Source organism: Lycium barbarum, chromosome 2 (genome assembly GCF_019175385.1).
Source record: "Lycium barbarum isolate Lr01 chromosome 2, ASM1917538v2, whole genome shotgun sequence".
NCBI lineage: Eukaryota > Viridiplantae > Streptophyta > Magnoliopsida > Solanales > Solanaceae > Lycium > Lycium barbarum.
This window is the reverse complement of record NC_083338.1, coordinates 22503910-22575998: the sequence shown is the minus strand read 5'-3', so window position 1 is coordinate 22575998 and position 72089 is coordinate 22503910. Positions and strand designations below refer to the sequence as shown.

At 38.9% G+C, this 72089-nt stretch overlaps 2 protein-coding genes, 1 long non-coding RNA gene and 1 pseudogene across 3 annotated transcripts; all 4 read left to right on the top strand.

The window, feature by feature from the left end:
- Positions 1-336: 336 nt before the first annotated feature.
- Positions 337-4040, top strand: LOC132626351 (uncharacterized). The gene is made up of 2 exons (XM_060341187.1): positions 337-509; positions 1393-4040. Exon 2 carries the CDS (start codon positions 1481-1483, stop codon positions 3707-3709), a length of 2229 nt encoding a protein of 742 aa, XP_060197170.1. The 5' UTR covers positions 337-509; positions 1393-1480; the 3' UTR covers positions 3710-4040.
- A 12562-nt stretch (positions 4041-16602) lies between these two features.
- On the top strand, positions 16603-22658 carry LOC132628456 (protein TIC 214-like; annotated as a pseudogene).
- Positions 22659-40760: 18102 nt separating this feature from the next.
- LOC132628455 (uncharacterized) lies at positions 40761-43389 on the top strand. The gene is made up of 4 exons (XM_060344237.1): positions 40761-41276; positions 42414-42436; positions 42897-43242; positions 43345-43389. Exons 1-4 carry the CDS (start codon positions 40761-40763, stop codon positions 43387-43389), a joined length of 930 nt encoding a protein of 309 aa, XP_060200220.1.
- Positions 43390-44960: 1571 nt separating this feature from the next.
- On the top strand, positions 44961-51025 carry LOC132626348 (uncharacterized). The gene is made up of 3 exons (XR_009577245.1): positions 44961-45360; positions 45734-45807; positions 49642-51025. It is a non-coding gene; the product is annotated as an uncharacterized LOC132626348 (long non-coding RNA).
- The last annotated feature ends 21064 nt before the right edge of the window (positions 51026-72089 follow it).

Genomic DNA, 72089 nt, shown 5'->3' with positions numbered 1-72089 from the left:
GCATAAATTCTTTAAGGGCTTCAGCATAACTTGTGGATATTATGATGCGTAACTTATGTCCCTCTAGGCATAAGTTGGATTTAAAGGACAAAAATTAAAGACCAGCCCATTTAAAGGTTAAAAATTGAAGACCAGCACAAATTAGGGACTAAAGTGCAAACAACCTCATTTCTTTTGCTGGTAGCCACACCATATCCAGGCCCGAGACTAATAGTAGCCACACTATGTCCAGGCCCGAGCCCAATAGTCTAAACACAGCTCAGGCCCAAGCCCAGGACCAAGCCCAAGCCCAAGCCCAAGCCCAATATTTGAGATATATATCCTATAAGCACACAAAACATTATGTGGCATATGAAAACATTCTCTCTCCAATAAGAAGCCTCACCCGTCATTCCCGGAGTAAAGTAGAAGAGTCCTCGACGGTCGCCGGAAGAGAAATTCACGCCAAAAATTCTTTCCCTTTTTGCCCTCTAAACAATCGGCTCTCATCAGATCTCCTTTCAACCATGGTATAAAGAAAAAAACAATAAAACAATTTTAAAAAATCGTTGATTAATTTTTGTTTCGCTTTTCTTTAATTGGATTAACTGTTTTTCAATGATACTTCTGTGATATAATTAATTTGATTAGCTGCATTAAAGACTAGATGATTGATTTCATTTCCTTGTCTACCGAAAAATCAATTTTTATTTTTTCCCTTGAATTTACTTTTTTTTTAAAATAAAATAAAATTGTGTCTTCTGTGTAATTTATGGTATATAGTTCACTAAAAGGAATTGTATTTAAACAATGGGGCTTTATTTTTTTATTTGATTAGCTGTTTTTCAATGTGTTACTTCTATATTCTGTGATATAATTATTTTGACTAGCCACATTTGAGACTAGATGATTGATTTTCTTTATTTACCAAAGTATCAATTTTTAATTTTTTTCTTTAATTTACTTTTTTCATTAATTAGGTCTTTTTGTGTATTTATGGGGTATAAAGTCCCCACTAAGGAACTGTATTTTCAAACAATGGGGGTTTCTTGTTCTTCATTTCTGTTACTGTCTGTTGTTTCTTGTACTTCGATAATCGTATTATTTTGTTGTAGTTATTGTTCCTTTTTCAGAATGATTTGTCGGGATTTTTGTAGTTGGTTGCCGTGATTTCTTAACTTCCGTTATTTCTTTTTCCGAACGGCTTTCTTTTACTTGCCTTGTGCCGAGGGTCTATCGAAAACAACCTCTCTACCTCCCAAGATAGGGTTTAGGTTGCGTTCACCCTCCCCTCCCCAAAATCCACTTGTGGGATTACATTGGGCGCGTTGTTGTTGTATTTATTGAATTGATGATTCGAAAAATATTCTTATGTTTTTCTAAGTAATTTGGGGCATGTTTATTGTGGAACAGGTTGGTTGAATGGATGATGGTTGCTTCTGTTTTTTTATGGTGAAATGGTACATGAGAAGAAGGGGGTAAAAAAGAGGGCTTATGGTAAATGGAGTGCAACAAAGATGATGCTTTGAGGGCTAAAGAAATTGCAGAGAGGAAATTCTTGGCTAAGGACTTTTCGGGGGCGAAAAAGTTTGCTTTAAAGTCCCAGAATCTGAATCCTGGACTTGAAGGCATTAGTCAAATGTTGGCAACACTCGAAGTGCATATTGCTGCTGAGAGCAAAATTAATGGTGAAGGAAATTTTTACGGAATCCTTGGTGTTAGTCCGAAAGCTGATGATGAAGCTATAAGGAAACAGTATAGGAAACTGGCCCTCATGCTTCATCCTGATAAGAACAAGTCCATAGGAGCCGATGCTGCGTTTAAGCATGTTTCAGAAGCGTGGAGCTGCTTGTCGGATAAGAACAGCAAAACAGCGTATGACAGAAGAAATGTGAGTGCATTGCTGCAGAGAGTCCAGGCTGAAAATGTAGATTCTTCTCAACAGAATGGTTTTCACAAATTTGCAAAGAATGCTGCTGCTTCACGAGTGAGGCCTCCAAAGAGTACTAGCAATAAAAAGAGCTGTTCATCTGGAGCGAAGGAGCGTAACACCTTTTGGACTGTTTGCTTTGGGTGCAAGATGCAGTATGAGTATATGCGGATGTACCTCAACCAGAATCTTCTGTGTCCCAATTGTAATGAAGCCTTCTTAGCTGTCGAAACACCAGCACCATCCAATGGCTCAAAGAAGTCAACTCAACAGCAAGAAAACACCTACCACCGGGGGATGAAAACGGATGCACCAACTACAGGAAGAAACAGTTCAAGCGCTCCAAAGTCAGCTGATCGCAATGACTTCCAGTGGAGCCCATTTTCTAAAACTGCTGGCCATGCATCTGCCGTACACGCAGCTAATATGGTACAACAAGCGTATCAGAAAGTAAAACGAGAGCGTCAAGAAGCACAGACGGCGACGAAAAGAGAGGAGGCGTTAAAAAGGAAAAATCATTCGTCCAAACGACCAAGGGAAGCTTTATCAGCTGCACAGTTTAATGCTTCCAAGAGGAAAAAAGGCATCAATGACCCCAGTACAAGTAGTCTCAGTCCAGCTGAAGTTGAACGGGATAATAGTGAAAGGGTTAAGCTGAATGTCGCTAACAAGTTGAGTAATGGAAAGGGGGTATCCTACAATGATGTCAGACATTTACTGATGGAGAAGGCCAAGAAGGAAATATTGAAAAAGCTAAGTGAACGGGGCTCAACTATATTTATGTCTTCGAGGGAGGTTTTAAGCGAGGAATATAAGGAGAAAAAAAATGAAGAAAATCATGGCTCTGAATTTGATGTCAGAGAAGACCATGATGCAGCTCTTGAACAGGCTACAACTGAAACCGAAGTCTTTGCACATAGGTCTAGTTCTGAAACTTTTGACAACTATTTAGATAATGAACCTGCTGGGTGTATGTCGATAGATGTCCCGGATTCAGATTTACACAATTTTGATAGTGATCGAATAGAAAGTTGTTTTGAACCTAACCAGGTCTGGGCTGCATATGATGACAGTGATGGGATGCCTCGACATTATGCTGTGATTCTCAAGGTAGTTTCTTTAAATCCTTTCAAGGCCAGAATTAGTTGGTTAAATTCAGACAACAGTGAAACAGGTTCACTAAAATGCGTTAATTCCGGTGCTCCAAGAACATGGGGATATTTCAGAAGAGGCAGGCACGAAATTAGAACCTCCGTTAACTGCTTCTCACACAAGGTCAGATGGACAAAAGGTCCTGGTGATACAATTCAAATATTTCCTAGAAAGGGGGAAGTTTGGGCTTTATATAGAAACTGGTCTGCAGAATGGAATGAGTTTACGGAGGATGATATGATACACAAATATGATTTGATTGAAGTACTTGAAGATTTTAATGAGGAATGTGTGGTAGTTACTCCTCTCGTCAAAGTTGCTGGCTTCAAGTCGGTGTTCCACAAGCACTTGAACCCCAGGGAAATTAAAAAAATTCCTACGGGAGAAATGTTTCGATTTTCCCATGAGATTTCGTCGTACTTGCTTACAGGAAAAGAAGGCCCAAATGCTCCCAAGGGTTTTCGAGAGTTGGATCCAGCAGCTATGCCTGGAGAATTTCTTGAAGTAATACAAGACGTAGAAGAAATTGAATGCATGGATCCCGAGGAAGACAATACAATTGGTGGTACAGGAGCAAGTTTTAACAATTTGATGGAAGAAACTTACAGCTCAATGGAAGATACGGAAGTTATAATATTAGATTCCTGATATACTAGGATGTTGTTATATAGCCATTCATCAACTTCTTTAAGCAAATGGTTGATGAGAGACGTCTCAATGTAGCTTCCATGAGTTCATTCCCTGTTTAGATTTGACTTTTGCTTGAAGTATCTGCAAAGCACCTATAATTTAAAGTAGCAACTTGTCTACTATTCAAAGGTAGACATAGGATTCTTGATATTTCAAGCTATAAGGGGAAAAAGATTAGGATGTAACTAATATGTGTTAGGATCTTCTTATTTCATGTATAAATGAGATGAGGTTTTTGTATGCTCACATGAGAAGCTGATTTATGGTACTTTTCAAAAGCTTATCTTCAGAGCTCTGGTGCTCATCATTGCTTCATCGTAGATTTGATATTAGTGGTTTTCCTTTCTTCTGTTGTTCCTCTAGTCTGTTGACATTCCTCGGGAATTTTCAGTGGTTGGTTCATTCTTATCACCCTAGGTTTGATGTTAGGGGTTCGCCTTTTGTTTTCTGTTCTTCATTTAGTCTGTCGACATCTCTCTGGTGTTTACACTCTGGTTGCTTTAATTGCATTGTTGCTGTCCTGGGTTTCGGGCATTGTTATGGTGTTTGCAATTCTCCTTCAATTTTTTCCTGGCAGGGGTTGCAGTTGTTTTGCTTTTAATTGCATGGTGTTGGAATTTAAAAGATATTGCAATGGTATTCTCTGTTTGGCATCTATTGAACTTCCCTTTACCTCAAGCAGATGCAAATGAGATCTTACATGCTAACCTACTTTCATGGCATGGTTGGAGCCTGTTCCACCTGCTGTAGGGTAAGGAGTTCTGAAATATGAACTCCCTCTTTCGTACTGTTGAACCAATAAATATATCCAGGTCCGTGCTTATTGAGCAAAGATGGACAAGCTTTTTTTTTAAAAAAAAAAAAAAAAAAAGAGAGAGAGATCTGCAAATGAGAGTTCATTCTTGTATTTACTAGTGTAGTTATACTGATTCATGGCAGCTAATATATATTTCTTATCATTTTATTAAAGCTTATATTTTTCTTTTGACGAGGTAAGAGAATTTTTTCATTTATAGCACCCAGGGAATGCAGAAATTACATTTTTATTAATGTCTAATTCTTGTTTGCCCTTTGTAACTTGGAAGGTGCGAATGCACGTGTTAGATGAGACTGTCAGTTGCATTGTTGATATTGGATGGATGATGAATTAAGTTTTCTAGACAATTTCTGCTGATTCATCATCATATCAAGGCGATATAGGCAATTCCTATAAGCTGGGATTAAGTGTTAATCATGTTATTATGTCTACAAAGGTAATATGTTTTCTAGGTGTCTTTAATCATCTTAGAGATTTATTTACTAGTACAAAATAAAGAGGATCTCTAATATTTTTTATTTTTATTTATATTTTGTGTAGTATTGGATTGAGACGAGATTAAGCTTAAATAGAGGAATATGTTTATGAGGATGAGGATTTATATATCCGACCTGAATTTGAATATAATTGATGTATAGTAATTTATTGTTTGTTGTAGAAATTTATTTGTAATTAGTTCATGTTTTAATCGTAGAAATCAAGTAACTAGTAGTCAAGTCTCTCCTACTTCATATCTGGCAAAATGCTACGATCAAGCAGTTGCCCAAAGTCCACAAACGAAACCTTTAATAGTCCCAAGCTTGATAGTGTTGAAATCGCCAAAGTACTACGATAAAAAAATGACCAAAAGTCGATCACGAAGATCTCAAAGCGCTCCACACTATCCAAAATATGAAAAAACACGTAAAATTAGACTAGAATACACATTTTCATAAATTTTAGGACATCTCGGGACTAAGTCAACCGTTAGCCAACTCAAACCCGCCCTTTGTTTCAATGGTCCGAAATCCAAGATTGATTGCACAGATGCATTACCCATAAGCCGTAGAAATGCAAATCAATAATCAAGTTTCAATCTTGATGTCAATTAATGGGTAAGTTCTCAATTTTTTCTATTTCAAGCTTAGGGTTAAATCTCAACATTCCTCAAATATCATGTTCTTAAAGGTGAAAACATATCCCTGATATTACCATCCAAACTCAATTTGCGAGTATCATATCTAATCATTAATAATCATATCTCCCATCATCACCTAATCATTGGTTCATGAATAAACTTCTCATCTCCACATGGCTAATAATCAATAAAGAATTTAAGCCAAAACATTACCTGAAGCACAAATCGATCCATCAACGCAACATCTGTGCAAAAGAACATCAGCTTACAAGATCCAGAGCTGAGAAAGAGACCAAGAACGCCGGAAAAGCTGAAGAAATCAACAAGTTTTCCCTGATTCAAGCATCAAAGTAGAAATCGCCATGGATAGATCTGAAATCTAGAGGGTTCGAGAATTTAGGGCAAATGAGATCTACTTCCCTTTTCCGCTTTACTTATTTTTTATTGCTTTTTATTTCATTGTAAAGACCATCGTTGTTTGCAATTTATAAAATGACCCCTTCGGGGTCTTAATTGAAAAAAAAAATATGCCGGCTTCACTGCTTTTTATTTTCATCTCTCTTCCAATCTAATACTATTCACACAATAGGTTTAGTAATTACAACTCCTAATGGGCTTTTGCAATGAGATTCACAAGTAAAAGTTGGGCTTGGCCCCTTGATTTCCTATTAAACAATATAACAAGCTCACATAATTACCCGCTTCGATTCGAAACAAGTTAAAATTAGTAAACTACAAATACGGAAGTAATTCTAAACTCTTGAAAACAAAAATCAGGTCATTACATTCTCCCCCATCTAAAAACTTGTTAGTCATCGAATGAAGTTAGGAGTACGATCAAGAAGCAAACACTGACATCAACAAGTTCTAGCACCGCATTCGAGTCTTCACCACATACAAACTCAACAGACATTAGGTAAACCTTAAAATGGCCTCAAAATTCCACTAAGTCCTAAGTTTTTCAAAAATTTTATGCATAGTTTCCTTTGTAAATTGGATTATCGCCAAATATCAAAGAACAAAACAACAACCACAGAAATGGATACCCAGCCAAGATAGAATCTGTTACACCCCGTACTTTTATACGTTAAGCGTCTTCGTTAGTTGGTGGTTATAGATTTGGAGAGAGAAATTATCATCGAGGTTTTATAAGGTTAGACGTCTTCATATTGAGTATACGAATGTTTAAGTTCATTGGCATATGTTGGAAGGATGAGGGGATAAACAAATCAAAGAGAATACTTTTCGTTGAAGTTTTGTTTTGGGAAGTGGAAATGTGTTGGAATACGGTCCGTACTTCATTAGACAGGGGTGATTTTTGGTTGGAAATATACGGCCTAAAAATACTGGCTGTATATATATATATATATATATATATTTCGTATACTCCTCATTTTATCTCATTTTATTCATTCCCCTGACCTATAACCTTCTAGAAAACCCTCTCCAGCATATCTAATCAATTCCTAAGTGAAATTAAGGATCAAAAGAGAAGATCAAGTGCCTAAAGTTTTCAAAGTGTTGAATCTTGTTTCTCCTTCTTGTAGAAGCTCTAGAGGATACTTCAAGGTGAAGTAATCTTAGAATTGAAGTGTTCTTGAGTCCTTTAGGTAATATTCCATCTTAATTCCATGATTATGAGTTTATGTGATGGTTATACTGGCTTTGGAGGGAAAGAAGTTGGAGGGAAGGTTCAAATATGAACTTGAGTTTATGTTGAGTTGTAATCTAACTTGAGCCATGTTGTTAATGTATTTTTAAGCTAAAATCTTGTTGTGTGGATAGTAGTTGATGTTGAGATTGTATTGAGGATGTTATACTTGGTAAATTTGGAAGACGAAAAGGTATAGGTGTCGTATACAAAGCGTATATTGGGTTGTTTTGATGAGGGTGAGTAGTGATGTGAAATTAAAGAGACTTATATGAGGTTGTTTTTATGTTGTTGGCTATCAGGTGTGCTGTAGTGACTAAGGAGATTGGAGCACTAGTCCGATAGATTCGTTGTGGGGTTATGTTGACGATTTGAGGTATGTTAAAGCTAACTTTCTTTCTTTTATATATATATATATATATATATATATATATATATATATATATATATATATATATATATATGTATGTATGTATGTATGTATGAGCAGGTGTTATATACGCACATATACAATACTTATGCATATCCTTGGCCTTCAGATGCAATTCTGATAAACGGGTTGCATTCCTTTTATCCGATGTACTTTCATATCTTCTTATGTTACTTTCATGCCTTACATACTCAGTACTTTGTTCGTACTGACACCCCTTTTTCCTGGGGGATGCTGCGTTTCAGGCCCGCAGGTTCAGGTAGACAGGTTGATGATCTGCCTTAGTAGGTTGCCATCCAGCTGATATTGGAGCACTCCACTTGTCTCAGAATTGCTGTCGTGTTTTGGTACGTCATATACTTCTGTTGCACATACGAGTACGGCGAGGCTCTGTCCCGACCTTGTTATGTCATGTACTTTATTAGAAACTTGTAGACAGTTGTGGTACATTTAGACGTTGTATGGCCCTCTCAGCCTATAGTTTGTTGTAGTGGTGTCCATGATGGCCTTGTCGTCCCGTACTGTTTTGTCCAGCATGGTTATGTACATATATCCTTTTGGGCTCGATCCTTTTCAGTGTATTTCTCTTATGATCTAGTAGGTTGTCATCTGACGACCCTAGTGGTCTACTCTTGTTTATGCTTATGATATGAAAGCATGATTAGCGGTGATCGGCAGGTAGGCTTGGGTGCCTGTCATGGCCCCGCGGTTTGGGTCGTGAGTCTTGTTTATGGGTGTGTCATGCACCACACTTATAAACAGGAGGCTACAAGGCATTTTGAAAGTTTGTCTTTCTTTCTCATCTTAGATCATGTGTTAGAGTCGTATTATCAGGATTTGTTTTCTAATAACATGTTCTTATTATAGCAATGCTTGTGACGAGGAGAGCTGCAGCTAGCCAGAGAGGCAAGGCTGTGACAGATGAGGGTGCCGGTAGGGTGCCACCGGTAGATATGGACCAGGGTGAGTCCCAAAGTGAGGCCCCATCTTGATCTTCTCCAAACTTTTTCATTCCAGAGAGGGTGCAGCTACAGCACCCCCAGTTTCTCCACATGATACACCCGGCCAGGAGATGCGGGATGCTATGCGGTTATTAACTCAGTTAGTGGCTGCTCAGGACTAGCTTTAGGGCATAGGTACCGGTTATGCTGATAGGGATATTAATGCCAGGGTTCGAGACTTCATCAATTTGGACCCTCCAGTATTTATAGGATTAAAATCGGATGAGGACCCGCAGAATTTTATTGATCGGATGCAGAGGACATTGAGGGTAATACATGCTTCTAACACTGAGTCTGTAGAGTTGGATTCCTACTGTTTATGGGATGTTGCTGTTCAGTGGTATGAGACTTGGGAGTTGTCTAGGGGGGGACTAATGCTCCTCCTGAAGTATGGCAGGAGTTCATAGAAGCTTTCATTCGACACTATTTGCCAGCGGAGACCCGACGGGCTGGAGTTGATAAATTTTTGAATCTACGCTTGGAGAATATGAGTGTTCGGGAGTATAGTCTTCGCTTTAAATCATTATCTAGGTATGCTCTGACGATTATAGCTGAGATGGAGGACCAGTTCACAGGTTTCTGATTGGACTTGGGGCGTATTTGATTAATGATTCCATGATGGTCTCACTTCAGGAGGGTATGGATATTTCTCGTATTCAGGCATGTGCTCAGGGCTCAGAGGAGCAAAAGCACCAGCAATGAGTTGATCGAGAGCGTGATAAGGACCATAGTAAGAGGGCTATATCTTTTGGGGCGATATATCTTCTGGTTCCTTTGGCGAGTATGGGCGTGGTCACAGAAAACAGTTTCCTTGGCGTCCGGCCTATTCAGTGGCTAGTGCGCCTTCACACTTTCTATGATCGAGATTTAATAGACCCACTCATTCTGGATCAGGATTGAGTTCCAGTGCTTTCGGTTCCCAGTTTAAGGGTGATTCCGATCAAACGAGGCCATTTTTACAATGATGCGCTCAGTGTGGTAAGTTGCACGACGAACAGTTCCGTTTGGGTTCAAATGTGTGTTATTCTTGCGGTCATCCAGGCCACATTATGCAAGATTGTCCATCGATAGGTGGTGGAGGTATAGTTTAGCCAATAGGATTTGTAGCGGGTTCTTTATCATCGGGATTCCCTTTTGGGTAGGGTTCTCAGACATCAGTCGGCCGTGTTAGAGGAAAAGGTGGAGCGTCTAGCTCAAGCGGTCCTCAGAACCGCATCTATGCATTAGCGGGTCTACAGGATGTAGAGTTGTCACCTGATACTGTTACAAGTATATTTTCAGTCTCCTCCCATGACGTGTATGCATTGATAGATCTGTACTCTACTTTATCATACGTCGCTCCTTTTATTGCTAGTAAGTTTGGGATAGAACCTGAGAATATCAGGCGTTTTGAGCTGTCTACACATGTTGGAGACCCGATCATAGTTAGACGAGTATACAAGAATTATGTAGTTATAGTCTGTAATGGTCATACTATAGCAGATTTGATTGAATTGGATATGGTAGACTTTGATGTTATTATGGGTATGGACTGATTGGCTTCTTGTTATGCCATCATTAATTGCGGAACAAAGATGGTTCGATTTAAGTTCCCAGGAGAGTCAGTTCTGGAATAGAAAGGTAATACAGCTTCGCCAAAAAATAGGTTTATTTCCTATCTCAAGGAAAGGAAGATGATTGCAAAGGGATGTATTTATCATATTGTTCGAGTCCAGGATACAGAAGCAAAACCACCGACCCTTGAGTCTATTCCAATGGCTAATAAATTCCAAAATATATTCCCAGACGAACTTCCAGGCATTCCGCCAGAGTGGGAGATTGATTTTGCTATCGATGTGCTACCAGATACTCAGCCTATATCTATTCCTCCTTATAGGATGGTCCTAGTTGAGTTGAAGGAAATGAAAGAGCAGTTGAAATTTTTTCTCGAGAAGGGTTTTATTAGGACTAATACGTCGCCGTGGAGAGCACCAGTGTTATTTGTAAGAAAGAAAGATGACTCGTTGCGGATGTGTATAGATTACAGACAACTGAATAAGGTGACGATAAAGAACAAGTATCCGCTCCCAAGGAGTGATGACTTATTTGATCAGTTGCAGGGTGCCAAATGCTTTTCAAAGAGAGACTTGAGGTCATGTTATTATCAGGTCAGGGTCAGAGAGAAAGATATTCTGAAGACAGCATTCAGGACAAGATATGGTCACTTCGAGTTCCTCGTGATGTCTTTTGGGTTGACTAATGCGCCAGCAGTATTCATGGATTTGATGAACAACATATTTAGACCCTTCTTAGATCTATTCGTGATTGTGTTTATCGATAATATTTTAGTCTACTTTCGATCAGAGGCTGAGCGTGCGGATCATTTGCATGTTGTGCTCAAGGTTTTTCAGGATCAGAAGCTATATACGAAGTTATCCAAATGTGAGTTCTGATTAAACTTTGTGGCTTTCCTTGGACATATTTTATCAGGTGAAGGCATCAGGGTTGACACCCAGATGATAGAGGTTATGAAGACTTATCTTAGACACACGACACCGACAAAGGTTCGTAGTTTTCTGGAGTTAGCAGGATATTACAGGAGATTTGTACAGAGCTTCTCCTCTCTTTCAACACCATTGACGAAGCTAAGTTCTAGTGGAAAGATGCTTGTTTGCGGAGTTTTCAGGAGTTAAAGAATAGACTGACTTCAGCACCAGTTCTGATACTTCTAGAGCGATCAGAGGGTGACACCTCGGGCGTCAGATTGGGTTGTGTGTTGATGCAGCATGGTAAGGTTATTGCGTATGCTTCAATGTAGTAGTGGAAGCATGAGAAGAACTATCGGACCCATGACTTGGAGTTAGCTGCAGTGATTCATGCACTTAAGATTAGAGACATTATTTATATGGTGTTCACGTTGATGTTTACACAGATCATAAAAGCCTTTAGTATATCTTTAAGCAAAAAGAGTTGAATTTATATCAGAGGCAATGGTTGGAACTGTTGAAGGATTACGATGTTGATATTCTATACTATCCAGGGAAGACAAATGTAGTAGCCGATATCCTTAGCCACAAATCTATGGGTAGTTTTCCTTACTTGTGAGCAGAGAAGAGGGAGTTAGCTTAGGAGCTTTATTAGTTAGCCAGCTTAGGAATTCGATTATTGGACTCAGACGATGCAGGAATCACAGTTTAGGATACAATGACATCATCCTTAGTAGCTGATATTAAGGAACACCAGTATGCGAATCCTTCTTTGATTCTGTATAGAGAGACAACCCCCTAGAAAAAGAAGTCACCCTTTGAGATTTTGGAAGATGGAGTTCTGAGCTATTAAGGCAGATTGTGTGTTCCGAATGTTGCACGGTTACGTCAGCAGATTATGACAGAAGCTCATTATTCCCACTACTCTATTCATCCAGGGTCGATGAAGATGTACCATGATATTAGAGAGATATACTAGTGGAATGGTATGAAGAAGGATATAGCAGAGTTCGTGGCTTAATGTCGTTATTGTCAATAGGTAAAGTTTGAGCATCAGAAGCCTGGTGGATTATTGCAGAACATAGAGATTCCAACATGGAAATAGGAGGCGATCAATAAGGATCTCATTACATGCTTACCTCGTATCCAGTGCAGATTTGATTCGATATGGATGATAGTTGATATACTTACAAAGTCAACACATCTTCTACCTGTCTTATTCGACCGAGGATTACACGAAGTTGTATATTAAGGAGATAGTGTGACTTCATGGTGTTCTAGTAACTATTATTTCAGATAGAGGTGCATAGTTTACAGCTAACTCCTGGAGATCCTTCCAGAAGGGATTGGGGACACAGGTGATCCTTATTACAACATTCCATCCCCAAACATATGGGTAGGCTAAGCGTACTACTCAAACGTTCGAGGATATTCTACGAGCATGTGTGATAGATTTCGAAGGTAACTGGAATGATCATTTGCTACTTATTGAGTTTGCATATAATAATAACTACCATTGCAGTATCTAGATGGCCCCTTATGAGGCCCTAGATAGGCGGAAGTGCAGATCTCCTATCAACCTTGATTCTCCAACCTCGGACGGATGTTAAACCTTTTCCACCACCTATTGGTTTAACATTCGAGGACGGATGTTTCTAAGGGGGAAAGGATGTTACACTCCGTACTTTTGTACGTTAAGTATCTTCGTGAGATGGTGGTTATAGATTTGGAGAGTGGAATTATCCACGAGGTTTTATAAGGTTAGACGTGTTCATCTTGAGTATACGAAGGTTTAAGTTCATGTTTTGCATGTGTTAGATCGAATCAAAGAGAAGAGAATATGTTTCATCAAACTTTTATTTTGGGAAATGGAAATACGGACCATACATTGGAATATGGACCGTACTTTATATATATATATATTTTGGCTGTATATTATGTTGGTGAAAATCTTTCTTTTTATATATATTTCGTAGACATCTCATTTTATCTTATTTTCTTCATTCCCCTCCAACATATCTAATTAATTCCTAAGTGAAATCAAGGATCAAAAGATAACATCAAGTAATTGAAGTGTTCTTGAGTTCTTGAGGTACGATTCCATCTTAATTCCATGATTATGAGTTTATGTGATGGTTATACTAGGTTTGGAGGGAAGGTTCAAATATGAACTTGAGTTTATGTTGAGTTGTAATCTAACTTGAGTCATGAATGTGTTTTTAAGCTAAAATCTTGTTGTGTGGATAGTAGTTGATGTTAAGATTGTATTGAGGATGTCACACTAGTAAATTTGGAAGAATAAGGGGTATAAGTGTCGTATACAAAGCGTATATTGGGCTTTTTTGATGAGAATCTTAGGGTGAGTAGTGATGTGAAATTAAAGAGACTTATATGAGGTTGTTGTTATATTGTTGGATATCAGGTGTGCGGTAGTGACCAAAGAGATTGGAGTACTGGTCTGACCGATTCATTGTGGGGTTATGTTGATGACTTGAGGTATGTTAAGGCTAACTTCCTTCTTTTGGAATGATCATTATGAACGAAAAGTAAAGGTAACGCTTCTGTATAATGATTCTATTCTTAGCAGTTAGGGATGTTCTATGTTGATTCATGTTCCTGTCACGACCCAATTTCACTAAGTCGTACGGGTACCTACCTTTCCCACCTCGGTAGGCGAACCCTTAACTCAACATTCACAAATAATAGAAAATAGCGGGAGAAATAAAATAGCGAAATATCACATTTATAATATAAATAAGAAAATGCGGAAGTAAATGAAATCCGCCCCAGTATCTGGTCTGGTCATATAAGAGCATCTAACTAAAATCTACAAGTCTGGAATATCAGTAATACATCAAGTCCGAATATGTCTCGGAATAGGAAATAAGACATAAATAAGAAGAATCTTCAAGGCGGTGGGCATCTCGTGCTCAGTAGACTCTAAGCAATTCTCGGGGCGACTATTAGCCACGAGAAATAGAAGTAGATCCAACTTGGAATTCTGCATTCATAAAAAAATGCAACAAGTGCAGGTCAGTACAAAATCATAGTACTGGTAGGTATCATCGGCTGACTAAGTTTAGCTAACATAACCAGACAAGTCAGAACCAAGTACATGTCATCACCTAGGTTGAAGCATCTAAACCCAAGTGTGCCAAGTCTCAATATCCAATCCGAATCCAACAACACAAGTAAATCACCAGATCATCACAATATAAGCCATAATGTAATGCAATGCAATAACGTATGAATGCAAATGCAATGCAATGTTGTGTACACATGTAGCACAACCCATACGGGACCTGCGAAGTCTTTGTACTCACTCAATCCACGATTTCGGGAAAACCGTCGGACATCGGACTCTCACATCACTCCACGATTCCGGGACAACCATCAGAGACTACCTGGTTCTGGTGTTGAACATAAAGGACTAAACAGAGCATATTCTGGGAGTTACCCTATTGGAAGGATAATCTTCCACGGCATAATCTTGATGTGATGCATATTGAAAAAAATTACTTTGATAATTTGTTCAACACTGTTATGGATGTTATAGGCAAGAAAATAGATAACCCAAAAGTTAGATTGGACCTAAAGGAATATTGTAGGCACCCTGAATTGAACTTGCAAGAGTTAGCGAATAATAAAGTGTTCAAGTCCAAGGCTAGTTTTTCATTCACTTTGGAGAAGAAATGAGAGATTTGTCAGTTGGTTAAGAATTTACGGATGCCAGAGGGGTATGCATCCAATTTTGACATGTGTGCTGATATGAATGAAGGAAAATTGATTGGTATGAAAAGTCGTGATTGTCATGTTTTCATGGAAACTTTGATTCCTATTGCGTTTAGCTGCCTACCGGAAAGAATATTGAAACCAATCACAGAGTTAAGTTTGTTCTTCAAGGATTTATGTTCTAACACTTTGACGATAGAAAACCTTCAAAGAATGGAACAATATATTCCAGTCATTACAACTAAGCTCGAGAAGATCTTTCCATGTGGGTTTTTTTGATGTGATGGAATATCTTCTCATTCATCTCTTACAAGAGGCACGCCTTGGAGGCCCGGTTCAAACTAGGTGGATGTATCCTTTCGAGTGGTAAGGAACGCAAACTTACTACCTCTCTCTTTAATATATTTTCTTAACTAATTACTGTATAACATGATATTAAACATGTGCAGGACCATTGGCAAATGTAAAAAATTGGCTAAGCAGAGATCTAAGATTGAAGGATCTATTTGCGAAGCGTATCTTGCAAAGGAAATAGCGCATTTCTGCTTATATTATTTTGGAGAGAAAGTGTCGTGTATGAGAAATAGGCCCAATCGTAATGACGAGGGTGGGGTTTATCCTAACTACCCACCAATGTCCATCTTTAATCAACCAGGACGAGGTTCTAAAAAGCCTCCAAAATGAACCATGAGTAGTATGGTGAGGCAATCAGCTGTGACAAATGTTTTGCTCAATTGCCCTGAATTTCAAGTATATATTCGGTGAGTGTTGAATTATGTTACTGAATTACATGGGTAACTGATAACGGTGAAACTAATGAAAGTTTTGCATATGTCAAACAGTTACTTCGTATAACTTGAGGGCGATGAAGCCATATATTCGAAGTTTTCCCGTTGGCTGTGCGATTTTGTAAGTGTGGAAATTCATTGCATAATTTCAATTAAATGTAGGCTATATATAAGTTATTGATTTTTAATTTTCCTCCTTGTTATATAGGTTTGTCATACAAGAGAACATACCAAATTTGTGAAAGATATAGCTCTTGGACCAGGCAGTGAAGTTAAGATAATGAAAAAGTACATTGTGAATGGTTACAAGTTTCAAACCGAAGAAGTTTATCAATATAAGAAGACAAATGATAGTGGAGTGTGCATTAAAGGCGATGCTGATGGTAGCGGTGTAACTGTTGTTTATTACGGTGTACTGCAGGAGATCATACAACATAAGTATCCAGGTTACCTTGAGAAGAAGATAACATTATTTCGGTGCAAGTGGTTTGATCCAAGCCAAAGAGGTACAAGGGTGAATCGTCAGCATAATGTAATTGAAGTCAAACACACGAGACAATACAATCGCTATGATCCCTTTATAATTGCACAAAATGCTAAGCAAGTGTATTCTGCTCCATATCCTTTGCGTAGGGATAAGGTTGATTGGTGGATGGTTATAAAGACTAAGCCTGTGGGGACAATTGAGGTTGATAATGCGTTAGATGTGGCATATCAAAACGATGTACCAGTTATTCATAAAATGTGGACACAGAGTTAGAAAATAGTCTAGAACATCCTCAACACATATTAGAAGAAGTTGATAAAGATGATGTAACTATCATAGAAAATGTTGAGGAAGAATCGACCGATGGACCTGAAACAAGCGATGGGGAAGAATCATCCGATGAAAATGAAACAAGCGAGGATGAGTGGGAGGATAACTAGTTGCATGTTAGTTTATTCTATACTTGGTAATGAAATAATTCTATACTTGTTAAATTTTTATTCTAACGTAATTAACTTTCTGTACTTGGTAATTGTATTAGTTCATTTATACTAACGTAAATTTGTATGCGGATGTCATCAGGTGGTAGTGATCAATGTAGAGGTAGAGGTAGAGGTCGAGGTACTACTAAGAAAAAAGATAAGAGACCTATAGATCCTATAGCTACTAGTAGCCAGTCCATTCCCTCCGCTCCACATATGTATGCACTCTACTCCGCCTCCTTTTTTTATACTTGGTTCTACTATGCAGCCCCAGTCAGATCAGTAGGTCTTCCAGGCGGCACCACCTCAGCCGCCCTCATTTACCCATCCTACTTTTGTACCTACACCTATGTATTGCCCATCACAGGGCAGATCTCCTAGCACATCGGTCACTTTGTCTCCTTCTCCTTCTCCACGTGGTACACCTCCCAGTGTATCTAATTTGCACCTTAGAGCTAGAAGCTCTGAGCCTGAGTCATAGCCATCCACACCAACTCTGAGCCAGGCTCATACCCATCCTTCTGCACCTGCATAGGCACCGGGATATCATGATCTACATCTGAGAGATACAGATTTGATGGGTCGGGTTTTCATAGTGCCTAAGGGAGCTAGGTAAGATTGTATTTTATTAAGTTTTCCTAAAGTTTTTTTAATCTTAATCTTATATGCGTTGAATTTTTTAACTGCAGGTACTATCCAGATCAGGAAACTACAAAAGCCATACTGGATGTTGTTTGGAGGCTTTATGGCGATCGATTTTATACTACATGGGGTGAAATTCCATATGATACTCGATAGGCTATGTTTAAAGAGTTTAACGTATGCATCTTATTATACGTTTCATAACTTGAATTTAATTTTATATATATCATCTAACATTAGCCATTTGATTTACAGATGTTGTGTACATGGGATCCAATACACAATGATAGGTTGCTGCAAACTTTGAGAAGGAGGGGAGTGCAAGGTTGTTGATTGGTTTTCGAGGGCTAGAAAGTATATAAGGAAGCCCAATGGCTAACCGACGGACAATGGGAGAAACTTAAGGCATATTGGGGAACCCCTGAGTTTATCGCCAAGTCTGAGCAGGCAAAGGTTGCCCGTGCGTCCCAGAAAAGTGGCTCTTTGAACACTGCGAGTGCAAGATGTTAGGGGCACGTGGCTAGGACAATGGTAAGTAGTATTATACTTTTAAAGTTACCTACGATCAATATGTCAATATTGAGTTATTAATTCTATCTTAGAATTTTTTTTACAGAAAAAGGCTACGGGACAGATGTCGACTCAGGATCAAATATTCCTAAAGACCCATACAAAAAGGAAGAAGCAGGAGTCAGATCCGATCGAATGGGTTGAGAATTGGGGTCATTATTCCTATGTAAGTGATAATTTTATTATTTAAGTAATTATATATAAGTCTAATTATGATATATTTGTTATATACTAAGTTTCATTTTTTAATATATAAACGCAATTTATGCAAGATGTGGACCGGTATAGCAAAACTCAGCCTGACCACCCGAGCTGTCCTCTGCTAGAATTAGAGGTATAATTTTGGTGTAGAGCAGTTGGGGGAGTACAAAAGGGTAGAGCATACGGTGTAGGCCCAAGGAACAACTTAAGTCGCCTTCGGTCAAGATTGCGAGGTGAAGGGTCTTCTCGACATGCCGAGGGAGTTGATAGTGTTCAGGTCGCAACAGTGGCGCAACAAATCGAAGAACTTAATTGGAAATTAGCTGAAACCGAGGCAAAAAGATAAATGACTCATGAGGATAGCTGGAAGCAAGGAACATTCTTTTGCGGCTTACCCGTTCTGTAAGAGAACGGTTCAACTGCTTAGGCGGTCTGGCGCATTATTCACTGCGCTTTATTTAAAGAAGTGCACCTCTTCACAAGGGTGATTAAAGTGCAACGAAATGCCTTAAAGTTGAATATGGTTCGCGAAGCATCTGGCTTACCGGTAATCTCCCATTCCCGCCGTCGAGAGACTTTAATAACTATAGCATGCCAGAAATTGGATTTGAACCAATGACTCCCGCCGTATGAAAGCAGTACTCTAACTACTGAGTTAATTAGGTCATTTATCATTCCAAAGAGAACCAAATGAAACCCATCCCGTCGATGGATTATAAATATCATATTACTTATAAGCAATACTAATCTAAGGAATACCACTCAAAGAGATCAAAGATTGTTGATGTTTATGGATCTACTACCAGAAATTCAATGCGTAATCTCAGCATTCAATGTGTATTCCTGAATAATCTCATTTTTCAATTATTCAACCATTTCATTTTACCAAGTTCAATGTTAGCCAGATTAGTCAACATTTATCTCTTTCGATGCAACGACAAGATCTTATTTGTAACAAGTGGTTTTGTTGGTTAGTTAATTGGTCACATTTTATTCATGAAATGGCTTGGATTGGTATTAGTATGGATACGACAAAGTCATTCTATTAGATCGAATAAGTACATTCGATCTAATAAGTACCTTGTGTTAGAATTGAGAAATTCTATGGCTCGGATCTTTAGTATTCTCTTATTTATTACCTGTGTCTATATTTAGGCAGAATACCCTCACCCATTCTTATTAAGAAACTGAAAGAAGCCTTAAAAACAGAAGAAAGGGTGGAAAGTGAGGAAGAAAGAGATGTAGAAATAGAAACTTCTTCCGAAATGAAGGGCACTAAACAGGAACAGGAGGGATCCACTGAAGAAGATCCTTATCCTTCTCCTTCCCTTTTTTCGGAAGAAGGGTGGGATCCGGACAAATTCGATGAAACGGAAGATATCCGAGTGAATGGAAAGGACAAAATAAAGGATAAATTCCACTCTCAAGTTACAGAGACAGGCTATAACAATATTAATACTAGTAATAGTCCAATTTATGATTATGAGGATTCTTATCTGAATAATAATAAGACGGGGAATCCAGAAAATTTTAAATTGCAACTGCTTGAAAAGGAAAATGAAAATAAAGATCTCTTCGGCTTTCAAAAACCTCTTGTGAGTCTTCTTTTCGATTATAATCGATGGAATCGACCATTTCGCTACATAAAGAATAATCGATTTGAACAGGCCGTAAGAACGGAAATGTCACAATATTTTTTGACACATGTAAAAGTGATGGAAAACTAAGAATATCTTTTACATACCCACCAAGTTTATCAACTTTTTGGAAAATGATAAAAAGAAGGCTACTCCTATTGTCAGTCCAAAAAACGCTCCCTAATGAACTGGACAATCAGTGGGTTTCTACTAACAAAGAAAAAAGTAATAATCTAAATAAGGAATTTTTCAATCGACTTGAGGTTCTAGACAAGGAATCTCTTTCTCTGGATATACTCGAAACAAGAACTAGATTGTGTAATGATGATACTAAAAAAGAATACGTGCCTAAAATGTATGATCCTTTGTTAAATGGACCATATCGAGGAACAATCAAAAAAGAGTTTTCACCTTCAATCATAAACAATACTTCGCTAGAAAATTGGAAAGAGAGAGTTATACTAAATAGGATTCATACTATCTTTCTTCCGAATACTGATTACCAAGAATTTGAACAAAAAATGGATACGGTTGATAAAAACCCATTATCAACAGAAATTGACGAGTTCTTAACTTTAATCAATGAGTTTGGTAACGAACCAAAATCGAGTTTAAATTTGAAAGACCCTTGTTTATTTTCAGACCAAGAGCATGGAAGAGTGAATTTAGAAAAAAGAACACAATTTTTAAAATTTGTATTCAATGCAATTGATCCTAATGGGACAAAATCTGGAAAAAAATCGATTGGAATAAAAGAAATCAGTAAAAAATACCTCGCTGGTCACATAAATTAATCACCGAATTGGAACAACAATTGGGTGAATTTAAAGAGGGCGCATCACTGGATCATCAAATTCGTTCAAGAAAAGCTAGACGTGTAGTGATTTATACTACCAACATGGAGAGTAACGATCCTGAGGTCAAAGAAGAAGTGGCTTTAATAAGCTATTCGCAACAATCAGATTTTTGGCGAGGTATGATTAAAGGCTCTATGCGGGCTCAAAGGCGAGGTATGATTATAGGCTCTATGCGGGCTCAAAGGCGCAAAACAGTTATTTGGAAACTATTTCAAGCAAATGCGCATTCCCCCTTTTTTCTCGACAGAATAACCCCCATCGTCTTTTTTCTTTTGATATCTCTGAACTGATTAAACCAATTTTTCGAAATTGGGCAGGTAAAGAGGGAGAATTCGAGATTCTAGAGTCTAGCGAAGACCAAACAAACAGGGAAGAGAAAAAAGAAAAGGACAAAAAAGTGGAGAACAAAACACAGAAGGAAAAATCACGGATAGCGATAGCAGAAGCCTGGGATAGCATTCCTTTTGTGCAAATAATAAGAGGTTCTATGTTAATAACTCAATCAATTCTTCGAAAATATATTCTATTACCTTCATTAATAATAGCCAAAAATCTCGGGCGTATGTTATTCTTGCAACTTCCTGAATGGTCTGAAGATTTGCAGGAATGGAATAGAGAAATGCATATTAAATGTACTTATAATGGTGTTCAATTATCAGAAACAGAATTTCCAAAAAATTGGTTGAGGGATGGGATTCAGATCAAAAATTTATTTCCTTTTTGTCTGAAACCTTGGCATATATCTAAACTGTACCCCTCCCATGGAGAGCTAATGAAAAAGAAAAAACAAAAAGATGATTTCTGTTTTTTAACAGTTTGGGGAATGGAAACTGAAGCTCCCTTTGGTTCTTCCCGAAGGCGCCCTTCCTTTTTTGAGCCCATTTTTAAGGAACTTGAAAAAAAACTGGAAAATTAAAAAAGAAATTTTTTATAACTATAAAAGTTTTAAAAGGAAAAACAAAAATATTTCAAAGAGTTTCAAAAGAAACCAAAAAATGGCTTATCAAAAGTATTCTATTTCTAAAAGAAATAAGAGAAGAACTTTCAAAAGTTTCAAAAGTCATTCAAATCGTATTATTTAGATTCAAAGAAATATCTGAATCGAATGAAACGAAAAAAGAAAAAGTTTCTCTAATTAGTAATCAGATAATTAACGAATCATTTAGTCAAATTGAATCTGGAAATTGGCCAAATTCTTCACTGATAGAAACCAAAATGAAGGATTTGACTGATAGAACAAGAACAATAAAAAATCAAATAGAAAGAATTACAAAAGAGAAAAAGAAAGTAACTCCAGAAATAGACATTAGTCCTAATAAAACAAATAATATTAAAAAATTAGAATCGCCAACAAATATTTTCCAAATATTAAAAAGAAGAAATACTCGACTAATATGGAAATTCCTTTATTTTCTAAAATTATTCATTCAAAGATTATACATCGATCTATTTTTATCTATCATTAATATTCCCAGAATTAATACACAACTCTTTCTTGAATCAACAAATAAATTGATTGATAAATACATTTCCAATAATGAAATAAATCAAGAAAAAATAATAATAATAATAAAAAATTCACTTTATTTCGACTACAAAAAAGGTCCCTTTCTAATATTAGTAAGAAAAATTCACATATTTTTTTTTATTTATCCTACTTGTCACAAGCATATGTATTTTACAAATTATCACAAACCCAAGTTATTAATTTGGCTAAATTTGGATCTGTTCTTCAATATAACAGAACGTCTTTTTTCCTTAAAACTAAAATAAAGGACTATTTTAGAACACTAGGAATATTTCATTCTGAATTAAAACATAAGAAACTTCAGAGTTATAGAATCAATCAATGGAAAAACTGGTTAAGACAGCATTATCAATACGATTTATCTCAAATTAGATGGTCTAGATTAATGCCACAAAAATGGCGAAATAGGGTTAATCAAAGTTGTATGGCTCAAAATCAAAATCGAAATTTAAACAAATGGAATTCATATGAAAACGACCAATTAATTCATTACAAAAGTTGAGGAAAGTAAATTTATAAAAGCGAACCTTGAATCGCTCAAGGCACAAGTTAAAAGCCACATTGCATGTGGACCATTTGGTGTGCCCCCTTCTCCCCTCCTCCCCCCCCCCCCCCCTTCCGACCCAGAATATGATGATGCAGATGATGATGACGGTGATTGCCCGGACACGGATGGAGAGTTGTAGTAGTTTGGATTTCATAATGGACTTATGTTTCTATGCTTTATGGACTTATGTTAAAACTATGTGGAACTAGTTAATGGTACTTTTGGTTGGACATTTGAATATTTTGAACTTTGAAGGTCTATTTAGATCGTATTTGACGTGTTTAGATAGTGTTTGTTGTGATTGATTGTTACTTAGAGTGATTTTATCTGTCGTAGCTCTTTTAGAATTGATTTGGAGCATTTTAGTGTTGGTTTTGAGCAGGTTTTTGTGTTGGTTTTGTCGAGGTGTGGCTGCAGAAAACGCAGCAATTTTCCCAGAAAACCAACGAAAAAACCGACGCAGTCCTTGATTTTTTATAAAATTTAAATTATTTCTTTTTATATTAAAAGAATTAAAAATTTAAATATTTTTTTATTTTTTATTATTGGATAAAAAATCGACGGACCCCGTAAGCGACGCAGCCCGTCAATAAAAATCGACGCAGTCCATCGGTTTCCACAAAGAGACGCTATGAAAACTGACGAACCATGTTGGGTTGTTTTCCCGACGGTTTCAATGAAAAAAGAGACGCGGGCCGTTAGTTTTTGATAGCTTTTTAGTAGTGTTCGCAGGTCACCCATGGGCTGTGCTGCCGAGATTGTCACGACCCAATTTGGCTAAGTCGTGCAGGCACTTACCTTTCCTACCTCGGTAAGCGAACGCTCAACCCAATGGAAATAAAGACATAACTAATTAATCAATCAAGCGGAAGAGAATAATCATGTAAGTCTTACAATAATATATAATAAAAATAGTGCAGAAATAAGGAAATACCCCCAAGGGTCTGGTCTAAGCCATACAAGAGGAGTCTTCAAGGCAGTGAACATCTCGTGCTCACCCTATAAACTCAAAGCAGTCCTGATAGCGACTATCAGCCACGGGAGACGGAAGAACACCCAACCTGGAACTCTGCACTCATAAAAGAATGAAGTAAGTGCAGGTCAGTGCAAAACCACGGTACAAATAGGTATCATAGGCCAACTAAGTTTAGCTAACACAATCCAGACAATAATGCAAGATAGGCATATAAATCAACAGGTACAAGTCAAACATAATCGGAACCAAGTGCGCCTAAGTAGAGCATCTAAACCCAAATGTGCCAAGTCTCAATATGTCCAATTCGAAACCAACATCACAAGTAAAACACCAAATCATCTCGATATAAGCCATGATTCAATGTAATGCAATAATGTATGAATGCAAATGGAATGCCATGAAATGTTGTGTACATGTTACACCCCGTGGTTCTGTATGTTGAAATTCATAAGTATTGGTTGTTTCAAGTATGGACTTTGAAGTAGCCCTCGTAACCGTAAGTTAAGGTGTGGCCCACATGCTGGAATTGTTTAAGGACATATGAAAAGTGATATCAGTAGTACATGGGAAGTTGAGTAAGTCTTAAGAAGGACCCTTAAGCCGAATATGGTCATAAGCCCTCCAAAAGGATGATTTAAGGATATGTTTTCGGATGATTTGACTTGGAGGGGCCAAAACGCTATTATAAGTTTGGAATTTGGAAACACATCAACAATGAAAGTTGTAGATAATTGAAAGAGCTTTCCAACCATAGGTCGTGGGCCCTCATATGATATAGGGATCAAGAGTTATGATCATTTTAAGATAAAGACTCCAAGCTACCAAATGGCCTCCATGGGTCCCACTTGAGAAGGTCGGTGGAACCGACTTATGAGGGGTATAAATACCCCCATTAACTCCCCTTTTTCAGCATTTTACATTCTAAATAGTCCTAGAAAATTCCTAACACAACCCCCAAACATTTATAGCCCATTAAATCAGGAATTTAACAAGATTACACCAAACTAGTCCATGAAAGGTGATTGTTCTTGCTTCTACTTGATGTTGTGGTAAGTTTGGTGTTGAAGAAAGTTTGTGTGGCTTAGTTTCTTCAATTATAAGGTATGTTCTTCACCCTATCTCTTATGTTAAGTTGATTTGAAGGTTTAGCAAATCTTAAAAGTGAAAATAGTTATGGAGGAAAGGTCATAAAGTGTTGTATTGTAGTTGTTGTGTTATGGAGTATTTTGAACAAGTTGTGGCTGTTTGGTTGGGCTGATTTAGATGCATATGGATGGTATCTAATGTTGTTGGTGTGTTGATGAGATTATGCTCTTTGATTGGGAAGAAAGGAGGTGTATATTGTTGTTGTATGTTGAAAAACATCGTGTGGGATGTTTTATGGACTACAAAAAAGGTCCCTTTCTAATATTAGTAAGAAAAATTCACATATTTTTTTTTATTTATCCTACTTGTCACAAGCATATGTATTTTACAAATTATCACAAACCCAAGTTATTAATTTGGCTAAATTTGGATCTGTTCTTCAATATAACAGAACGTCTTTTTTCCTTAAAACTAAAATAAAGGACTATTTTAGAACACTAGGAATATTTCATTCTGAATTAAAACATAAGAAACTTCAGAGTTATAGAATCAATCAATGGAAAAACTGGTTAAGACAGCATTATCAATACGATTTATCTCAAATTAGATGGTCTAGATTAATGCCACAAAAATGGCGAAATAGGGTTAATCAAAGTTGTATGGCTCAAAATCAAAATCGAAATTTAAACAAATGGAATTCATATGAAAACGACCAATTAATTCATTACAAAAGTTGAGGAAAGTAAATTTATAAAAGCGAACCTTGAATCGCTCAAGGCACAAGTTAAAAGCCACATTGCATGTGGACCATTTGGTGTGCCCCCTTCTCCCCTCCTCCCCCCCCCCCCCCCCCCCCCCTTCCGACCCAGAATATGATGATGCAGATGATGATGACGGTGATTGCCCGGACACGGATGGAGAGTTGTAGTAGTTTGGATTTCATAATGGACTTATGTTTCTATGCTTTATGGACTTATGTTAAAACTATGTGGAACTAGTTAATGGTACTTTTGGTTGGACATTTGAATATTTTGAACTTTGAAGGTCTATTTAGATCGTATTTGACGTGTTTAGATAGTGTTTGTTGTGATTGATTGTTACTTAGAGTGATTTTATCTGTCGTAGCTCTTTTAGAATTGATTTGGAGCATTTTAGTGTTGGTTTTGAGCAGGTTTTTGTGTTGGTTTTGTCGAGGTGTGGCTGCAGAAAACGCAGCAATTTTCCCAGAAAACCAACGAAAAAACCGACGCAGTCCTTGATTTTTTATAAAATTTAAATTATTTCTTTTTATATTAAAAGAATTAAAAATTTAAATATTTTTTTATTTTTTATTATTGGATAAAAAATCGACGGACCCCGTAAGCGACGCAGCCCGTCAATAAAAATCGACGCAGTCTATCGGTTTCCACAAAGAGACGCTATGAAAACTGACGAACCATGTTGGGTTGTTTTCCCGACGGTTTCAATGAAAAAAGAGACGCGGGCCGTTAGTTTTTGATAGCTTTTTAGTAGTGTTCGCAGGTCACCCATGGGCTGTGCTGCCGAGATTGTCACGACCCAATTTGGCTAAGTCGTGCAGGCACTTACCTTTCCTACCTCGGTAAGCGAACGCTCAACCCAATGGAAATAAAGACATAACTAATTAATCAATCAAGCGGAAGAGAATAATCATGTAAGTCTTACAATAATATATAATAAAAATAGTGCAGAAATAAGGAAATACCCCCAAGGGTCTGGTCTAAGCCATACAAGAGGAGTCTTCAAGGCAGTGAACATCTCGTGCTCACCCTATAAACTCAAAGCAGTCCTGATAGCGACTATCAGCCACGGGAGACGGAAGAACACCCAACCTGGAACTCTGCACTCATAAAAGAATGAAGTAAGTGCAGGTCAGTGCAAAACCACGGTACAAATAGGTATCATAGGCCAACTAAGTTTAGCTAACACAATCCAGACAATAATGCAAGATAGGCATATAAATCAACAGGTACAAGTCAAACATAATCGGAACCAAGTGCGCCTAAGTAGAGCATCTAAACCCAAATGTGCCAAGTCTCAATATGTCCAATTCGAAACCAACATCACAAGTAAAACACCAAATCATCTCGATATAAGCCATGATTCAATGTAATGCAATAATGTATGAATGCAAATGGAATGCCATGAAATGTTGTGTACATGTTACACCCCGTGGTTCTGTATGTTGAAATTCATAAGTATTGGTTGTTTCAAGTATGGACTTTGAAGTAGCCCTCGTAACCGTAAGTTAAGGTGTGGCCCACATGCTGGAATTGTTTAAGGACATATGAAAAGTGATATCAGTAGTACATGGGAAGTTGAGTAAGTCTTAAGAAGGACCCTTAAGCCGAATATGGTCATAAGCCCTCCAAAAGGATGATTTAAGGATATGTTTTCGGATGATTTGACTTGGAGGGGCCAAAACGCTATTATAAGTTTGGAATTTGGAAACACATCAACAATGAAAGTTGTAGATAATTGAAAGAGCTTTCCAACCATAGGTCGTGGGCCCTCATATGATATAGGGATCAAGAGTTATGATCATTTTAAGATAAAGACTCCAAGCTACCAAATGGCCTCCATGGGTCCCACTTGAGAAGGTCGGTGGAACCGACTTATGAGGGGTATAAATACCCCCATTAACTCCCCTTTTTCAGCATTTTACATTCTAAATAGTCCTAGAAAATTCCTAACACAACCCCCAAACATTTATAGCCCATTAAATCAGGAATTTAACAAGATTACACCAAACTAGTCCATGAAAGGTGATTGTTCTTGCTTCTACTTGATGTTGTGGTAAGTTTGGTGTTGAAGAAAGTTTGTGTGGCTTAGTTTCTTCAATTATAAGGTATGTTCTTCACCCTATCTCTTATGTTAAGTTGATTTGAAGGTTTAGCAAATCTTAAAAGTGAAAATAGTTATGGAGGAAAGGTCATAAAGTGTTGTATTGTAGTTGTTGTGTTATGGAGTATTTTGAACAAGTTGTGGCTGTTTGGTTGGGCTGATTTAGATGCATATGGATGGTATCTAATGTTGTTGGTGTGTTGATGAGATTATGCTCTTTGATTGGGAAGAAAGGAGGTGTATATTGTTGTTGTATGTTGAAAAACATCGTGTGGGATGTTTTATGGAATATTTTGGTATTGATGATGATGTTGTTGATATTAGTGTTGCTATTATTGTTGTTTTGTTGTTATTGCGATTTCAGGCTAGGGATACAAATAGGGGAGATGCTGTCGAAATTTCGGCAGATCCTAGAAAGGGTGAACTTAAAGGCTTAGGATAAGCACTTGATAACGAGCCTAACGATAGTGTGAATTCTCTTGATTGTAGATTTGCGAGTTAGAGAAGTAGAAGTTGAGCGAATAGATAAGCTTCAAGGTATGTAAAGTTATCCCTTCCTTCTTTTGGCATGAATTATATAAAGTGAGCGAACGACGAACATACATGACTCCAATGAACTTTAGTTCTCAGTAGTGCTTGACATGACTGCTGTTTTTTATTCTTAAGTGTTGGTCCATTCTGCTTATTTTTCTCGAGTTCTAAATGGTGATTCAGTTTGTACATGATTGATCTTATGGTATCACTTCACCGAGTCCCTCACTAGAGGGCCGGGTACGTATTCGTGCATATTGTTATTACATCATTTCACCGAGTCCCTCACTAGAGGGCCGAGTACGTATTCGTGCATAGTTTCACTGCATTGTTCACCGAGTCCCTCACTAGAGGGCCGGGTATGTATATTATCTATATATTTTACCGAGTCCCATAATGGGCCGGGTACGCTATATATTTCACCGAGTCCCATAATGGGCTATTATATATATATATATATATGCATGACTCATCTCATAAGGCACAGATGCATTGGTATCCTTGATTATCACACTTGTCTCCTATCATCTTTTACTCTGTCATGATCTTCTTTATCGTACTTCATGCTTTACATACTCAGTATAATTATCCGTACAGACCTCCTTTCTTTGGGGGCTGCGTTTCATGCCTGCAGGTACAGATACTCAGGTTGGTGATCCTCCAGCTTAGGACTGCTACTCAGCTGCTTGGAAAGCTCCATTGTTCTGGGGCTTGAGTCATTTTAGTACATATCCTTTTGGTATAGACTTATGCATATTCAAGGGTACGACGAGGCCCCGTATCGCCATGTTTCACTGTTATACTCTTAGAGGTCTGTAGACATATGTGGGTTGTGTATATATGTTTTTGTTAGCTATATCGATGTAGTTCATTTTGGATGTCCTCGTGTATAGTGGCAGCCTTGTCGGCTTGCATATTTGCTATGTCTTGATTAGCTGTGACTTCTCAGGAGACAGGTTCATTTTGATATATGACATGATGAGTTTACATCATGCTTTTACAGATTTCCATACTATTTTCAATTTCAATCTGATTGTATCTAGCAGGTTCGTATACGGGTGTCCAGCTCGGGCACTAATCACGGCCCATCAGTTTGAGTCGTGACAGAAGTGGTATCAGAGCAGTTCATCCTAGGGATTGTCTACAGACCATGTTCGGTAAAGTCCTGTTTAGGGGTGTGAAGCCGGCCACACTGATAAACAGGAGGTTGCAGGGCATTTCGGAATCATTGACCTTTCTTTCTATCTTAGATCGTGCGATTGAGCCAGAGTCTAGGAGAGATCGTTTCTCACCCCTTTTCCTGTAGGTAGGTGCAGACTGACGAGAGATGAAGAGATCAGCCTCGGATAGTGGGGGTGCTAAGAAGTCCCCCAGAGTAGATTCGGGACCTCAGGCTCCAGGACGGAGCAGAAGGAACCTCAATTATTCTATTAGGACTGATCCCTCGGAAGACCTAGCGACGATTCCTCCAGAGTTTCTGACTTCCATAGAGGAGGACCTCTCAGAGGACAGTTACGACACAGACCCGTCTGAGGGTTCGTCTGGGATACCGGAGGAGGAGATTCCTGAGCCCGTACCAGCTGCTCCTGTGGCAGAGCACTACGTCAGACCAGCTACCCCGGTGAGTGTTACTGATTACTCTAGCCCTCTATCTGGGCTGTTGGTAAACCAGGAGTTGCCCGATTATCCATATTCCTCGGACTCAGATGAGAGAGATGATGAATGTCACGACCCAGCTCCGTAGACCGCGACTGGTGCCCTATTTGGATACCCCAACCAGACTTTCATACTAACTCTTCATATTCTACTTTAATTCAGATTTCATATTAATCATTTTTAAACAGATTTGAAATCAAATATCATCTTAAGCGGTCTCGCGTGCAAAAATATCATATCAAATCCAAAAGGGACGGCGGAATACACATCGCCGAACATATATATACATATACAAACATATGGGCCGTTATGGCCGCCATAACAGACGGGACCGCATTAAGACGCAAATCAGAAACAAAACGAACACACATAGGACCCACGACCCACATATATGACTACAGGCCTCTACAAACCAAAACGGAATCATATGACGGGACAGGGCCCCGCCGTACCCCAAATATTAAAATATACAGAAGCATATGCACAAAACATATATACCAAAAGATGAGCTCGGGATCAAAGGGAGCAATCCAAGATAGCAGAATATGTAGCCTACACTGGCGGGTCTCCTGCACGTATGTCTGTACCTGCGGGCATGAAACGTAGCCCCCGAAGAAAGGGGGTCAGTACGAAAGATGTACTGAGTATGTAAGGCATAGAGTACAGAAATCCAACCATAACTGACATAAAAGGTACAGGAAGCAAATACCGATCTGGTATATCAAAGGCTATGCTGAAAGCATATGTATATATGTATATATATATATATATATATATATATAATGCAAATAAAAATCATGCATAAGGCTCAGGAACGTGGTCACCACCCCGACGCTGGTGCCACAACACAACATAACTCCAGAAGGTTTCAAATCTCCGTACAACCCCGAACATAACACATCATCACAACATATCATAAGCCATATCACAGCATAACTCCATAAACGGTACCCGACCCTATGGCGAGGTCTCGGGAACCGTAACACAGCATACTGCCGAATGTATCATAATACGCACGATCACAAAATCGGCCCGGGAACCGGCGAACGATATCATAGTAGTAGGCACGAGCAGAGTAGTGCGGAAACTAATGTAATTTGCATATCAAAACATTTATGAAACTTGATATAATCATATGAAAACCCGTTGGGTATACTAGTCTGAACAACTGATCAATACGGAGTTTATCTCACCAACAATACTTCTGAAATCGTATTTATAGTTCAAAATATAAATCAGAATATCATGGAGCAATTAAAACATTATTCTATAATAGCCAAAGTCATAAGCAAAAGTCTCTTTCCGATATCATACAAAGATAAGTCTATTAGGGCAAACGAAGGGGTTTCGGAGTTAGTGGGCCCACCTCGGGTCAAGTCGAGGTGGCGTATGTGATTTACGAACATTAGACCCTATGAAGTCACCTATGAAAGTTTCAAGGGGATTCGGTTACGTTTATGACAATTATGGATATTTGAACATTTCTTTCCAACAAAACAAAGTTTCTAATTCAATTCTGTTGAATGAAATAATACCAAAAGGAAACTCAGATTTCTATGAACGGAATAATCCCCGAGGCTCAAATCCAGACCTAGTACATCTAGGACATGCCAAAAGAAGGAAAGGGATAGCTTTACATACCTCACTTGCGCCTTACGCTCGTTTAAGCTCAAATCCCGTTTACTCCAGAATATATAAATGGTCACAATTACCAAATGTAAATCATAAGCTTTAGTGACTCAATCTTAAACCATACTTGTCTACAAATATTTGGGCAGCACCTCCCCTATAAATTCAACACCCCGAGAATTTAACTCGGCCAAAATTCCAACAACAACACCCACAACAATCACAACAACATCAAGAATCACAACAAGATACATTCTAACATAAATGTTCTTCCTTTCTACATTATGCAACAATTCCCATCCCAACTTCACACTTCCAACCCAATATCAACGTTCTCATATTCATCTACTAATTCAAGATTATTTAAACATAACTCAATAGAATTTCAAGTAATACTCAAGGATTCAAACAATCCCGACAATTCCATATTCTATCCAAAACTTCTACAAATGCGACAAAATAACAAAATCGCATTGTTTTCTTCCAAATTCACTAACAACAACCATAATCCACATTTTAAAATCCTACTTTCATAGTTACATAAAAACTATGTTAAAAACATATAATTCCCCATAATGACATACAACCATTTTCGATGCCGACTCGATTCATAAAACCCTTATTTACGTCACAAATGCCACAACGACGCAACTAACGAACTAAATAGAATTTAATGCATCTCTTCCCATCATCACCATGGCACACGGCCATGCACCTACACACACACATACACGGCTATGCACACACACATCACAATTTCATTATCCTCATCCAATTCCAATCATTATAACATATACACTTATTCCATAACACAAAAGAATAGAATTCTTACCTTTTTCTTCAAATTCTCACTCGCCGCAAGCGTTGTTTTCTCGCTTAACTAATTATGCCACGCCGGAGAGCGTCTTGAGCTCACTAAGAATTCAAGAAGAACAAGATTTTAGAATCAAAGTTGATGGACTTGGATTTTTTTTTCTCCTAGGTTCGGCCGAATGGTGTTCTTGGCTCTCTCTTGTTTTTTTTTTGTTTCTTGAATTTTCTTGAAGAAAATGGAGACTTAGCCCCTCTTATATTATTAATCACATGGTTAATAACTTGGGCTTGGGCCAAGGCCATATGGCCGGGCACCCCTATACACTTTGGGCCTTATTTATTTGAAATTTTTGTGAGCCCAATTAGCTATGGATCATATTAGTAATTTACGGAACTAATTTCAAAATTTCCAATTTTTGCCCTTAACCTTCCCCGATGTTTCCGCGTCAATATTTTTCATGAGCAACAACACATATATATATATCAAATGAAATCAAAATATGGCCTTGTTCTTTCCAAGTCACATTTATTTCGAAATTTCCGAATATGCGAAATTGCGGGATGTAACAATGAAGGCCAGACGAGCAGATGATGGGAAGATCATAATGAAGAGCACACTTCACTTTATAGCCCACCAGGTCAGAATAAGGACCGATCGACTACAGGTATACGAGTCTTTGTTGGAGATTCCTATGTATGTGCTTTTGCTGTAGATTATTTCTTAATAGTGGCGAGCGAAAATCCTAAAGGGATCAAAAACCAAGTATTTATAAGTAACGGCGACCAGGGTGTTTTCGCCACCATTGAGAATCTTGAAATCTAGGATGGAAGGTAGTTATACGCGCAGATGAAAGGTGAATATTGAGGATTGAAAAGGCCAAAATAGTATTTGCATAGTCGGGAGAGTAAGAGATTCTTGCTAATTTGGAGGGAGATGCATTATGAGAATGTATTGGAATCTATTAGAACTTTAAATTGTTCTAGGTCATGTGAGAAAGGTTATGCGGTAAGGTGGATGCGATCATACCAGCACTAATGCACCGGATTTCATTAGAGCTTCAAGGTTAAGCGTGCTGGGGGTGAGAGAAATACTAGGATGGGTGACCCTTTGGGAAGCATATTAAGAGCTCTACAAATTCAGACATAAGAAACAGATGAGAAGCTAGAGTAACTTAAGGGAAATTGGAGTATGCGGAGTGGTTGGAACCCTAGAAGATCGCGAAGGATGCGGTGGACTAGACTGGCAAAGAGAAAGAAGGTGTATCACAACTCTAGAATTAGGATGAGTTCGAATAGTAATTAGAGATACTTTGTAAGCGAGGTGTTAGTAACTATATATATATGTATATGTATGACATCCCATATGTGGATGCGCCAACTGTTATGTATGTCCCAGCAACCGACGTTGCTATGTATTGAAGACATTAATTGAACAGGGTAGCGAAGTTCAAGTAACAAGTGTTACCAGGTAAGTTGACGTTATTTTTACTACAGGTGAGATGTGGAAAGTCCTAATGCAATGACATCCGAGAAAGGAAGAAAATGAGTATATAGAAAGTAAGGAGATCAAACTGTCGTGGAAAAAAAAATGTAAGGAACAAGGGTGAGTGAATCTTCCGAGAGAGATGACGGGTAAAGCACGGGACTATTTGGATAAAATTCGAAGGTAGGCATGCGAAAGGGATAAAGTGTGGTAGTGGAACAAAAAAAACGAATGTGTGGGGCTGGAGAACAGACTTTGATAAGTGGGACTAAAGGATAGTAACCACAACTAGGAATGTGAAGTAAGAGAAAGAATGATCAGGCCCTGCAACGTTGCTAAGAGATTTTTAGCTCTCGAAAGATATATATATATATATATATATATATATATATATATATATATATATATATATATATATATATATATATACGGATAAGTGTGTAGTCATATTGACATGGTTGCCTCAGATATGGAGAAGCTTTCCTAAAAGATGACTTAAGAATAGAATGGATTTGCACGTTTAAAGGAATGAATTTCAGGGTCGACACTATAAAATAACAAGTGGAAAAGGGTGCTCAAGGAGGAAGGAACCCAAGGAAGGTTGAGGATGAAGGTAGGAAAAGTATATTAATGGGCTGATCGAAAGGAGAGAAGAGAAAGGAAAAATTTGGCAATCACCAAGGACAAGCGAGAGGATAATGAACTAACAAAGCTTGCCGGGAGGTAGTACATCAATGACTTAGGATGAGGATAAAGAATATAGAGATTTGATTATAGAGGAAACAGAAGAATGTATGGGAAATATTTGTCAGCATGGACTATTCTTAGTAGCAGGAAGAAGAAGAAAAAAGAGGGTATATTGCAGGAATTCTACGACACGAACAAGAAGTGGCAGGATACTGGAAGAACTACAATGCATAGATGGGATGCAAACAAGTAGTCAAGGAAAATTTTGGATAAGTGAACTAAGTGAGTAAGAGGGATTGATAGTGGAAGTGGAAGAGTGTAGCATATTAACTTTCAATGGTACATTGTAAACGTAGGGTGAAACTGGAAGCTCAAAGTGAGAAGAATTCCAGTGATAATAGTTGTGAAGGAAGACGAGGGACAAAATGAGCAAAGTATGACCAAACATTTTGTAAAATATTTTGATGGATTCCAATGCCCCCATTAACCTATGGATTCGGGAAAATGTACAGTCACAAAAGGTAGAAGTAGAAGGGCCTTAAAGAAGGTAGCGAGAATGGATCGGTAATGCATAAACACTTCGTTTAAATGCAAAGCCCTCGACTAGCAGAAAGGAAAATAAGTCAAGCTATATGATGAGAGGATTCCAGCATTATAAGAAACCAAAAGAGTTGGAGGATCGTTCGAGTTAGCCAATGACTACCGGTACTTGGAAGTTATTAGTGTGTAAGAATACCCTTAAAAGGGGGGAAGAGCAGATCTAATTTTGAAATGAGGTATAGCCTTGTCGAAATTCCAAAGAAAGAAAGATGTTAGCTTAAAGAGGCCAAGAGTCGGGACGTAATGGCATATTAAAGATGTATTAAGAGGGAGCAAAAAGGATTAAAGATAAGCAAACTACAAACAGGTATGAAAAAAAAAAAAAGAATTACGATGGATCAAGAAATACTTCATGTGGACGTAAGGTGTGATATTTATAGGCCCAACGTATCCTAAAGAGTAATAAAGAGAATAAGGAAGGTCTCCAAGATAACACAGAGAATAATGGAAAAGACGACAGGAGGAAATCTTAGTGCTGAAAGAGATGGCAATTGTAGCAAAAGGAGCAATGGTTGGCAGTTTGGCAATTTCCAAAAGAAGGAAGAGCGTTGTTCGGCCTTACCACCTGCTATTAGGAAGCACCTCTCAGATCACTAATTATACTGAATAGGAGAGCATATACTATCAGAATTATCAGAACCATCAACGTAAAATCGTGCCCGATTACAATAGTAAGAAGGGCACGCTGGAAGGCTAACAGAGAATAATAACTAACGAGGTAATCGCCGGTACAAGGAAATCGAGGATAAATATATTTACGTTGCAAGATCCTAGCCATGATATTTCACTACTCACCAATATCAATCAAGTAAGGTACCGCAATATCCTAGCCATGATATTTCACTACTCACCAATATCCGATGCCTCAACGTGGCAAGGAGCCAAATTCTAGGTCAACCCCCAATTTTTTTAGGTATAAACCCTAATTTTAAATCTCACAAATTTATCACTAAAAATGAAGGAATCATGTTTATATAGTTACTACTCAACAATTCCATGCTTAATCAAGCTTAATACACCAAAAAATCATGGTTTTATGGTTAATAACTTATTCAAGAAAGTTACTCAAAAACTCTCCCTTATTCTCCAAGTTCTATGGAGTTACTAGCATGAATTCTTACTTAGGAAAGGTAATGAAAGAGATTGAGATTAGAGAACTTACCCTCAAGAGAAATCTGACCAAACCCTCTTTAAATCGCCTCCAGGATGCTAAGGAAAAGTAGTATAAGTAATGGGAGGAAATAAGGGTTTCCAAAGGAAACTAAATCAGAAAACCGCCCGTCGGCCGCTTTTACGGTCAACAGGGCTACTGGTGCGGCACTGCTATGGCGGTCAAGAGGGCCGCTGGTGCGGCACCTATATGGCGGTCAAGGGACCGCCCTAGCGGACCACCAGACACCAAAACTTTTTAGTGGAATCGGCACCCAGAACCACCCCGGATCCTCCCGAACACAAACCAAATATGCAGATATATATATATATATATACATATATAAGAACGCGCTACGAATGCACTCGTGGCCTCATAATTCCCAACGGAGGTCTTGTTGACCAAGTCAACCCCCAACGACCTAAAAACAACTTTCCAACCCAAGTCCGAAAATCCAACCGAGCGCATTGGGAACCAAACCAAACCCACCAATCTGTCACAAATGATTATCCGGACACCTCGAAATTGATGGATTTTCAAAAACAGTTCGCTTACCCAAAAGTCAACTATGAGTCAAACAGTTTCCACTAAAAAGCCAAATTATCCAAAAGTCATGTCAAAACTCAAACTGATGCCTAGGGAACCGTGCCACCTGTCCTTGCGGGTCAAAATGGCACTAATAAGGCTCGAAATGGGTCAACGAGGGAAAATGGTAAAAAATGCAATAAATACCAAACGGGTCGTTACATCAGATACCAATTAGATAATCGTTCGTCCTCAAGCAAAGAAAGAGAGTATGAAGGCTGACGGCAACCAACGACTCATTATCATAATCAACACAAAGACTACACGACACAAAGTATACCAAGATCATAGCTCGCTCGCCTTATCAGTCAACACTTCTTCTAACTAGCCAAAGGATCTAATTTCCGTATAACCATACTCGAAATGCTCCCCAAACTGATTCCTGAATTAAATAGACGTTTTGATCGGAACTATCTCTGATACGACATAACCATGCCTCTGAAGCGATCAATAGGTCTCACATACATCCCTCAAAATAACATAAACTTTACACATAAATGCAATCATAGCCCACTCTGAACCGGTCGAACATTCTGATTCCGCTAACATTTCCTTCACCCTTCTCAAGCCTTTCTTTGACCGCGATTCTTTAGAAGCATACAAGACAAACCCGAAACCATGACTTACTTTTGCCAGAAATGAATTCTTTCTTCATTATAAAAACTCTAAGCTATTCCATCAAAACTGATCTTTCTCACCGCCAACTTGGCCAGTTATAAGTCTTCTTAAACCTTCAAATCGTTATAAAGGAACATACCACCGAATACCTAACTGAGCAAAATATGTCAGAATTCAATTTGTCACTATGAAGATTTATTGCAACCATAGCACCTCCTCGAATCATTACCACGCCTATTGCAAACCATTATACTAACCGAAAGGCTGATCCCGGTAAAATATCATCAAGTCTACTCGCGACAAACCCCAAAACTAAACTAAAACTCATCGAATCCATGAAGGTGATCCACTGGGAACCCATAAGTCCTCCTGGAGATATCAACACAACTCATCGAGTTCTAATCAACCCACACAGACCCGAATGAATGCACCACCACTGAATCTCATCAATAATCATTCGAGCTGACTCCCATTTCAAAAACTAATCACGGTCTTACCACTCATAAGAAATCATGTCTGTCACCCTTGTCTCCAGAAGATGAAACACATCTAAGCTGTCATCTAAGTACCAAGAAACTAAACCTGGTAAATGTAACTTCGAGTTCTCAACCTTATTCCATATGCACATCTGACACACCCGAACGTTCTGACGCTAAAAACTTGTTGTCTCATATAACAACCATTTAACCATCGAACTTACCATTGTCTCACCTCGATATGCCCATAAATTTTTTGAAAGTATCCAATCTTACAGCTGCCGCTCTAAATCTCACGTAATTCCTCCCAAGTCCTTAACATCCAAAGTGCTCACCCAAGCTATCTAGTCAATATTACTTCCAACATAATACACTACCACGAATATGGTCGTATCACGAAAATATAACTCCAGCCTTCCCATAATAGGGATTCCATAATTCATTTCCCTTACACCACACTAACTCATCCACTTAAGAGTGTTACAAAATTCTTCAACTGTCAACCACACAAGCCACTTCCTTAAGCCTTAACATGTTGGTTACTTGAAACTTTCTTCTCACTAGTCGTTGATCACGAAACCTCACGAAACTCTGTCATATCACATAGTCCATTCTTGTTGATTCCATCTTTAAGCATACTCAATAATCACACTCATCTAAAACATGCAAGACAATATCACCAATATCTACACTGACCCAAGTAATCCCGAAGACGTATTTCATTCTTACTGACTCTCGATCACTATACCTTTTATCGACTTGTCAATTTCCCAATTGCTAATCAATTTACGATCATTGATATCGTAATCAATCCTCGAATCCAATCAATCGAGTATCGCATAATCATAAGTCTTACAAGACAACCGAATCAATCCCGGAGATAGGATCATACCACACACTCTGCAAATTAGAGTTTCCTTAATGCTTACAACTCTAAACTGAACACTCTTTAAATCCAGTGCATCGCTTAATCCTATGTTCGGCGTATCACATCGCTAATCTTACTAATATCCCCATGTATCCCACTGAATCGTCCTTGCCCAAAATACCTTACTCAATCTCTGAAATGTTATCTCGCACTTAATCCAGTTAACCTATCATCGATCTACCATTTCAAGCATCCTTGTTTACTAACCCCTTACTCAAAATTCTTAACGTTGCTAGCCCTCGAACAATCACCTCTTACCTCATTTATCGAATTTAAACACCTCTAACCACTCGCACGACTATCCTATTTATTCAATCACTTAAGCCGAGTAATAACACAACTAGTAGCGGGATCTAGTCAAATTTACACAATGAATACAAGGCCCCCAACGTTAGCCCAACATTAGGTGCAACATCTTATTAACCCTCCTGAGTACTAAACCTTTAAACTGGTCCAACACTGATAATCGTTCCATTAATCAATCACTGGCCCTATTAGCTCATGACATAATTGAAAATTCCAACTCATCCTCAAACTCTCAAACTCTCAAGCTCTCTTTGCACTGAACAGTCGCAACCATGCTCTCACATCATTAACTCTTGTTTTAACGATTTTCTTTCTGCCTTTAACCTTGAAAACACCAATTAACCTCATTGGTTACACTTCTTTACTGTACGTCTTGATATAACGCCCCCGCAATCCAAACCCGACTCAGGTACCTATATTACCTCACCTCAAGTCTTACGAACCTTAATACCCTAAACCTGATGTCACGACCCGACTAGGGGCCGCGACGAGCGCCCGGTGCTAGCCCACCCAGGAACCCCTTAGCTTACACTTATGCTTACATTTAGGTGAGCCACATAACTAGACATGCATTCCCTTCTTATTCATCGAACTAGTCCCATTTGGATAACAACATCTTTATATCATCATAGGCACTTATGCCACATCAATGTACACGGGCCGACGAGGCCAACAAAATGGTATACAAAATATAGGTCGACAAGGCCAGACATATCTAACCACATACACGTGACTACGAGCCTCTAAGAGTATAACATATCACACTAGCGGGACAGGACCCCGCTATGCCCATAATTATATACACAAAAGATTAAGTACCCAAAAGTAATGGCTCCGAAAGAAATGGAGCTCTGCTATGTGATCTCTGAATAAGCAGCTATGGATCAAGTCTGTCTCCCTGTGCACCTGCGGGCATGACGCAGCGTCCACAAACAAAAGGACGTCAGTACGAAGAATGTACTGAGTATGTAAAGCATGATCAACATCGATATAGAAGCATAATAAGCAATATATGAAGTAGCATAGGAGGGGAGACAATAATATCATCATCATGGCACTTACTTGCTTTCCATAGGGACATTTCGTTTCTATTGCGTATCTGCATACATACATCCATATACATAACATGTTCGTACTCTTAATGATTCCATTTACATAACTTATACATATATATATATACATAGATACATAGCATTTACATAACATACCCGACCTCGTAGAATCGGTGTTCCATATACATACTTGGCCAACCAAGGCTCAAGGTTACTCATACCTAGCCCTACCAAGGCTTCAGGGTTATCCGTACCATCTGCAGATGTGCGCGCGTTTCGTAATCGTATACATACTCTATACATATTCATACACATATATTCTACCCGGCGTTATAAGCTCGGGGTTTTATTATAGCCCTTCATAGGCACATATAAGCATACTAGCCCGTAGGCACCTTTAACATCATTATTATTATCATCATCATTACTATCATCATCATTATCGCTACGTCTATATCATAGGACTCCAGAGTTTGTTCGCAACAATATAGTTTGCCGATTTAGGATTCTAGAGTCAATTATCACAGATGATGCGGCAGATCTCAACAACGATCTTATGAGAGAGACTTGTGAAAGGTTTAGGATTGCCCACCAAAATTCTACAGGTTATCGATCACAGATGAATGGAGTAGTCGAGGCAGCAAATAAGAACATCAAGAAGATCTTGAGGAAGATAACAGACAGTCACAGGCAGTGGCATAAAAAGTTGTCATATGCTTTGCTTGGTTACCGTACCACTGCTAGAACATCCATAGGAGCAAATCCTTATATGTTGGTATATGGTTCCGAAGCTGTGATACCCGCAGAAGTAGAGATACCGTCTCTAAGGATTATCCAAGATGTTGGTTTGGACGATGCAGAATGGATACGTAGTAGACATGAACAGTTGATGCTCATTGATGAGAAAAGGATGGACGATGTCTGTCACGGTCAGCTTTATCAGAACAGGATATCCAAGGCATTTAACAAGAGAGTAAGGCCTAGGAAATTCGAACCAGGGCAGTTGGTTTTAAACCGAATATTTCCTCATCAGGACGAAGCTAAAGGGAAATTCGCACCAAATTGGCAAGGTCCACACGTGGTTTATCGAGTGCTTTCAGGAGGAGCATTGATTTTGGCAGAAATGGATAGTAAAGTGAGCACGAAGCCCATCAACTCAGACTCGATCAAGAAGTACTACATCTGAAGACATCCAAGCTAGCTTTTTCTTTTCCGTTGTAATTTGCATTTCTATTGTAACAGAACTACGCTGACCTGACTTCCCATGGTGGGATACGTAGGCAACCCACATCGGGTCCGGTCTCTTGTAATAGAAAATCCCAAAAACATTATCTTCATGTAACTGGAACTACGATTCGACCTGATTTCCCTTGGTGGGATACGTAGGCAATCCCCACCGAATTCGGTCCTTTTATTAATCTTCTTTTCTATTGTAATTGAACTACGTTACGACCTGATCCCGATTGGATACGTAGGCAGCCTGAGTCAGGCTCGGTCATTGCATTATTTTACCCTTCTATTGTAATTGAACTACGTTACGACCTGATTCCATTTGGATAGGTAGGCAGCCTGAGTCAGGCTCGGTCACATCCCATTACATATCATTTTCTTTTCATTTGTACCCCCGAACTACGTACAGACCTAATTCCTATTTGGGATACGTAGGCAACCTAAAAGAGTTCGGTCATACCTTTAGGAAACCTTTTATTTGTAATGTAATTATAGATTAGGATCAGTCTCATCGTCAAAGACATCGCGACACTTGGCTTGAATACAAAGAAGCGTCATCAGAGGAACAGACTATGCAAAGACACTATTTGGATGTGGGCGTCAGAATGGAGAAGCTCAATGCATTTCAGAACATGTCATAGTCTAAAAAATGATAGAGTTTTATCGCATTTATACATAGTACATATACATGCATATCCGATTTCTAAAATACCCTTTTTTTTCTTTTTTCTTTCTTTCAAAGTGCATTTACGTATTTTTCCACCTACCGGTCTCCGGACAGAGATCTCCACAACCAAAGAAGCTCAAAGGATTCAAGTGACAAGGCTAGGGCCACGATCTACACAAATCAACACCCCCTCCCAAACTAAGAATTTTTCTTTGAGTACAGGATTGAGAGGAATTAGGACAAGATGACATCGAAGCGAGGTTCCAGTGGAGGCGTCACAAGATCCATCACTACATCATGAGCCAAAATAATCTTCTCCTATTTTATTTTGTTATCTTGGATTAGTCATCTCTGAACGTTCCATTAAATTTGCAGGTATCTCCAGAAGCAGGGTCAAGGTTGATTACTCGAGAGATGGGGGCCCCCGTAGCAGCCTTGTTCCTTAATAATAACTCCGCCAATAGGAGATACAATCTAACTGCGACTAACTCCGCCAATCGGAGATACAATCTAACTGCAACTAACTCCGCCAATCGGAGATATGATCTAACTGCAATTAACTCCGCCAATCGGAGATACGATCTAACTGCGACTAACTCCGCCAATTGAAGATACAATCTAATTGCACCAAATAACTTCGCCAATTGGAGATATGATCTAACTGCGACTAACTCCGCCAATCGAAGATACAATCTAACTGCGACTAACTTCGCCGGTCAGAGATGCCATCTAATTGCGTCGACTAACTTCGCCAATCGAGGATACCGTCTAACAACGCCAATTACCCCGCCAATCGGGGACCGCCGTCTAACTTCGTCAACAACTCTGCCGATCAGAGATTTTTACTTTACATTATAGTTGCTCCGCCAACCGGAAGCTTTTACATTACAGTTGCTCCGCCGATCGGAGATTTTTACTTTACATTTCAGTTGCTCCGCCAGCCGGAAGCCTTTACATTACAGTTGCTTCGCCAACTGAAAGCTTTTACATTACAGTTGCTCCACCAGCCAGAAGCCTTTACATTACAGTTGCTTCACAAGCCGGAAGCTTTACATTACAGTTGCTCTGCCAGTCGGAAGCTTTACATTATAGTTGCTCCGCCAGCTGGAAGCTTTACATTACACTTGCTCCACCAGCCGGAAGCCTCTACATTACAGTTGCTCCGCCAGCCGAAAGCTTTACATTTCAGTTGCTATGCAAATCGGTGCTTTCAATTCTAGTTTGTCTACAATCCCTTCCTTTATTTCCTTATGTTATTATTACATTATAACTTTGAACTGCACAGGTATCTTTACATCTTTTGTAGATGAACACAATACAATGTGGAACTATCTCTGCCACAACGAACTGAGGCGCCCCGTTTGATGAGGACATCAAACTCACAAGCTAGAGTCAATGAATCCGCTCTCCGCTTTAGCTCGCCAACCAGTTTTTCTTTCAATTTTTTAAGAAGTCACTTCTTTTGAGAATATACATTCTAGAAACACAGTCAAATTCTTCCGCATCCTAAGCTCGTCATAATGCGATACTGGGACAATTCTGAGGGTCAGTCCCCTACGACGAGCTGATATGATCCTATGATAGCACATAGATGCATTCGTGTAGAGTCTCGCTTATGGGTGTGTTGCGGGCACCACATTTATAATCAAGAAGCTGCAAAAGTACATCCTGTCATCAGAAAGACCTTTTTCATCAGCAATCTTTCCCAAAATTTAACCACATCTTCCTAACAACATCTAGTGTCACCATAATTCGACACTGGGACAAAATTTTGAGTATCCCTCAAAATTTTTATCTTCTCGTTTTCTTTAAAACACATCTGAATTAATTCCCGTCCTCTTCAATACGTAGGGGACTCAGAGTCAAGCTAGTCATATTCCATTCTAGCCATTTTCGCTCATGTTGAAACCACTATCCTTTCCATCTCTTAAACCTCGTGTTACCATAACTACAACACTGGGACAAATTTTTGAGGATCACTCAAACAATTTTCAACAACTCAACCTTCCAAATATCCAACAAAACTATTATCCCTTGTCCATAACAAGAGAGCCAATGTCCTCACAATTTAGACACTGTGGCAAATTTTGAGGACCTCTAAAAAATTTATCGTCTCCTTGTTCGAACTACATCGACCTGATTCTCTTATGACCCGAGCTATGTAGGCTACTCAGGAACCAGAGTTCGGTCGAATTCATAAACTCACCTCTTCATTCTCCAAAGGATTACCCCCTTTGTAGCTATACTCTTTCCCAAACCCAATTTGGTTTATTCATCGGGACAAAATCAGGTTTATGTCAACGTCTTCGCCCAAAGACTCTTTCATCATCCCTGGTCGAAGAGGGACAAGCTGTTGACACCCAATTTTGGCCCTCTTTTTTGTTTAATTAATTTCACTATGCTTCTCAGTCATGAAAATTCCGCAAAAATGAGTTTGAAATATTTTCACTAATTACTACGCTATTTTTACGATCTTATTTCTCCAAATTAAGAAAGGTTTCTATTCGTTTCTCAAAAATCACCAAACATCATATTTTTATAATTAAAAATTTCTAAACATCATTCTTTACAATTAAATCACTCAAAAATAACGTTGGTGTTCCTATATGACATTTTCCTTTAATCCTATTTATTACTATATTAATCATCTTCTTACTCTATTTTTAAAACTAAATACGTATATTAAATTACTCTATTGTAATTTGTATAGGTATACATTTGTGGGAATTAATTAGGACAAAGAAGCATATTTTAATTAATTGATTGAAGTAAAAAGGGATTAGAAATTAAATCATCTACCATAATATTGGGCCAATTCCCTTCTCCCCTTAACCCAAAATCTGAGGCCCAACCGCCCCAGCCTAAAACCCAACTGACCCGGCCCAAACCCCTACAACTAAACCACCTAATTCCCTACTCAATCATCAGTAACCTTTCTCTCTAAACCAACAGCCCTAACCAAAGAACCTCTTCAACCATCGCCGCCACCCCACCCCCCATCACGTCACTTCCGTCACCTCACCACCACCACGCCCATCAGACCACGGAACCAAACACCCCACTCTCTCTTTAATCCAAAACCCTTAAGTTCGTTGATTTGATGCCATAGCCGCCTCCACTGCTACCACGTCTCCTGTCCTTTTGATTGACGTGGTGGCAGAGCCGAAAGGAGCCAATATAGGTCGTTTCAACCTCTGTAGAAGAGGAGTGCAATGAACCACCAGTTTCAAGCTCGAACTCTCCTTCGATTCAGTGGGTAATGGAGGAATCTACCATGTATTAGACTCCAACGGCTCTTCTCCTCTCAAATCGAACTGAAAAGGTGAGATTTTCACCCGTTTTTCTTGATATTATCCATCAAAATCTTTTTTCCAGAACTCCCCATCAAAAAATGTCAACTTTTCCCCCTCTTTTTTGAATTCCAAATTTTTCAGCCTCTTGAAGAAGCTGATGAAATCCCCTCAGTGTTTGCCTATAAATACGACCTTCCTGGGCTGTTTTAGATAAGTTTTTTTGAAGGCTGAAAATTCCCTTTGAACTAGGCTGAGAATTGGAGAGAAAACTTTTATTTACTCTAAAGTTGAATTGGAGAATCCCTTTCTTTTTCATAAGTCTTCATAACTATAAAATTCGTAGTTCTTTCTAAGTTCTCAGAAAATCCTATTTTAACTCTAAGTTCTTTTGGTTGTTCTCAGCTAAGCAAGGATTGCTTTAAGCGGATTCGGAGACTAGACGACGATAATAGCCTCAGTTCAATGTCACGGAGAAGGTAATCACACTCGTCCTCTTTTCGTCTTTCATTTTAGCAGAAGTAGAAATGTAGCCATTCAAGTGTTTCTTATCGTTTGTTTGGTTTGGCTGGCTGGAATGAGTTCATTCTTCATTTGTTGTGAGCTGGTGTAAAACGACTAATTACACTTAGTAAAATTAGTAATTAATCCATCAAAAAGTGTGTAACTATGTTGCCGTTGTGTATATCTCTGCCTTACATGTTTATCCGAATTTGTTTTACCTCTTTTGTTTAAAATCGTGAACGCACTGTAGATCTTAGAGGAAAGCTATTCGTTCGTTAAAAAATAAGAAAAAATAAGAAAGCAAATAAGCGACAGGTTCAAATGGTTGTTTGTTCATACTCTCTGCATAATCGTTATCATGCCTAAGAAAGTTGTCCACTTCATCTAGAAATAGTTCAGATCATGAGTTTGTGCAAGTTAAAATATGTGCTTCTTTGGTGCTTTTAATAAAATCTACTAGTCTAACATGTGTTCAAGAAGTACTCATTCACTACGGGATAATTTGGAATTCAAACTGAAGGTTTATGCATATATAAAGAAGTGTATTTTCATTTTGATTAGTGGTTTATACTTTAGCATGATTTGAAATATGATTTGTTTCCTTTAGAACAAAAGTGCTTTTTGTTTATCTAAATGTTAGCAGGATTTATCATCTTACTGATTTTTGTCTGAAAAAAAAAAGTACTTTTTTGTTTAACTAAAAAGGCATTAAAGATGATGGCTAAAGAATGCTAAAGTCTGTTAGACTCTGTAATTATTTTTATAAGCGCATATTTAACCATGGTTCAAAGTATAGGATATTATGATCTTATTTGTAGGATTTTTTTGTATTTCTACTAGCGGGTAAAAGTTATACTGTGAAGGTAATATGAAATGGGAATAAGCTGTTTTCCAATAGGTTTATTTGAAGAGTGAGACTTGTTGCATTAGAAATCATGTTTATGGGGACTGCACTCTTATCTTGAATTATTATTTCTTTGAGTAATGTCGTCTCCAAAATTAGTTGAGTTAGTGCCTGTTGTTAACCCATCTGTTTCAGTTTTCACTTTGCTGGTTTCAGTTTCATTTTTTTGGTTGTTTAAGTCTAAACTGCTATGTTGATATTTCTGTTTGGCTGGGACTATTTCTGGGAACACTTGACACACTTGCTCCGGGTTGATCTTGTTTGTAGTTGGAGTTGGTTTTTGGATTAGTCTATCTAAGGTTCACTAAGTTGCTAGGAGTACACTCATGGTTTAGTTTGCTGGTGGGTTTCTTTCAAACTAGTAAAAAATGAAAGTTGGCTAAGGCACTTTGCTTTGTCAAAATTTTTTTTTGCTTTTGAAAGATTTAACCTTGATCCGCTTGTTCCTCTCATACATGAAGTATGGATTGTCCAGTAGTATTTTTCCTTCTTTCTTATCTGATTATTGTCAAGCCTAAATACTAAGCTAAAGATGTCATTTAGTTTTCACCACATCATATTTGAGACGTGATACAGTTCAAATTTTGTGTGTATATGACATCTCTTTTCTTTTACCGTGTCCATGAGACCTTCTTAACCTAAGATGACTCTTATTTATCGATTTTTTTTTCTGAAGTTTTGCATAGTTGATTAATATTGTTTTGATGTATATATATAAAAAAATAAAATAAAAAAAGCTACTGTTTTTAACTAGAAAGGCTACTGTTTTCCGGTTAAAAAGTTACTAGTTTGATTGGAGAAAAGGGTTACCATTTTGATTAGGGAAAAGGGGTTACTCTTTTGATTTAAAAAATAGGGGTTACTATTTTGATTAGGGAAAAGTTGTTGATTAAATCAGTCGAATATGTGATCAACTTCGTCGCCCACTTCAGATATTCTTTTTATCTTCCTCGAAGGATTATTTGTCTGGTTGCTCTCATTAAGAGTAAAATTTGCACATAATCATCATGAATTAACAATGCTTACAGGAAGCATTTGGCAGCCTGTTGAATATGCATACGACTAGTTGTAATTCTGTCCTAATCAACTAAGTATATGGCTGTTTTTCGTCTGAATTCTGTCTCCAAAAGCTTGAATTTGCTTACTGCCATGGCAAAAATTAAGATTGTGAGTGACTTCAAGGATATATAGAGCTTAAGGGTAAGATTCCACTAAGTCGTTTAACAATAACGACCCCCGAAAAACTGATTGCAGGGAGACTTTTGCATTGGTTGAAAATGTTGTTTAAGCTTAACATGTAACTCTCTGTTAAATCTCTGTTTTTATGAGCAATCATCCCCGTAGTTAATTGTTATATCCCGTATTTTTGGACTAGAAAATTTAATCGTCCGACATGAGCAAATTTACCCGAGCCCGGAGAATTCGATCATACCCAAGGATAAAAATCAAAAGCTCGGTGTATACAAGGAATGAAGTCCCAAAATAATTTAGGACTTAACAAGTGTGACCACGGTGATTGAGAATAATATTTGGTGTGTACCAAAAGGGACTATGGACTAGTGCTACGTCACATAATCATGGAATTGGATATTTAATATTATTATATGTTATGATAAACCTTATCCAAACAAAAAGCAAGATTTCAAGTACGGAAAATGACTTGTTGGCCTTACTTCCTACTTTAAAACTTGCATGTATTTCAAGAATATACAAATGAGAATTGCTGCCTAACTTTACATTAAATGGTAGTAGTTTTTATGAGAATTTTCCAAGGGTTAATGTGCTCTCTTATCACCGCCTAACATCACCGACTCACCTCAAGGATTACTTAATCACTTTTGTCATCTTCTAACGTTGGGAATCTGAGGCTACACGGAATTTCTAGGAGCTCTTTCTTGGTAGAAATATTATCACCTCCTTAGGAATCGCTCTATGTACACTATAAATTTTTAAGTGTAGAAATGTTCTTCATTCTTTAGCTATTACATCCACCTAGTTGGCGTAAACTGCTGAACACTAGTAATTTGAGGAAGTCTTTGAGTATGGAATTAAATCATTGGCGTATTGTTTGGCTTTTACACAAGCGTCGTTGGAAGAAAGATTATTCGCCATAACAATTGAAATTTGACAATTCGGTATCAAAACCTTTGAGCTTGGATTTGAGATTAAACTTCATTGTGTGCTGCTTTGGGAAGTATTGTATCTTAAGGAGATTAAGGTATGTAAAGTTAACCCTTCTTTCTTTTTGGCATGATCTTTATGAAACGAACAGACGATGTGTACATGATTCCAAAGAAGTTCCCATTCCTAGAGCCACTAGGATGGCTAATGTTCTTGATTTTCAAAAGATATTTCATTATGTCTTGATACGTGTATATGATTCCAGAAGTTCTATTTTGATATAATCCATAGTGATATTCGAAAGGTACTTGATATGACTATTGTCTTTATTTTCAAATGATAGTTCGTTTTGATTATTCTATTGAGTCTCAAATATGATTTAATTTGCATATGGTTGCTCACTACTCTACTCGTGCATGCCTCAACATATCTTTCACTGAGTCCCGGGCCAGGATACGTTTTCGTGCACAGTTTCACTGCATTGTTCACCGAGTCCCTCACTAGATGGCCGGGATACGGTATATATATGATGTGTTTATGGCGCCAAGGATGGTATGTGGCGACCTTATTCACCGAGTCCCATAATGGGTCGGGTATGATATATGATATTGACATGCATGATTTATGTTTCAAAAGGCAAGTGTTTTGGTATTCTGGATGTTATACTTGTTTCCTGTACTCCCTACTTCAGTATGATTCTCTTTACTGTATTTTATGTTTTATATACTCAGTACATATTCCGTACTGACCCCCTTTCTTCGGGGGGGCCGTTTCATGCCCACAGGTACAGATAGTCGGTTTGGTGACCCTTCAGCATAGGACTTCTACTCAGCTGTCTTGGAAAGCTCCGTTGTTCCGGAGCCTAGACTTTTGGTACAGATCTTATGATGTATATGTATATGTTTATCCAGGGGTACGGCGGTGCCCTGTCCCGTCATATTTTGCTATCCATACTCTTAGAGGTCTGTAGACATGTGTGGGTTGTGTATAAATTCTGTTTAGCTGTGCCTATACGATGTGCAATGATATGATGTTCGTCTGTAGTGGCAGCCTTGTTGGCTTGCGTATCGTTTTATGATTTGATTAGTTGTGACTCCTCAGGAGATAGTTTATCTGGATATTTATATACGTGACGACGTTATGAACCTTGGAGTTCTTTTGCAAATTTTCATATTGTTCTTAGATTCAGTTTGACTATATCCAACAGGTACGTATACGAGTGTCCAGGTCGGGCACTAGTCATGGCCCATGGGATTGGGTCGTGACATTAATCATTTTTATTTTTATTTTTAAAAGGAACAGAATGAGATGCTAAAGGTTGTGAAATGACATTAGTTAGAGTTTTGGTATTAAGATTGTGATCAATGGTTTTTATTTTAAATCGTTCTCCCCATTTCATAACAAAATTTCCAGCCATGCTTAAGTGAAAAATGAAAATTTCTTACTATTGGTATAACATTGTTGGAAAACCATTATGTGATTAAGTGTTCATATAGTCTTTCAACTCGCATAACTAGTGACCTGTGTGAAGATCGGGACTTTACTAGAAATTAGTATTTGTAGTCGAGGGTAATAAGAAGGGGCTAGGTGCATGACTAAAACTATTAAGTAGGATGATTAAGCACTTAGATTGAAGCTACTGTTTTCCTCCTCATTCTAAAAGTTTGAATCTTTTTGTCCATTCTTTGACTGATATGAAAATTTAGTTTGAACAAGCAAGTCTTTTCTCTTTTAATCAACTGCTTCAATTTCTTTTTTTTTTCTCTGAACCATTTGCTTCTCCTTCTAGCCCTTTCATGAATGTTGAACACATATATGAATCCAGCGGCTGTTCTTACCATAGGCAGTGTGTCCTTGAAATGATGGTATAATGTGTCTAATTTATTAAAGTTTAGGGGTTGTTTTGTCATTTTCTTTTAGGGTTCTTAAAAAAAAAGTGTGCTATTTGAGTTGTCTTTTGTTGAGAATTTGAAATTTGATTACTGGAAGTTGTATATCCGGGCCCCTTTATTATTGCGACAGCTTTTGTGGCATCCTAGTTATGCTTTGTGGTTAAAAGGTTCTGTTTGTAGGTAAAATTAGATAAAAAATAAAAGTAGTGACCTGTGGTATTTTGTGAACATTAGAAGTCGAGAAATGATGGTTGTTGTAGTGTCTCCTGAGTATGTTGTATAAGGTTCTTGTTTTAACCATAAGTTACCACATGTGGTTTAATGGCAAATCTGATGGCATCTCGAATATCCTATTTTTGTACTAAGAAAGGCATAGGTGGATTTAGAGACAAGATGATGAGTCTTCTCTTAGTGTTATCTGTCAATATAATTTCCCATCAGTCTTGGCTGAACAATGTCTATCTTGTAAGCGTGCAATTATGTCATCAATAAGTTGAGAAATCAAGACCTCAAAAATGAGTATAAAATTAAGACAAGAACTGTTAGAATCGTGATTGAATCAGTCTTAGTTTATAGCCTGCATTTCATGTATTTTCTGAAGAGTATAAGTCAGCTGAACTTGCTGTCCAGTTGAACTATCCATTTTTTTTCTTTATTTTAAAAGCTTTGAAACTAGTAAAATTAAATCGTTGTGTAAATCTGTAATTGCAATACTTCCTCTCATGGTTTTAATCAAGCCACTTCATTTATGCAAGCCCCATCACTCATTAGCTAAATATCCTTTTATACTATCATTTACCACTTGGTTATTTCCTGAACCTAAGAACTATGATAACTAATGACATGACTCTTCTTACAATATCTCCTTTTGTTCTTCATCTTTATTAAGTAAGTGTTTTGTACAATAGTTGATTAATATTGTTATGATGCTTATAAAACTTTACTCCATATGTTTGAATATTTAAGATCATGTGTTTGTTTGTGCTTAATTAGTAATGTCCAAACTGGACATCCAATTGTCTTTCCTTAAAAAGTAGAGAGAGTTGTCCTCTTCCTTAAGAAGTTCTCTTTAAGAGAAGGGTTTGAACGTAGGCTATGTTTGCTGCTAGTTTTGTGGTAATGAAGTCACATATGGAGGAAGGATTAAGCATGCTTAAATAGTACTATATTGAATACATGTTGAGTAGGAATTAAAAGCTGTATAAATTCCATGTCCTATTCATTGTGTTTCCTTTATTGAGATTGCTCCTAACTCGTATTTTTTTTTAATTGCATGAACACATTTGGGAGAATGTTGGAGTTATGGCAACTCCGATTTCAGCCCAGGCCGAAAAGCAGTAGCAGCAGTGTCGTTCTCGTGTATAGTCGTCCCTTATTTTCATGTCAAAAGAGTCCACATCCTTCTTCCTCTCTTCAAAATTTGTCTCCACATTAACAGATTCACTTACATATATTATAGATTAACATTTCTTTTGGATCATGTTTGTAGCATATTTGCTCCTGGCTTATGTATGAACTTGCGGGAAAATGGTTAAGTATAACATCGAGAGATTTTAGCAAAAAATGAAAATAAAATGAAAGGCTCGAAAGTATGGATTTTTTGCAAAGGAGAAAAGTATGAGCTTTTTAAGAGTCCAAATGTAGATATTGAAGGAATAAAAACGAGACTTTTAAAACCTCTAAATGTAGGTATTTTGGAGTTGAAAAGTGCAGATTTTTTTTATGGGACAAACAACGGCTGAATTTTAAATTTGTTTTTAAACAGGAGCAAGACCAATTATTATTATCATTATTTTTTCCAGAAATTTGTCTATTTCTATAACTAACGTCCAGCAGGCTTTATTTTTCAAGTTGAAAAAAAAAAAAAAAAAAGAAAAAAAAAAATCATATTAGGCTTATATATATTGGCCTAAGCTATTTTACAAGAACTACAAGGTACGTACTTTAGTTTAATACACATATACTATCTTATTTTTCAATCATCTTTTCATTATGTGTGTGCTTATCTATATCACGGTACTTATACATATTATTATATTACCCATGGCTATTTCTAAAAGTATACCTCTTTATACTATTTTTACATACGATAAACACACTACATGTATATATTATTTTTCTCATAAAAAATTATGTATTTTCTTACTCTATATTATATATACTGTCCTTATGTACAATAGCCATATTTATACCTAATCTTCAAAAAATACACATGTACTCTTTTTGTAAACAATTTACATCCCTAGTACATATAATTTTACGACTAGTATTAATTACTTTCCTTTACAATGAGTATGCCTACATACTATTTTTTTTTAAAACACGTACCATACATATACTATCTTATTTCCATTAATTCCCTTGGTCGCCTTTACATTATATGCATCTATATAGTACTATCATGTCTTCAATAACTATTTTTAGTTACCCGTGATATACATATCACATATATATGTTATTTTCTTATAAAAAATATATCTTTTTATTCCATATTACACATATTATTCTTATATAAAATAAATGTCATACATAGCATACATTAGCATTAACTACTTCCTTTATAAATATGCATTTACTCACATAGTTGTAATTACTTCAAAATCCCCTTTTTTTTTATACATATAGTTTTGAGAGAATAGTTTCTTTCCCGCCATTCTTTAAATAATAAATAAGAAATAATCAAATAATCCCCTCTAGTGTTAATTAAGCTAAGTTTAAAGACTGTCTTCGGATAGGCTTTGAGGGATGCTTAACACCTTCCCCTCGGGGTAAATAAAACCCTTTCCTAGAATCTCACAGGTTTGAAAGACTAAAAAAAAGAGTTTACTTTTTCTACAAATGGTTTCCTAATATTTCCTAAAATTAGGTGGCGACTCTGAAAATTTGCAAAACCAGCGGAAACATAGTCATAAGTTGTGAACTAATTTTAATCCGTTAAAAATAGGGCATAAAAATAGTCCTTCAGGAGCTCCATCCATCGGCGCTGCCTGGAATTAAGATCTCTCTGGGTAAACACATGTTGAAGACTACGGTGATCGGTGAAAACTTCACAATGGACATCGTACAAATAGTGCCTCAAAATCTTCAAGGCAAAAACCACGGCCAACAACTCCAAATAGTGGGTAGGGTAATTCTTCTCATGAACCTTCAACTGACTGGAGGCATAAGCCATCACTCTACCCTCCTGCATCAACACAGTACCCAAACCCACACGAAAGGTATCATAATAGACCGTGAAATCCTTACCCTCCACGGGTAATGCTAAGATCGAGGCTAAAGTCAAATGAAGTTTGAGCTTGTGAAAGCTCTCCTCACAATCATCTGACCACTGGAAGGGAACATCCTTCTGAGTCAATCTAGTCAAAGATGAAGCAACAACAGCAAAACCCTTCACGAAGCGACTGTAATAGCTGGCCAAACCCACAAAACTACGAACCTCAGTGACAGTAGTGGGCCTCGTCCAACCCCTCATAGACTCAATTTTGTCGGTCAACCATAATCCCATCCCCAGACACAACGTCGCCCAAGAATGCCAAAGACTCCAACTAGAACTCTCACTTAGAAAACTTAGCAAACAGGCTATTCTTCTTCAAAAACCCAACAATAGTACGAAGATAGCTCTCATGCTTCTCTCTACTCTTGGAATACACCAAGATATGATCAATAAACACAATCACAAAGGAATTAAGGAATGGCCTAAAGATGCCTGTTACACCTTGGAGTTTCATGTCGCTCGCATTATGAATGTGACAATGTAAACCTAGAGTGGATATGAAGCCCTTATAAGTTAAAAGGAATGATTGAGGTTTCTAATTAAGATTCCAAAGGCATTTGAGGTAAAAGAAGCAAGTTCATCGGAGGAGCTTAAGGTTGAACCATGTTTTGGAAATTTCGTATCATTTGATCTATCCTTTTCCTAGCATCACCTTGAGGAAGAAGATATGAGTTCCCTTAGATGTTTAATGAGGTTCTGGACAAGTGCCAAGAAGGTTCCATAAGGATTGGAGATCAAACGAATCGAAAGGATCACAATTTCGCGAAATCGGGAGAAAATGGGCAGCGTGTTGTCACACACTCAATGTGCTTACCCGCACACTGGGTGCCAACTTGGCCAAATGGCTGGCCTTTCTGCCCAAGCCCTTCCCAGGCCGAGGGAGGAGTGTGCTGAGCCGCATACTCTTAGCCAAGTTGGTCGGGGGTGTATTTTTACCACTTTTTTAAAACCCAAACGGCCCCAAATTTATTTCCACCTTCTCTCACTTATTTTCTTAACTTTTTAAGTCCTTTTGAGAGCTTTTTAAAGTTATAAAACCCTTCCCACCTTTTCATATCATCAAGAGAGAAGATCAACATCAAGAGCGTAAGGTAATCCATGGAAGGTGAAGTTTCTTGCTCCTTTTCAAAGTTGTGTTGAATGTGAGCTTGGAGGAAGTTGAGTGAAGTTATTCGAGTATCAGTTATGTTCTTCATCTTATTCTTATGGTTGAGTCGATATAAAGTTTTAGTACCCCTTAGAAAGGAAAAGAATGAAAGTGGAGAAACCATGGATGGTGGAATAAAGAAGTTGACTATGAGTGAACTTAAAAAGGGGATTTTGGCTAGACTTGGGATTAATTGAGTATGACTTCTTGATTGTGATATTATGGATGTTATTGTTGTTGTTTGGGAGTTGTTTCGTCATTTGGTGGAAGTTGATGATACAGGGGAAATGCTGCCCAAATTTCGTTAATTCGTTAACTATGCTAGTGTGAGCTTAAGAGTGTTTCTTCTAGACTTAACTATAGTGTAGTTCCTCTTGAATGTAGACTTTGAAATTTTGAAGGAGAACGTTAAGTGATTAAAAGTCGTTAAGGTATGTTAAGGCTTTTCCTTCTTTATTTTGGCATAATCTTATGAAATGAGCCAATAAGTGAGTAAACGAGCTTCCATATTACTCTACTCTTAGCAGCACTAGGAGTACTGTCGTATTTGGTATTCATGTACCCCGTTGTGATTGTTCCTTCTATTCATGGGTCCAGTTTTGTATATACAGTTTATTCATGCATTATATATATATATATATATATATATATATATATGCATATTTACCCATGACAAAAAAGGCGTTATATACGCAAGTATTATGTGTATATGGGGTATGAGGAAAGAAAGAGGCGTTATATGCGCATTACCACCTAATCAGCTGGTGCACAAAAATGTTGATATAAGGATCGGGCTGCACGTACCGCAGCAATGTATAGGATTATGATGGCCGCCGAGAGGCCGATATGATATGATGGGATGCCCAAAGAGGCTTGACAGGCGTTATATACGCATATATACATATGACCTACATTGTTAGGAATGAGTATGATTATAGTTAAGAGCATGCATATTATGCGCCCACAGAGGCATTGCCAGTTATACAGATTTACGCACATACTTACCGATACTGGTTCATACAAATCTATGTGGACAGTCAGTGATATTTGAGTTCCAGATTGAGTTCATGATTCTTATGCTTATGATACTCTTATGCTTTACATACTCAGTACATTATCCGTACTGACTCCTCGTTGCTCGGGGGGGGGGGGGGGGGGGAGGCTGCGTTCATGCTCACAGATTCAGGTAGACCGATAGGTGGTCCAGCTTAGTAGAACCTCTATCCAACAGTGGTCGGTGCGCTCCATTTGATCCGGAGTTGCAGTCTATTTTGGTATGATAGCCTTTTGAGATGTCTATGCATATGGGTATGACGGGATCCTATCCCGTCCTTTCTACAGCTTTCATTCCAGTAGAGATCTGTAGACAGTTGTTTGTATATATCAGATTATGTAGCCTTGCCGGCTCCTATTCTTTTGTGTACAATATATGTAGCGGCCTAGTTGGCTTGCACTGTTCTTTTAGCATGTGTGTATATATACAGATTTTACAGAGTTCATGATATCACCCTTTCATGAGGTAGTATGAGTTTAGTTTCAGTTATTTATAGGCCCTTGATGTTTAGTATTGTTTAGATATAAGTATAGGGGTGTTTGGTCACTAGAGGTCAGACACTCGTCAGGATTCATCGGCTTGGGTCGTGACAGAAATGGTATCAGAGCAGTTTCGTCCTAGGGGTGCCTACAGACCGTGTCTAGTAGAGTCTTTTTTATGGGTGTGTTGTGCTCTACGCTTATAAACAGGAGGCTACAAGACATTTAGGATGATGTCATTCTTTCTCTCTTACATTGTGCGATAGAACCATGTGTTAAGCGTTCACTTCCTGATGAATTGTTCTGATTTCAGCAATGCCCCGCAAGAAAGCTACAACTTCCAAGAAGGGAAAGAGAGCGGCCGGTGAGGCCACTAGTCGTAATCAGCAGGCCACGAGGGCCCAGGATGAGATTCAGAGTGAGGGGCCGTCTAAGACATCGCATACCCCGCCTCCAGCACCTACCCCAGTTGCTCAGCCGGATGTACCGGGCCAGGATGTGTGGGATGCTGTACAGTTATTGACTAGATTAGTAGCCGCCCAGGCTCAACGGTAGGGAGTTGGTGTTGACCAGGCAGACAGGGCTGGTAGTTCGAGGGTTAAGACCTTCCTTGGGTTAGGTCCTCCCGAGTTTTCTGTGATAAAGGAAAATATGAACCCCTAGGATTTCATTGATAGTATGCAGAAGACCTTGAGGGTTATGCACGCAGATAAGGTCGAGTCAGTGGAGTTGGCTTCATATAGGCTTCGTGATATTGTAGTACAGTGGTATCAGACTTGGGAGCTATCTAGGGGAGAGAATGCCCCTCCAGCTATTTGGCGAGAGTTTTTAGATGCTTTTATCCGCCATTATCTACCTTCAGAAGTCCGACGAGCCCGAGCATATAGGTTTCTGCGTATCGAGTAGGGCAGTATGAGTGTCCAGGAGTATTATGTGTATTTTGATTCTATGGCTAGATATGCCCCAGCCATGGTGGCGAGATAGAGGATAGAGTTCATCGCTTTGTGGCGGGTCTAGGGCCACATTTGATAGATACTTGTACGACTGACGTATTACAGCCAGGCATGGACATCTCCCATATACAGGCATATGGACAGAATTTGGAGGACCATAAGCGTTAGCGGAGGACAGACCATGACCGTGACCGGGGCCATGGTAAGAGGGCCAGATCTCTATATATCGAGGGTGAGCCTAGGGGAGGACAGAGACAGCAGTATTCCAGATATCCTTTCCATTTAGCAGAGAGTTCTTCTCCGCGATTTTCAAGTCCGAGATTTGATAGGTTTTCTTATTCCGGAGTGGGCCAGAGTTCTAGAGCATCAAGCTCTCAGCACAGACCAGAGTCAGGCAGATGAGGCCCCCTTTGCCACGGTGTGCCCAGTGTGGCAAGTTACATGCCGGTCAGTGTCGGCTGGGCTCAGATGGTTGCTATGCTTATGGCTAGCTAGGTCACAGGGTGCGACAGTGTCCGATGAGAGAGAGTGGGAGTATGGTTCAGCCCATTGGGTCCGCAGTTGGTTCATCTTCTGTAGTGCACCCTTTAGGGAAATTTCCTCAGACACCAACAAGGCGAGGTAGAAGGAGGAGTGGAGCATCCAGCTCGAGCGGTTCTCAGCACCGCATATATGCACTAGCTGGTAGTCAGGATCGTGAGTCATATTCTGATGTCGTCACAGGTATATTATCAGTCTCCTCCTATGATGTGTATGTGCTGATTGACCGAGGTTCCACTTTATCATATATTACGCCATTTGTTGTTGGCAAGTTTGGGATAGAGCCTGAGTTGATTAAACATTTTAAGGTGTCTACGCCAGTTGGTGATCTAGTCATAGCTAGGTGAGTATATCGAGGCTGTGTAGTGATAGTTTGCAATTGCCGTACCCTAGCAGACTTAATTGAGTTAGACATACTCGACTTCGATGTTATTATGGGTATGGATTGGTTGGCCTCCTGTTACGCTAATGTTGGTTGTAGAACGAAGATAGTTCGATTTCAGTTTCCAGGCGAGCCAATCCTAGAATGGAAGGGCAAGGTTATTTCGCCGAGGGGTAGGTTTATTTCCTACCTTAAGGCAAGGAAGATGATAAAAAAAAAGGTACATCTATCACCTAGTTCGGGTTCAGGATGTACAAGCAGAGTCATCGACCTTTCAGTCCGTCCCTATGGTGAGTGAGTTTGCAGAAGTGTTCCCAGATAAGCTTCCAGGCATTCCGTCGGAGCGAGAAATCGATTTCGATAATGACTTATTTCCAGATACGCAGCCAATATCTATTCCTCCTTATAGAATGGCACCTGCGGAATTGAAAGAATTGAAAAGCAATTGTAAGATTTACTTGAGAAGGGATTTATCAGGCCTAATACATCGTCGTGGGGAGTGGCAGTATTGTTTGTAAGAAAGAAAGACGGCTCCTTATGAATGTGTATTGATTATAGGCAATTGAATAAAGTGACTGTGAAGAATACATATCCACTTCCAAGAATTGATGACTTGTTTGATAGGCTTGGCGCCAAATACGTATCGAAGATAGACTTGAGATCGGGATATCATCAGGTTAAGGTAAAGGAGGAAGATATTCCAAAGATGACATTTCAAACTAGGTATGGTCACTATGAGTTTCATGTTATGTCGCTCGGGTTAACTAATGCTCCAGTGGTGTTTATGGACTTGATGAATCGTGTATTCAAACCCTTCCTAGATCTGTTCGTGATTGTGTTTATAGATGATATTATGGTTTATTCACTGTCAGAGGCTGAGCATGTAGGACATTTACAAGCAGTGCTTGGGGTTCTTCGAAATAGAAAGTGGGATGCAAAGTTTTCCAAGTGTGAGTTCTGGTTGAACTCCGTGGCTTTTCTTGGCCACATTATTTTACATGAAGTCATTAGAGTAGATGCTCAAAAGATCGAAGCTATAAAGAATTGGCCGAGACCCACAACACCAATGGAGGTACGTAGTTTCTTGGGTTTGGTTGGTTATTACAGAAGGTTCGTAGAAGGATTTTCTTCTCTTTCATCCCTGTTGACCAAGCTGACTCAGAAGTCAGCTAAATTTCAGTGGACGGATGCGTGTGAGCTGAGTTTCCAGCTTTTGAAAGACAAGTTGACCTCAGCACCCATTTTGACTCTTTCTGAGGGGGGAAAAGGGTTATGTGGTTTATTGTGATGCTTCGGGTTTTGGGTTAGGCTGTGTATTGATGCAGCACGGTAAGACTGTATATATTTCATATTGACCCGTGACCTGAAGGCGTTATATACGCAAGTATTATATGTATATGGGGTATGAGGAAAGGGAGAGGCGTTATATACGCATTACAAACTGATCAGCTAGTGCACCAAAACATAAGGATCATGCTGCACTACTGCAGCAATGTATATGATTATGATGGCCGCCGAGAGGCCGATATGATATGATGGGATGCCCAAAGAGGCTTGACAGACGTTATATACACATATATACGTATGACCTACATTGTTAGGCATGAGTATGATTATAGTTGAGAGCATGCATATTATGCACCCACAGAGGCATTGCCAGTTATACAGATTTACGCATATGCTTACCGATACTGGTTCATACAAATCTATGTGGACAGTCAGTGATATTTGAGTTCCAGATTGAGTTCATGATTCTTATGCTTATGCTACTCTTATGCTTTACATACTCAGTACATTATCCGTACTGACTCCTCGTTGCTCGGGGGACTGCGTTCATGCCCGTAGATTCAGGTAGACCGATAGGTGGTCCAGCTTAGTAGAACTCCTATCCAGCAGTGGTCGGTGCGCTCCATTTGATCCGGAGTTGCAGTCTATTTTGGTATGATAGCCTTTTGAGATGTACATGCATATGGGTATGACGGGGTCCTGTCTCGTCCTTTCTACAGCGTTCATTCCAGTAGAGGTCTGTAGGCAGTTGTTTGTATATATCAGATTATGTAGCCTTGTCGGCTCCTATTCTTTTGTGTATAGTATATGTAGCGGCCTAGTTGGCTTACACTGTTCTTTTAGCATATGTGTATATATACAGATTGTACAGAGTTCATGATGTCACCCTTTCATGCGGCAGTAGTTCAGTTTCAGTTATTTATGGGCCCTTGATGTTTAGTATTGTTCAGATATAAGTATAGGGGTATTTGGTCACTAAAGGTCAGACACTCGTCACGATTCATCGGCTTGGGTCATGACAATGCCATTCATCAAAGTCATAAATGCAGCCGGGGCATTAGTAAGCCCAATAGGCATCACCAGAAACTCATAGTTTCCATATCTCATCCGAAAGGTTGTCTTAAGAATATTCTCTGCCCTGATCTTCAACTGGTGGTAGCTTGAATATAAATCAATCTTCAAAAATACTGAAGCACCCTGAAGCTGGTCAAACAGATCATTACTACGAGGCATAGGACACTTGTTCCAAATGGTAACCTTGTTCAGTTGGCGATAAACAATGCACATCCTCATGGTCCCATCATTTTTCTTCACAAATAACACAGGAGCACCCTAAGGGTAGACACTCGGTCTAATGAACCCTTTGGTCAATAAATCCTGTAACTTCTCCTTAAGCTCTCTCAACTGGGAAGGTGCCATCTGATATGGCGGAATAGAAATAGGGTGAGTGCCCAAGTCCAAATCAATACAGAAATCAATGTCACGATCGGGTGGCATATCCGGCAGATCAGACGGGAATACATCCGCGAACTCGCTCACAATAGGGAAAGACTCCACGGGCGAATATGTACCAGTCGTGTCTCGCACATGAGCCAAATAGGCTAAACACCCCTTATTGACTAACCTCTTTGCCTGAAAGAAGGAAATGATCTTATTCGGAGCGGGACGAGGAGTACTTCTCCACTCAAGCCTTGGAATGCCGGCATGGCTAAGGTGACTGTCTTGGCGTGACAGTCCAATATCAAGTGATAAGGAGAAAGCCAGGACATCCCAATATAATATCAAAGTCCACCATATCGAGAATCATCAAATCTACCCAAGTGTCATACCCTATAAAAGTAACCAAATAAGGCCGGTAAACTCGATCAACAATCACAGAAACTCCAACCGGAGTAGACACATGAACTGGTCTATCTATGCTATCACACGACAAATCCCAACCAACGGTATGTTATGCAGACACATACTAGTAAGTGGATCTAGGATCAAATAACATAGATGCTGCTTTATGACGGATAAAAATGGTACCTGCAATAACAACATCTGAGGCCTCTAGCGCCCTAAATTCTATTAAACCCTTTCCACCCCCCGCCTCCACGGCCACGCTTAACTAAAAGCCTGTCCTTTTCACATCTCGACCCGAACGTTATTTTTGCAAAAAAAAAAAACAATTAAAAGTGACACCCCCTCTTTCTTTTACTACAATCTTAAACTTGGAAATTAACCATAATACATAAAACGTATTTTTTGGGCAATTTTCTTTCATACGTTGCAAATTAAAATAAAACTTATAAATAGGCCCCGCCACGTCCAGTTCGAGATCCCCTTCTCACACTCTAGGAACCACCTCTAGCTGGCCGGGATCCACCTCTGGGACCTTGAGAACCACCGCGGCCTGACTAAGCGCCGCCCCTCTGAGAAGCAGCACCCTGACCACCATATGATGTCGGAGTCATCTGTGGTTGATAGTCCCTTCTGGGTCGAGAACACCTTCTAAAAATATGTCCAACCTCTCTACACGAAAAGTAAATCAGAGGATACGAAGGCTGATAAGCTGAAGCTAAGGACCCGGATGAAACAACTAAGTCTACTGGTCGAGAAAACGAACTCTCAGGAGCCCTCTGTCTGGGTGGCTCATTGGAGGTAGCCTGCAAAGTGTAGTGCACAGGGTGGCCAGAATATGGCTGATATGGCCTAAAAGATTGACCGGCACCCCACGAACTAGAACCACCATAACTCCCAGTCTGACGCGGTCTCTTTTCACCGCCACCTCCAAATGCACGGGCCTTAGCGGCCTCAACCGAAGAAACATGTTTGACGAGGATTGGAAAGAAGCCCCCATGGCCTCCATTTGAAGGAAAGGAATCTGGAGAGGACGGATCAACCCACACAAAACGCGTAATCCTGTCAGGCTCAGTAGGGATTAAGGGGGTGGAATAACGGGCCAGATACAGATACCCATTCACATAGGCCTCCATAGTCATACCCCTCTGCTGTAGATGTAAAATCTCTCCCCTACGCGCCTCTCTTAAGACTATGGCACATACTTCTCAAGGAAGGCCTGGCAGAACTGAGTCCAAGTCAGGGGAGGGGAACCTTCAGATCTGCAAGCCACAAAATACCTCCACCAAGTCTTCACGTCGCCGCGAAACTGGTAGTATATATAGTCAACTCCATGGGTCTCCACGATCCCCATCCTATGTAGCAACTCATGCATATCCAGAATGAACTCATAAGCGTCCTCAGAAGAAGTACCCAAAAACCTCGGCGGCTCTAACTTCTTGAACCTCCCAACAAGATCCTGATCAGACACGGTCATAACAGCGTCCTCCATGGGCCTAAGATCATCACCAGGAGCGGGTAGCGCATCAATACGGTTTATTATGGATGCTCCAGTTACCGAAGATCCAAAGCAAAGGAAGAGCGAGCTATGATTCCCAGTTCGTTAATCAATAGAAGATACCCATGGGTTACTTCCTTTCTACACAGGAACGGAACGAGTTGACCAGACCATTCAACATCCGAAGGACTCTTACCGAGCCATAGCTACAGCGGGGTGTGCTACCCGAGTAGGTCCCTGCTCAGGGGGTGTGCGCCCCAACTTTGGTCTGTGAACCTCCACCAGGAGTAGTAACGCCAGCTGCAGCCTTCTGGGCATCTAGATGAAGTAAGACTCTGGCCATAGTATCTTGCATAGCCTCATCAGAAGTAACATCGGGCTGTGTCCGTGCTGGGGCCATATCCTCTGCGGCCGGGTCTCGATCCCACTGATCATCAGGCTCTAGAGACGGAGATCTCTCGCGCTGCTGTCCTAACGTAGGAGCCCTGCCCCTGGCTGGGGCAGCCCCTCGACCTCTAGCTCTGCCGCATCCTCGGGCTGTCGCTCGCCCATCGGGTGCCAGCCGTAGCTGTAGGCTCTAGCCCTAGACCTCGAGCTATAGTAGCTCGAGTCCTCACCATCTGTGAGAGAAGAGATAAGAGTCAAATATCAATTTGATCTTTCCAGATACCAATTAGAATAAAGTAGCACAAGAGAATGAAAGAAAGTGAGATTTTCTAAATGTCCTATAGCCTCTACCAAACACGCTCTTGTATTATAGACCGGGTAACCTAGGGCTGTGATACAAACTTGTCACGACCCAATTTGGCTAAGTCGTGCGGGCACTTACCTTTCCCACCTCGATGAGTGAATCCTCAACCCAACATAAATAAAGACATAAATAATTAATCAATCAAGCGGAAGAGAATAATCCCATAAGTCTTACAATAATATATAATAGAAATAGTGCGAAAATGAGGAAATACACCCAGGGTCTAGTCTAAGCCATACAAGAGCATCTAAGTGAAAATATACAGGTCTGGAATATAATAATACATCAAACCCGTCTATGTCTCATAATAGAAAAGTAAGACATAATAAGAGGAGTCTTCAAGGCAGCAAACGTTTCGTGCTCACCCTGTAAACTCGAAGCAGTCCTGATAGCGACTATTAGCCACGGGATACGGAAGAAGACCCAACCTGAAACTCTGCACTCATAAAAGAATGCCGCAAGTGCAGGTCAGTACAAAACCACAGTACTGGTAGATATCATAGGCCGACTAAGTATAGCTAATATAATCCAGACAATAAAGCAAGATAGGCATATAAATCAACAGGTATATGTCAAACATAATCGGAACCAAGTACACGTCATCGCTTAAGTAGAGCATCCAAACCCAAATGTGCCAAGTCTCAATATATCCAATCCTAAACCAACATCACAAGTAAAACACCAAATCATCTCAATATAAGCCATGATGCAATGCAATGCAATAATGTATGAATGCAAATGCAATGCAATGCAATGTTGTGTACACATGTACTCCGTAAGAAATACCTCCACGTCTCAGTAGCACAACCCATGGTGACTCGCGAAGTCTAAGTGCCACTCATCCTAGATCTTTGCCCAACAGACGGACGAGACTCTGGATCTTTGCCCACAAAGGGTTCTCAACGGCACCACCCTGGGGGACCATGGAGTCCATGCACTCACTCAATCTACGATTTCGGGACTAACATCGGATATCAGACTCTCACATCACTCTCATTTAAAAATCGAGCCCAGCTCATCACAGTGTTTCATCAAGTACCAACAATTTATCAACAGCATATCATGAAGGATGAGCATGCGTGCAATGTTTGTGTCAACATCAATAATCAGATCAATATCACAAGTACCAACATGAGTACGCTAATAATATCATAAAAGACTATGCAAGTCATACTTAACTCTATCCTCGTATCAACATCAACAAGTATGGTACTACCATATCACAATAAAGATGTAACAACAGTTCCCAATATCTACTATCATCATGTGGCATCAAGCTAACCACAGAAGAACAACCAAGTCACAACACAACGGGGTGGCTAACCCCAACACACAACAGGGCCCAACGTAAGACAATATCCAACCCAACTTCATATCTGATGGTTCACATGCTTTCTCCAACAATATAATCTAAATATATGCTTCGATACATGAAGTCTCACCAAGGGTAAGCCATAACCTACCTGGATGGCCGAAAAACAATCACTCTTTAGCCTTGCCCTTTCGCAGAGCCTCCAGATCAAAGAAGTCTAGGCATATTCGAAAGCTAGATTAGAAATCATGAATATTGATACCTATATTGCTATCATTCAAATTAGGTCAAAACCAACCCTAGAATTTGAGGAGCCGAGCCCACAAGGACAAGACGGGAAACTCGGGGGTAAAATATCAAATTAAACACTAGGTGATCAAAGCCCATAAACTAATTGCTAAATTAACTCAAAGATTCACCCAATTTTGAAATTTAAGTAAAACCCCCAATTTTGGGTATAAACCCTAACTCTTTGATTCAACACTAATAATGGAAGATATATGATTAATAACCTTAGATCCATCATAATCTAGCATAAACCCAATCAGTTCATCATTTAAAAGCCTAGGTAGAATATTCGTTAAATCCATTTTTATTTTCCATTACTTAGGAACTAATAAGGAAAGAGAAATTCTAAGATGATTAGGAATAAGGAATTAGTAAGAAGATTAGCAACACTTATCACCAAGAGATTTCCCCAAGAATCTTCTAGAACAGTTCCCAAAAGCTCAAATTTTTTTATTGGTGATAAATGATAGACTAAGGGCTTTTTAATACACATTTAATGAAATAACAGGCCCGATCCCGCCACGGCGGCATCGGGGCCGCCAAGGCGCCACCGCCCCGGCGTCCTCTCAGACTGTCGGGACGGTCTGGGCGAACAAGGTTGACTGCCCCAGCGGTTGTCCCACCGCTACGGCGTTGCCACTGGGACGGCATTGGTGCCGCTTTGGCGGACACCGGGTACCAGAATCTCAAACATTTTTCTAAATCTCAACCGAAATTCTGAACCACTCTCAAGGCCATCTGCTCACAAACCACATGCACAGACCCACATAAAAAGGCGCTACGAATGCACTCGTGGCTTCAGAATTTCCAACGGGGGTCTCATTGACCGAGTCAAACCCCGATACCTCCTTTTCAACTTTCCAACCCAAGTCCCAAAATGCATCTGAGTGTATTGGAAACCAAACTATATATACACACAAGTTCTAAACGACCATTCGAACCTCTCGAAATAGATGAATTTTCGAAAAGGTCCGTTTATCCAAAAGTAAACTTTGAGTCAACTCTTTTTCGCTTAAAGCCCAAATTTCACAAAAGAATTGCCCGAATCAAGTCTTAGACACCTCGAGAAGCTTGTCAACGGTCCCCTCGGGTCAAAAGTAAGCTAACTAAGCTCGAAAAAGGGGAGAAAGTGCCGAAAATACTATAACGACCAAACCGGTCGTTAAAGAGATGTGATGTTCAATCGGTCGGAAAACATGTGTACCGTGCATATGCATTGCATTCATCATTCATACGTTATTACATTGCATTGTACCTCTTGGTTTTTTGTGATATGGTTGTGATATGATTGTGCTATACTGGTTCGAAACGGTAATGCTGAGACTTGGCACAGTTGGGTTTAGATGCTATAACATAAGTGATGACTTGTTGTGATATGATTGTGATATACTGGGTCAAAACAATTATACTGATACTTGACACAGTTGGGTTTACATGCTATGTCATAGATAATGATTGTTAACATGGTTATGGATTTGTGTCGACTTGGACCTTGTTGGTTTATGTGTTTATCTTGCTTTGTTATCTTTATATACGTTAGCTAGTATTAGTCGGCTTATGATACCTACCAGTACTTGTTGCTTGTACTGACCTTCACTTGTTGCATTATTTTATGAATGCATAGTAATAGGATAGATCTATTTCTACCCCTCGTGGCTGATACTTAAGGATTGCTGATTCGAGTCTCTTCAGGGTGAGCACGAGGACGTTCACTGCCCAATGACTCTTCCTATTACTTATGTCTAGCTTTCTATTCTGAGACATGATTTGAGACTACTTATGAATTATTATTCAGACTTGTAGTATTTGGATTTAGATGCTCTTGTATGTCCAAACCAGATATTGGAGTGGATTTCATTTACTTCCGCACTCATTTATATTATATTTGTGAGACTTCCGTTATTTTACTTTCTTCCACTATTTTCTATCAATCGTGAATGTTGGGTTAAGGGATCGCCTACCGAGGTGGTAAAGAAAGGTGGCGGCACGACTTAGTGAAATTGGGTCATGACATTATGACCTCAATTGATTTAAACCATGAAATTAATTATTTCAATTTTGGCCTCATGTAACGAACAATTGATTATTTCAATTGTAGCCACAATTAATCACATAATAAAAAAAATTATAAACATAACCACATTTACACAATTAATTAATTATGAATAATCTAAGAATTGCACAAAAATGCAAATGGATTAAAACTTGAGAGATGATGATTATTTATTTAATTCATCAAATTTATTGAATTAAACAGAGTAAAATACTTGTTAATTAAATTGTCACGACCCAATTACACTAAGTCGTGTGGACACCTACCTTTTTCATAATGGTAGGCGAATCCTTAACTCAACATTCACAACTAACGGAAAAATAGCGGAAGAAGATAAGATAACGTAAGTCTCACAATATGATATAAATAAGTGCGGAAGTAAATGAAATTTAACCCAGCATCAGGTATGGTCATACAAGAGCATCTAAAGTAATTACTACAAGTCTAAATAATGGAACATAATAGTCTCAAAATCATGTCTCGGAAAGGAAAGCAAGACATTATAATAGGAAGAGTCTTCGGGTAGTGAACATCCTCATGCTCACCCTGAAAAGACTCGAATCAGTAATCCTCAAATATCAACCATGAGGGGTAGAAATAGATCTATCTTGGCACTCTGCATTCATAAAAGAATGCAGCAAGTGCAGGTCAGTACAAACAACAAGTACTGGTAGGTATCATAGGTCATCCTCAGTTAGCTAACATATATATAGAAAGTAACTGAACGATAGGCCTGCTCAAAATCAATTACAAGTATAATACAGTCTCATCAATACATATCAAGTCCTCAACTATCAACAATTCACATCAGTATTCAAACCATCAGCTACCAACAAGGTCCCATAATCGATCAAGTCTATAGTAAAGTATCTAAACCCGAGTGTTCCCAGTCTCATCATATCTGATCAAGCCTATTGTTAAAGCTTTTATTCTCAAGTGTTCCAAGTACTCATCATAACCAATAAAATATTCAATAAAGTATCAGATCAAGTATCCACATCACAATAACAGTCAAATCACAATGATGATAACAAATGCAATTCAATGAAATAATATGGATAACGTCAATCAAATGGCCATATATCAATACTACGTATACACATGCCGCGAGCGAAATATCACAACTCGACTGTCATGACCCATGGGGGACCCGCGAAGTCCGTGCACCATGTCGCTCTGTAACACACAGCCTACCGACGACCTTTTCACCCTTGACGCCTGCCGACCATCCCGTATCTCACAGCCTAGAATGGTCGCGCAATCAATATAGTACCTCCCAAGTGTTTCCAAGAAACAACATAGGCCATATCGTCACCCCCGGTCAAATGTGCCTTTTATATATATATACACGTATATATATATGTATATGTGTATATATATATATGTGTGTGTGTGTGTGTGTGTGTGTATATATATATGTATAAATATATATATGTATGTATATATATGTGTGTATACCTATATATGTAGTGTTCAATGTATGATGTAAGTATAAAGATGACAACAACAAGATCTCATATAAATTAGCAACATTCCCCGCAGGGACACCTCGTAATATCAATCTCATCTCAATTTTAAGCCCTCTGGCAAAGACCTCAGAGGATACACTCTCTCACTTATCATCATCAGTACCATAACCATGCAATATCAATGTATCATGGAAATGAGTATGAATACAATGCAATGTAATATCGACAACCAATTAAATCCCCAAACAGTACCACATATGGCACACAAGTAATATCAATAATAAGGCTATACAATAAGCTACAATGGAATCACAATTCTCATCTATATATCAATCAAGTAAGGTACCGCAATATCCTAGCCATGATATTTCACTACTCACCAATATCCGATGCCTCAACGTGGCAAGGAGCCAAATTCTAGGTCAACCCCCAATTTTTTTAGGTATAAACCCTAATTTTAAATCTCACAAATTTATCACTAAAAATGAAGGAATCATGTTTATATAGTTACTACTCAACAATTCCATGCTTAATCAAGCTTAATACACCAAAAAATCATGGTTTTATGGTTAATAACTTATTCAAGAAAGTTACTCAAAAACTCTCCCTTATTCTCCAAGTTCTATGGAGTTACTAGCATGAATTCTTACTTAGGAAAGGTAATGAAAGAGATTGAGATTAGAGAACTTACCCTCAAGAGAAATCTGACCAAACCCTCTTTAAATCGCCTCCAGGATGCTAAGGAAAAGTAGTATAAGTAATGGGAGGAAATAAGGGTTTCCAAAGGAAACTAAATCAGAAAACCGCCCGTCGGCCGCTTTTACGGTCAACAGGGCTACTGGTGCGGCACTGCTATGGCGGTCAAGAGGGCCGCTGGTGCGGCACCTATATGGCGGTCAAGGGACCGCCCTAGCGGACCACCAGACACCAAAACTTTTTAGTGGAATCGGCACCCAGAACCACCCCGGATCCTCCCGAACACAAACCAAATATGCAGATATATATATATATATATACATATATAAGAACGCGCTACGAATGCACTCGTGGCCTCATAATTCCCAACGGAGATCTTGTTGACCAAGTCAACCCCCAACGACCTAAAAACAACTTTCCAACCCAAGTCCGAAAATCCAACCGAGCGCATTGGGAACCAAACCAAACCCACCAATCTGTCACAAATGATTATCCGGACACCTCGAAATTGATGGATTTTCAAAAACAGTTCGCTTACCCAAAAGTCAACTATGAGTCAAACAGTTTCCACTAAAAAGCCAAATTATCCAAAAGTCATGTCAAAACTCAAACTGATGCCTAGGGAACCGTGCCACCTGTCCTTGCGGGTCAAAATGGCACTAATAAGGCTCGAAATGGGTCAACGAGGGAAAATGGTAAAAAATGCAATAAATACCAAACGGGTCGTTACATCAGATACCAATTAGATAATCGTTCGTCCTCAAGCAAAGAAAGAGAGTATGAAGGCTGACGGCAACCAACGACTCATTATCATAATCAACACAAAGACTCCACGACACAAAGTATACCAAGATCACAGCTCGCTCGCCTTATCAGTCAACACTTCTTCTAACTAGCCAAAGGATCTAATTTCCGTATAACCATACTCGAAATGCTCCCCAAACTGATTCCTGAATTAAATAGACGCTCTGATCGGAACTATCTCTGATACGACATAACCATGCCTCTGAAGCGATCAATAGGTCTCACATACATCCCTCAAAATAACATAAACTTTACATATAAATGCAATCATAGCCCACTCTGAACCGGTCGAACAATCTGATTCCGCTAACATTTCCTTCACCCTTCTCAAGCCTTTCTTTGACCGCGATTCTTTAGAAGCATACAGGACAAACCCAAAACCATGACTTACTTTTGCCAGAAATGAATTCTTTCTTCATTATAAAAACTCTAAGCTATTCCATCAAAACTGATCTTTCTCACCGCCAACTTGGCCAGTTATAAGTCTTCTTAAACCTTCAAATCGTTATAAAGGAACATACCACCGAATACCTAACTGAGCAAAATATGTCAGAATTCAATTTGTCACTATGAAGATTTATTGCAACCATAGCACCTCCTCGAATCATTACCACACCTATTGCAAACCATTATATTAACCGAAAAGCTGATCCTGGTAAAATATCATCAAGTCTACTCGTGACAAACCCCAAAACTAAACTAAAACTCATCGAATCCATGAAGGTGATCCACTGGGAACCCATAAGTCCTCCTGGAGATATCAACACAACTCATCGAGTTCTAATCAACCCACACAGACCCGAATGAATGCACCACCACTGAATCTCATCAATAATCATTCGAGCTGACTCCCATTTCAAAAACTAATCACGGTCTTACCACTCATAAGAAATCATGTCTGTCACCCTTGTCTCCAGAAGATGAAACACATCTAAGCTATCATCTAAGTACCAAGAAACTAAACCTGGTAAATGTAACTTCGAGTTCTCAACCTTATTCCATATGCACATCTGACACACCCGAACGTTCTGACGCTAAAAACTTGTTGTCTCATATAACAACCATTTAACCATCGAACTTACCATTGTCTCACCTCGATATGCCCATAAATTTTTTGAAAGTATCCAATCTTACAGCTGCCGCTCTAAATCTCACGTAATTCCTCCCAAGTCCTTAACATCCAAAGTGCTCACCCAAGCTATCTAGTCAATATTACTTCCAACATAATACACTACCACGAATATGGTCGTATCACGAAAATATAACTCCAGCCTTCCCATAATAGGGATTCCACAATTCATTTCCCTTACACCACACTAACTCATCCACTTAAGAGTGTTACAAAATTCTTCAACTGTCAACCACACAAGCCACTTCCTTAAGCCTTAACATGTTGGTTACTTGAAACTTTCTTCTCACTAGTCGTTGATCACGAAACCTCACGAAACTCTTTCATATCACATAGTCCATTCTTGTTGATTCCATCTTTAAGCATACTCAATAATCACACT

What these genes read in the sequence shown, in the direction of transcription:
- LOC132626351 (XM_060341187.1), top strand. Translation starts at nt 1,481, where the DNA reads ATGGAGTGCAACAAAGATGATGCTTTGAGGGCTAAAGAAATTGCAGAG.
- LOC132628455 (XM_060344237.1), top strand. Translation starts at nt 40,761, where the DNA reads ATGAATGGAGTAGTCGAGGCAGCAAATAAGAACATCAAGAAGATCTTG. An exon ending in TCTCCAGAAGCAGGGTCAAG is followed by an intron (nt 42,437 to 42,896) that starts GTTGATTACTCG and finishes TTTACATTATAG; the next exon opens with TTGCTCCGCCAACCGGAAGC. An exon ending in TTCAGTTGCTATGCAAATCG is followed by an intron (nt 43,243 to 43,344) that starts GTGCTTTCAATT and finishes CATCTTTTGTAG; the next exon opens with ATGAACACAATACAATGTGG.